At 37.9% G+C, this 72089-nt stretch overlaps 6 protein-coding genes across 10 annotated transcripts in view; 4 read left to right on the plus strand and 2 right to left on the minus strand.

Moving 5' to 3' along the window:
• Window positions 1-3948: 3948 nt before the first annotated feature.
• On the plus strand, window positions 3949-15925 carry LOC144295159 (olfactory receptor 52Z1P-like). Its single transcript, XM_077867614.1, has 3 exons — window positions 3949-3961; window positions 6255-7196; window positions 15885-15925. Exons 1-3 carry the CDS (start codon window positions 3949-3951, stop codon window positions 15923-15925), a joined length of 996 nt encoding a protein of 331 aa, XP_077723740.1.
• LOC144294802 (olfactory receptor 51L1-like) lies at window positions 10163-16341 on the minus strand. 3 transcript variants are annotated; one of them, XM_077866758.1, is made up of 4 exons: window positions 16184-16341; window positions 15623-15837; window positions 15093-15222; window positions 10163-12595 (listed from the first exon to the last, which is right to left on the minus strand). In XM_077866758.1, the coding sequence occupies exon 4, from the start codon at window positions 12519-12521 to the stop codon at window positions 11562-11564; it is 960 nt and encodes a 319-aa protein (XP_077722884.1). In that variant the 5' UTR covers window positions 12522-12595; window positions 15093-15222; window positions 15623-15837; window positions 16184-16341; the 3' UTR covers window positions 10163-11561. The 3 variants fall into 3 exon arrangements, with proteins under 3 accessions (XP_077722884.1, XP_077722883.1, XP_077722885.1); XM_077866757.1 differs by having other exon boundaries at window positions 15000-15222; XM_077866759.1 differs by having other exon boundaries at window positions 15000-15222; window positions 16245-16314.
• Window positions 16342-26672: 10331 nt separating this feature from the next.
• Window positions 26673-27641, plus strand: LOC144295161 (olfactory receptor 51G2-like). The gene has a single exon (XM_077867615.1). It carries the CDS (start codon window positions 26673-26675, stop codon window positions 27639-27641), a length of 969 nt encoding a protein of 322 aa, XP_077723741.1.
• Window positions 27642-33381: 5740 nt separating this feature from the next.
• On the plus strand, window positions 33382-41204 carry LOC144295415 (olfactory receptor 51L1-like). 3 transcript variants are annotated; one of them, XM_077867808.1, is made up of 4 exons: window positions 33382-33791; window positions 34199-34413; window positions 34805-35027; window positions 37443-38855. In XM_077867808.1, the coding sequence occupies exon 4, from the start codon at window positions 37517-37519 to the stop codon at window positions 38474-38476; it is 960 nt and encodes a 319-aa protein (XP_077723934.1). In that variant the 5' UTR covers window positions 33382-33791; window positions 34199-34413; window positions 34805-35027; window positions 37443-37516; the 3' UTR covers window positions 38477-38855. The 3 variants fall into 3 exon arrangements, 2 of the variants coding, with proteins under 2 accessions (XP_077723934.1, XP_077723933.1); XM_077867807.1 differs by having other exon boundaries at window positions 33388-33852; XR_013362613.1 differs by lacking the exon at window positions 37443-38855 and adding an exon at window positions 41035-41204 and having other exon boundaries at window positions 33670-33852.
• A 16296-nt stretch (window positions 41205-57500) lies between these two features.
• LOC144295416 (olfactory receptor 52A1-like) lies at window positions 57501-58451 on the minus strand. The gene has a single exon (XM_077867809.1). It carries the CDS (start codon window positions 58449-58451, stop codon window positions 57501-57503), a length of 951 nt encoding a protein of 316 aa, XP_077723935.1.
• A 12893-nt stretch (window positions 58452-71344) lies between these two features.
• LOC144295417 (olfactory receptor 52D1-like) overlaps window positions 71345-72089 on the plus strand; it is a 945-nt gene continuing 200 nt past the window's right edge. The window contains exon 1 of the mRNA XM_077867811.1: window positions 71345-72089. This exon is cut by the window's right edge and continues 200 nt beyond it. Within this exon, the coding sequence (XP_077723937.1) occupies window positions 71345-72089 (745 nt within the window).

A 72089-nucleotide genomic window follows, 5' to 3' on the forward strand; every position in this document is an offset into this window, starting at 1 on the left:
TAAAGGTCTTGTGTGAAAAAACCACAGCCAACATCATACTCAATGGTGAAAAACTGAAAGCTTTTCCCCTAAGGTCAGAGCAAGACAAGGATTTCCACTCTTACCACTTTTATTCAACACAGTTCTGGAAGTCCTAACCACAAGAATTAGACAATGTAAAGAAATAAAAATCATCCAAATTGACAAGGAAGAAGTGAAACTCTCAGTATTTTCAGATGACATGATACTATATGTAGCAAACCCTACGGACTCCACCAAAACGCTAAAGACTACTCCACTCTTATAACTGGTAAATGAACTCAGTAAAGTCACAGAATACAAAATGTACAGAAATCTGTGGCATTTCTTTTTTTTCTTTTTTCATTTTTATAAATTTATTTTTTATTGGTGTTCAATTTGCCAACATATAGAATAACACCCCGTGCTCATCCTGTCAAGTGCCCACCTCAGTGCCGGTCACCCAGTCACCTCCACCCCCCGCCCACCTCCTCTTCCACCACCCCTAGTTTGTTTCCCAGAATTAGGAGTCTTTCATGTTCTGTCTCCCTTTCTGATATTTCCCATTCATTTTTTCTCCTTTCCCCTTTATTCCCTTTCACTACCTGCACCCCGACGTTTATAGCAGCAATGTCCACAATAGCCAAATTGTAGAAAAAGCCTCAGTGTCCATCAAAAGATGAATCTGTTGCATTTCTATACATCACTAATGAAGCAGTAGAAAGAGAAATTAAGGAATCAATCCTTTTTACAATTGTGCCAAAAAATAGGAATAAACTTAATGAAAATGGTGAAAGATCTGCCTTCTAAAAACTATGAAATACTGATGAAAGAAATTCCAAGATGCAAAGAAATGGAAAATCATTCCATGCTAAAGGGTTGGAAGAACAAATATTGTTAAAATGTCTATACTACCCAAAGCAATCTATAGTTTTAAAACAATCCTTATCAAAATACAGGAGCATTTTTACAGAACTAGGACAAACAATCCTAAAATTTGTATGGAACCACAAAAGACCTTGAATAGCCATAGCAATCTTAAAAAGGAAAACAAACTGGAGGTACCACAAATTCAGATTTCAAGTTATATTACAAAGCAATAGCAATTAAAACAGCATGGTACTGTTATAAAAATAGACACATAGATGAATATAACAGTTTAGAAAAGCTAGAAATAAACCCACAGTTATATGGTCAATTAATCTTTAACAAAAAAAATCTTTTTTTTTTATTTTTATTATTATTTTTTTTATGATAGTCACAGAAAGAGAGAGAGAGAGAGAGGCAGAGACACAGGCAGAGGGAGAAGCAGGCTCCATGCACCGGGAGCCTGATGTGGGATTCGATCCCGGGTCTCCAGGATCGCACCCTGGGCCAAAGGCAGGTGCTAAACCGCTGCGCCACCCAGGGATCCCCCCCCCCCCAAAAAAAAAATCTTTAACAAAGGAGGAAAGAATATCTAATGGAAAAAAGACAATCTCCTCCACAAATGGTGTTAGGAAAACTGGAGAGCTACATGCAAAAGAATGAAACCAGACCACTTTCCCTCACCATACACAAAAATAAATTCAATTAAAGACCAAAATGTGAGGTTGAAATCACAAAAATCCTTGAAGAAAGAAGAGGCAGTAATTTCTCTAACATTGGCCACCGCAGCATTTTTCCAGATATATGCCCTGATGCAAGGGAAATAAAAGTCAAAATAAACTACTGGAACTACATCGAAATTAAAGAGTTTCAGGCAGCCCCGGTGGCTCAGCGGTTTAGTGCTGCCTTCAGCCTAGGGTGTGATCCTGGAGTCCCAGGATCGAGTCCCATGTCAGGCTCCCTTCATGGAGCCTGCTTCTCCCTCTGCCTGTGTCTCTGCCCCTCTCTCTGTGTGTCTGTCATGAATAAATAAATAAAATCTTTTAAAAAATACACAAAAAAATTAAAAAGTTTTTGCACAGTGAAGGAAACAATAAAACTAAAAGGCAACTTATTGAATAAGAGGACATATTTTCAAATTATGTATCTGATGAAGGGTTAGTACCCACAATATATAAAGAACTGATACAACTTAAAATAATCCAATTTAAAATGGGCAGAAGACATGAACAGATATTTCTCCAAAAAAGACATACAGATGGCCAACAGACACATGAAAAGATGCTCAACATCACTCATCATCAGGGAAATGCAAATCACAACTACAATGAGATATCACCTCACACCTGTCAGAATGGCTAAAATTAAAAGCACATGAAACAAGTACTGGTGAGGGGATATGGAGAAAAAGGAAACATCTTGAACTTTGATAGGAATGCAAACTGGTGCAGTCACTGTGAAGCAGTGTGGAAATTCTTCAAAAAAGAGTAGAACTATCCTAGAATCCATGAATTGCACTAGTGGGTATTTATCCTCCAAATACCAAAAACAAAACAAAAACAAAAACAAAAAGAACCCCTAATTCAAAGGGATGTATGAGTGTTTATTGCAGCCTAATTTATAATGACCAAATTATGGAAGCAGCTCGAGTATCCATCAATAGATGAATGCATAAGGAAGATGTGAGATATATATGTATAACTCAGCAATAAAATTAATGAAATCTTACCATTCATTATGACGTAAATGGAGCTACAGAGTATAACCCGAAGCAAAATAAGTAAATTAAAGAAACACAAATACCCTATGATCTCACTCATACATGGAATTTAAGTAACAAAACAAATTTAAAAAGAGGGGAAAAAAAAGAAAGATAGAGACAAACCAAGAAACAGACTCTTAATTATGGAGAACCAATGGGGAGGTGGGTGGGAGGATGAATGAAATAGTTTATGGGAATTAAGGGTACACTAATGAGGAAACAGAAAGGAAGGGAAGAAAGGGAGTGAAGTGGATCCAATCCAGAAGGGCACCAATAGGGCATATTTTCAACTGTAGGACGTTGTGGAAAGAATAAAACTATGGAGATGGAACAAGATAAATGGTTGTCAGAAGGCATAGAAGAAAGGAGGGATAAATAGGTGGAACACAAGGGATTTGTAGGGCAGTAAAACTATGGTGTGTGCAATCTTCTTTGTGATTTTAGCCTTTTTCCAGAAAATTGGCTTTGTCTGCCTACCATAGGCACTTGGTTTCCCACCATAGCACCTCTTTCCCTGGGCATAAAGGGAATCTTTGCCCTGGCTTATCTATGGTGACAAATGTATCATAGCAATGTGAGGTGCTAATAATAGGGAGAATAGATTGGGTAAGAAGGATTATATGTGAAACTCTATACTTTCTGATAAACCTCAAATTGCTCCATAAAGCAGTATATGTTAATTTATAAAGCTTCATTTGAGAAATGGGAGTTATTTAAATATACAGTCATGCTTTTCCCTTAGAAAAACCTCAAAATATCTCACTGAGGTACACTTGATCACATATAGACATGTATTAAAATTGCCTCAATAGTTGGGCTTTGTCATAAAAGATGTCCATGTTCCAGAAGAGTCATTCAGGAAACTTTTTTTTTTTTTTTGGTACTCCTTAAAGGGCACTTACTGAACTGGCAAAGATGTACAGAGATGCTGCGCTGCTCAGAGACTTGGTTTGAGATGGAAAATTATCAAATGCAGTTCAAAATTGGAAAATATAATTTCACAAATATGAAAGATAGGTTTAGTCAGCTAATCCACATACCGATTGTAGGTCTCAGGTGCAAAATAAATCACTTGGCCCTGTAAAATTCCCAAAAGACTTCTTGGCCCAGAGGTTATTCCTGGAGTTCTTGTTGTAAATATCTGTGTACAATAAAGGTATATATATGTATGTATATTTATACACACACAAGTACACATACATTCTCTGAATCCCTATAAGATAGACCTGACATTTTTATCTAACATCTAAGAATATCCATGGGAAATGCTAAGAGGAAATTCAAGATCTGCCTTTGTATATTCCCAGTGGTTTAGAAAAACCATGCATGTAAAAGGTAAGTTAGAATAGTTTCCTGGTTAAAACTGTGGGTGCTGCAATTAGGATCCTTGATTTCAAAACAGGCTTCACATACTGCTTAGTAATGTAATCTTAGGAGAATCCTTGAGTATCTGAGTTGTCTTCTACGTAAAATTAGGATAGTAACATAGTTACTTCATATAGTAGTTGTTACCCTTAACACCCAAGTAAAGTTATTAGAATGGGTTTTAGGAAAATGCTTAGCACATTGCAACCATTAATATGTATTTCCAATGATTATTTTTACCATTACTGCTATGTTGCCCATCCCTGTGCTGATATGTGATATGTCTTCTATTCAAATATGCTGTTATTTTCTGTGTAGTTATTACACAGCAAAGCTGGGTACTGTAAGAGACAACCAGATAAAAGAAGCAAAGCCATAATCTTACCAGGCTAATAAAATTGTGGTTACACCTCCACATTTTTAATTTTTTTCACCTCCACATTTTTAACAAAGTAACCATTCAAAAAATCCCTCTAAGAGTTGCATTAAAAACCATTTCATCTTTCCCATATGTTTGCCTTTTGATGAGAAATTTTGTCTTTTCTTTCTTATCTCAATGTTATGAGAGAGAGAACAATGTAAGGGAGAATAGAATAAATATATATTAATTCACGTGATAATATGCTCTACTTATTGTGAAGGGCTGGAATAATCTCAAAAAGGTTCCAATTAATAATTAAAGGGTTAATAAATATTTTACAATGCAGTGTAGTTGTCCATCTAAGTGATGGTATGACAGCCCCACCTGAAAAGTGGACCCTTTGTGGATTCTAGATTTTGATAGCTCTTTTTAGTTGAAACAGCATTTATTGCCTATCACTTTGAAACTTCTCAAGATTTGCAGTCAAGAGCATTCATAAACATCCTTGGTGGCTTTGCCAAAAGTACTGCACTTAATTAAAAACTTGACTAGTTGAGTTAATGTTTTATTGACTTGGGAAAAGAATAATTTTATATTGGGGATGCTTTTTAAAGAAAGCTATTGTTATTTTACAATGTTTTGATATGTTATAAGTAAGAACTATTGGGGCACCTGGGTGGCTCAGTGGTTGAATGCCTGCTTCATCTCAGGTCGTGGTCCTGGGGTCCTGACTGAGTTCCACATTGGGTTCCCCACTGGGAGCCTGCTACTCCCTCCGCCTATATCTCTGCCTCTCTGTGTCTCTTATGAATAAATAAATAAAATCTTTTTTTTTTAAGTAAGAACTACTGAAACTTTAAAAAGTTTCTAAAATGTTATTCTTTTTTGGTGAATATGAAAATCGAAATTACTCTGTAAATGGGTCTTTCAATGATAGGTATTGAATAATCATGGTCCTTGACATCTTCAGTGACTGTCTTGTTCTGAAAGAGAACACTCTATACTCTGGATTTTTATTGTCTTCCTTGATTCCATTTCACGATCCTTAAGAGTTAACGCTTTTTAGTATCTGAATGATACTACAACTTTGGCATAGCAGTTTAAATTTCATGTTAACCATTGTCTTCAAGAATTCAAATGAGAAGCAGATGAGTAAAACTTTTTCTTTACTGTAGCAAAAGTAGGGCAAGAAAACATCTCTTATATCACCAAGATGGGAAACAACAATTGGAGTCTTCATGCTGGTCCATTATGTACAGTTTATTGTCCAACCCATGTCCTCCCCTTCAGTTTGTTTGTCAAAGAATGGAATATTAACCCTCTCCAGACTTCTATGCAGTGTTACAGAGAAAACAACTTTTACTGTATTTAATAAATTATTATGAAGTTAGGCAAAAACTACATACAATACATAGCACCAATCAAAGTTCAAATGACATATACATAAATTATGTGGTTATAACAATTAGTTTACAAAAGCAAGGATTTCAACCCTTATTTTTCTGATACACAATTTATTTTTCCAATTTTAGTATATACGCTGCTGAAGTGAGTACCACAATTTATTTTTCAGAGAGAATAGAACACTCCATAAAAGGGAAGTGGTTTGCCCATAATCATTCAGATTTTTTGGTTTTGTTTGTGTTTTTGTGGTTTTTGTGTGTGCACGGGGCTTGATCTCAAAACCTGAAGATCAAGAGACACATGCACTATCAACTGAGCCAGCCAGACACCTTCATACCTTCATTCAGATACTTAATAGCTTTTCTCAGACCATTTTATTCTCCTTCCATTTCACCATGCCAAAATTGATACTTAGGTTTTTAATAGGATGAAGGAATAAATATGTGTTTTCATTTAGTATGTACTTTACCCATTTTCTTTCTATGTTTCATATAACAGACTTGGCTCACCTGTCTGTAAGAATATCCAACTCTACATCTGCTCACTTCACTGCCTTTCTGCTGACTGGAGTCCCAGGATTAGAAGACTTCCAAATCTGGATCTCCATCCCCTTCAGCTTCATGTACCTTTTGGCTGTGATAGGCAATGGTCTGGTTATGGCAGTGGTGGCCTGGGACAGAAACCTCCATGAACCCATGTATCTCTTCCTGGCCATGTTGGCACTCAATGATGTTTTCCTTTGTACAGTCACAGTGCCCAAAATGCTTCTCATCTTCTGGCAGGGCCCTTCCCCATCAACGTTTCCTGCATGTCTCACACAGATGTTTTTTGTTCATGCTCTGTTCCTCTCTGAGTCTGCTGTTCTCTTGGCCATGGCTTTTGATCGCTATGTGGCTATCTGTGCACCACTCCATTATGCAACCCTACTTACCGGCTCTCTTATCAGCAAGGTAGGTCTGGCTCTGGTGGCTCGGAGTGTGGCTGTGGTCACCCCTGGTGTCCTCCTCATTCTCCGGTTGCATTTCTGCCGGAGCAATGTCATCCACCATACCTACTGTGAGAACATGGGCATTGCCAAGTTGGCCTGTAATAACATTTCCCTTAATAGCATTTATGGGCTCACTGCTGCACTCCTCACCACAGGGCTAGACTTTGTCCTCATCTCCCTGTCCTACTGTCTAATCCTGAGAACAGTCTTCCAACTACCTTCTAGAGAAGCCCGGACAAAGGCCTTTGGAACATGTGGAGCTCATATATGTGTCATTTTGATATTTTATACTCTAGCCTTCTTTTCCTTCTTTACCCATCGCTTTGGAAATCACATACCCAGGCATGTCCTTATCCTCCTGGCAAACCTCTACTTATTGGTGCCACCTACTATGAACCCTATTGTTTATGGAGTAAAGACAAAAGAGATAAGGATGCGTGTCTTGGGGCTCTGTAACCAACCAAAATGACCCAAGCGCTATGAAGCAACAAGGATTTGGTGAGTATGGGATGGAGGATCAGATTTAAATGTCAAGTGTGAATCAACCTGGGCAAATCTATTCTCTGAATACTTAATCTCGGGATAGAACTTAAGATATTCACATTTCCAAATGCTGTCTTCCCAACCAGGGTAAACAGGAAGCTAATAGGCAAATGCTCTAGTAACATCAAGGAGTAGCTCAACATATTAAGGTAATAAACAGTGGAATGTTACTGTAACAGTATAGGGGACTTAAATATCCCTTTTGTAATACATAATGCCTCTCTTATGTCAATTTGCTATGGACGATCTTAGCTCAGTTTCCAGCTTCATCATTGCATCCACAGAATCCAGAGTATACAAATAATTTAATAAATATTTGTTATAAATAAATAAATAAATAAATAAATAAATAATAAATATTTGTTAAGTAGATAAATGTATTAACTAATCACATGCTAACTGCTGATAATTTTATGTAAGAAATGACCTAATATGTCTTTATGTATTATATAGAATGTATACTTTAAACACTTCTTTCTTTTCCTCTGAAAAGTATTTCCCTTAGCTTGCGAAATGTCTGTTTCATAGCTCCTTTAATATCATACTGTAATAAAGATTCTTTTGGTTGCACACAATAGAAAGTTACTTTGGTTAGATTAAGTAAACAAACCAACAACAACAACAACAAAAAAAAGAATCTGAGGAATGGCATGACATCCAAGAAATTTTGAGTATCTATGACTTAGGAAGGACCCAAATCAGGCTAATTGCCCCATCTTGGGTCAGATTGCTAAAACTGCATCAATCTGTTACATGTCTTAACATTCTGATTAATGGGGATGAAATTGTGTCAGGAAAATTCTCAAAAGATAAATTATGGCAGACTGTCAAAATTATGTTCGCTGGATTCATTTAGCTCTTTACTTAAATAAGCATATGCAATTTAGCTAGTGTAGCTTTTCACACACCAGATATTCTTACTGAGTGCATTCTATAGTGCCTGGGACAAATTGTATCATCTCTAAATTTATCTGACATAGTTTCTGGAATGTAATCCCTTTTGTCCTCTAGAAAATATTCACTTGTTGATTAATAAAAGAGCTAAAGTTTTCCCTGGCATAAGACAACAAAAAATGCATCATGAAGATAATATAAACATATACATGGTCTAGTGGTTGAATTAATTGACTAGAGTACCTTTAAAATACTTATATTGCTATCATTCTCTTTATCAATGCATATGACTATTTCTAGACTCTAGAAATAGACACTATATATTTTTAAGGAATTATGTTTTTATTATTTAGAGATACCATATTGAATAACTGAATGACTAAGTGGGATAACGAAGTATTGCAATGCTTTGTATAAAAGAAAATGCCAGACACTATAATGACAAAGGGGATGTGATCTAATATTTTTTTTCTTGTCATTGTGTTTTGCCACAAGGAGACTTCTGTATCATCAAGAGAATCAAGGTATAACCTAAAATATAACATTTAACATTATGAATACAATTGCATTGCATTTTTGCCTAATGATTGGGGATTAAAATACAAAAATGAATTATGATTTGGGCTTCTATGGGTACTTACAGATTCTGCAAGAAAGCAGAGAATGTTTTCAAAAGGCAAATAAATACTTGTGACTTTGTCAAAAAAGGCAATATGAGTAAGAGTGCCTCTTGCTTTACAAATCCATATAGAAATGAAAAAGATGCTTCAGTCATATTATTGTAATTCTAGGCAGGAACTTCCTGTCTTTGGAGTACCAACTGCTTGCTGAAAGACTACACTTCTGCTTTTGTTAAGGTTCAAAACAAAATGTTTGTTCCCAACTCAATACCACCTTGTCATTAATGCATTCATTCATTCATTCATTCATATATGAAATCACTCATCTCCTCACCAACTGTATTTTATGTGAAGAATTATCTTAATTTTAAAAATATGTACCTTCCAAGTGTTTTTGGTTGAAATATATTTTATTATTATAATGTAATTATAGTAATACATTAAATAATACTTTGTGTGCTCAAATATTGGGTATTTATGTAGATATTCCTTTAAAATAGTTTTATTAATATGCAAAATGCAAAATCTGGTGTACAACAGTTTAAACATATTTCTATTAACAACAACAAAAAACTAATAAAACTGTGTTTTTTGGAGTACAAGTGCTAGGAAAGGTATGTTCAACATCCATAGGTTAAAGATATATTTTGTAGGGATGCCTACATCCCTACAAGGTGAGGTGGCTCAGTGATTCAGTGGCTGCTTTTGGCTCAGGGCGTGATCCCACAGTCCCAGGATCCAGTCCCAAATCAGGCTCCCTGCAGAGAGCCTGCTTTTCTCTCTGCCTATGTCTCTGCCTCTCTCTCTGAGTCTCTCATAAATAAATAAATAAATAAATAAATAAATAAATAAATAAATAAATATTTGGTATCTGCAGTTCTTATTTAAAGATGATTATAGTCAAATGCTATACAATGAATAGCTGATGGTAATGATCACTCTCAAAATTTTCACTTTTTCTATCATTTTTTTATTGCACCAAATATTATCTAATTTTGATATTTATGTACCTTTCTTATTCTTAGTTGATGTACTTACTCAAGGTGAATTTGTTAAAAGGAGAGGGGTAATTAGAATTAGAATCAAGAAATAGGTTAAAAGGGTGGAAACAATATAGTTGAATTAAAGCCAGATAGTAGAAGTTGCAGATGTATTCCATATGCCTGAAATTTGAAATCCTAATTTTAATTTAGTAAGCTCTTTTATTATATTACATGTGGGTTCATGACATGTCAAATCTTTTCCTTCAAGATTATTTTATTTTATTTTTAAAAGATTTTTATTTATTTAATCATGAAAGACACAGAGAGAGAGAGAGAGGCAGAGACATAGTCAGAGGGAGAAGCAGGCACCATGCAGGAAGCCCGATGTGGGACTCGATCCTGGGATTTCACAATCACGCCCTGAGCCGAAGGCAAATGCCCAACTGCTGAGCATTCAAGATTTTTAAAAGATTTTTAAAAATATCCAAGCCAGTCATTCTTTTTTTTTCAATAATTGATTCATTCCTTTTATCATTTATACACTTAATTATTTAGTGTCATTTTTATACCAATCATAATATTCATTCTTACAGGTACCAACTCTTTGATATATGATATAACAGGATATGTAAAATATATTAATTATTATTACATAAATACTGGGAACCATGACACATTTAAAGTCTTATTTGTCCCCTTTGTTTATTTTGCCTTTGCACAATTAAAGCCATACAAACTAAGAATATTCAATTACATTTGCAAGTATCTTTATACAACGCTATTCACAGACAGATACTAGATACATTCAGAATTATAAGGAAAGAGAGTTTTAATATTGAAAAGAGTTCCAGATAAAATTGTGAGACCTTAATCTTTAGCTATTTCTAGCTGCCACAAATTTTTACTAGCTACACCCCCAATGAGCTACATTGTTACATGAATGAAATTCTTCATAGCCAGGGATACCAAGGATAATATATTTTTTTAAATTCAAATAAGTAGTATACCCTAAATTATTATTAAGATGCATTTAACCCAATGGAATATGATCACAAGACTTCATATCACAATATGTTGACTATTTCAAAACTTATTAGAGTTTCAATTTAAAAAAATGAGTTTCAATTTTTATAAATTTAAAATTATTTCTAAAAATTTAGTAAGAGGAAAAAATAGGCATATTGCCTCTACTGTTCCTGAGAAAACTAAATATCCTTAGTAGGGCATAACATGTGTATAAACTTTTAATATATGATGCAATGCACAATGATGATTGCTAACCTCTGCATTGAGCCCTAAAATGCTCTTATGTTAAATTTGTCCTATCTTTCAGAAAGAAAGAAAAAATAGACATAAAAAGCAATTGATTAAAAAAATCAATTGATATAACAAGAAAAGAAATAAAAGTACCTAGCAAATACAGTGTGTATAGGGAAACAAAGATTCATGGGTTTAATATATTTAATGAAAAATTAACAGATAAATAACCTTGGAAGAGATTAGGATTAGATATGGAAGAAAATAGATAGAAATGATATCTACCACACTCCAATCAAAAGTGTTCATATTAAAAGTGAATGTATGAAAGACATGTTAAGTCAAGCCATATAATCCCAGTAGACACCATTCTCTCCTAGGACATTTTCAGATGCTTTGTTGCTCCATTTCTGTTCTTTACTCTTTGTTTGACAAATATGATGCCAGCAAACCTAGAGCAGACAAATCAGTATGTGTTTACATCATTTAGATTGCTGCTATTATTGTCTTGAGGGCATGCCTACATCATAGTAGAACTGATTTTTGTGGGGAAAAGAAGGTGGAGAACTCCTTGGCGAATCTGTTTGGTCTTCACACTATAGATGATTGGATTAAGCACGGGTGGAACCAATAAGTAGATGTGAGCCATGAAGATGTGGATGAGGGGAGAGGAGTGTTTGGCAAAACGATGGACAATAGAGAGCCCAATCATCGGCACATATAGGATGAGTACCACACAGATGTGGGATGCACATGTGTTGAGGGCCTTAAGCCTCCCCTCACGTGATGCAATTCTTAATATTGAGTGCAGAATGTACATATAAGACACAAAAATACCCAGAGAGTCCATGCCCCACAGCACAATAACCAGAATCAACCCATATATAATATTAAACATTGTGTCAGCACAGGCAAGACGAATCATGTCCTGGTGCAGACAATAGGAATGAGAAAGGATGTGGGAGTGGCAGAAAGGAAAGAAGGCCAACCTGGCCAAAAGTGGAATCATGGCAAAGGCACTCCTAAGCAGGGCTGCAAGTCCAATTTTAATGATAAGTCTTGGGGTGAGAATGGTAGCATATCGTAGAGGGTGGCAGATAGCCACATAGCGGTCAAAGGCCATGGCCAAGAGCACAGATGATTCAGTGAAGGAGAAAGTGTGAATGAAAAACATTTGGACCACACAGATATTGAACTGGATTTCCCGGGAAATGGACCACAACACCCTGAAGAGTGATATCATTGTGGGCATGGACATGCCCATGTCAGTGAGGGAAAGCATGGCCAGGAAGTAGTACATGGGCTCATGGAGCCTGGGGTCTGTCCGAACAATATGCAGGATGGTGCAGTTACCCATTATTCCAACAAGGTAGAGGAGACAGAATGGAATGGATATCCAGTGGTGAAATTCCTCATAGCCAGGGATACCTGTGAGATAGAATGTGGAGGACAGGCTATTACTGGAGTTTAAGGTTGCCATGGAGCTCGCTGTGCAGCTAACAATCCAAATTCAGGATCCCAAGCCAGTGGGGAGGGCAATCATGAGATCAGCATCTGAGTCAGGAAAACAAAACAAAACAAATGACATGTTCTTGTTTGCACTCTTCCATGCATCCTCACATTTTTGCTCTGTCTACGTTGCATTGCTGTGCATTGTCAGTTAAGTGAAATATCCACTTTATGACCACAAGGACATTTCTTCCTGCCTCCTGGATGCAGATCCATTGACATTCTGTCTAAATACAGACAATCTTCTTCGAAAGACACTACTCAGAACAGCACACACACAAACAGTTCTAGATTACATCTTTCACTTTATAATTTCCTTCCAGAATTTTCTTGGCAAAGGCTACTGAGCTTTGTTAACTTTAGCCTCTCTCTCTTTTTTGTTCTTTTTTAAGGCTCATGCAGTGATTTATACACTTGCCTTATTAGGCCTAAGCCACATAGCTTTTTCAATACTACTGAAACATTATGTGAGGTATCTTTAAAGAAAATAGAGAATCCAGAAGTGGACCCTCAACTTTATGGTCAAATAATATTCGACAAAACAGGAAAGACCATCCACTGGAAAAAAGACAGTCTCTTCAATAAATGGTGCTGGGAAAATTGGACATCTACATGCAGAAGAATGAAACTGGACCATTCTCTTACACCATACACAAAGATAAACTCAAAATGGATGAAAGATCTCAATGTGAGACAAGATTCCATCAAAATCCTAGAGAAGAACACAGGCAACACCTTTTTGGAACTTGGCCACAGTAACTTCTTGCAAGATACATCCATGAAGGCCAGAGAAGCAAAAGCAAAAATGAACAATTGGGACTTCATCAAGATAAGGAACTTTTGCACAGCAAAAGAAACAGTCAACAAAACTAAAAGACTATCTACAGAATGGGAGACGATATTTACAAATGACGTATCAGATAAGGTACTAGTATCCAAGATCTCTAAAGAACTTATTAAACTCAACAGCAAAGAAACAAACAATCCAATCCTGAAATGGGAAAAAGACATGAACAGAAATCTCACAGAGGAAGCCATAGACATGGCCAACAAGCACATGAGAAAATGCTCCCCATCACTGGCCATCAGGGAAATACAAATCAAAACCACAATGAAATACCACCTCACACCAGTGAGAATGGGGAAAATTAACAAGGCAGGAAACCACAAATGTTGGAGAAGATGTGGAGAAAGGGGAACCCTCTTGCACTGCTGGTAGGAATGTGAACTGGTGCAGCCACTCTGGAAAACTGTGTGGAGGTTCCTCAAAGAGTTAAAAATAGACCTGCGCTATGACCCAGCAATTGCACTGCTGGGGATTTACCCGAAAGATACAGATGCAGTGAAACGCCGGGACACCTGCACCCCGATGTTTCTAGCAACAATGTCCACAATAGCCAAACTGTGGAAGGAGCCTCGGTGTCCATCCAAAGATGAATGGATAAAGAAGATGTGGTCTATGTATACAATGGAATATTACTCAGCCATTAGAAATGACAAATAGCCACCATTTGCTTCGAAGTGGCTGGAACTGGAGGGTATTATGCTGAGTGAAATAAGTCAATCGGAGAAGGACAAACATTATATAGTCTCATTCATTTGGGGAATATAAAAAATAGTGAAAGGGAATAAAGGGGAAAGGAGAAAAAATGAGTGGGAAATATCAGAAAGGGAGACAGAACATTCCCTAACTCTGGGAAAGGAACTACGGGTGGTGGAAAGGGAGGTGGGTGGGCAGGGCGTGGGGGTGACCACGTGACGGGCACTGAGGGGGGCACATGATCGGATGAGCAGTGGGTGTTATGCCATATGTTGGCAAATTGAATTCCAATAAAAAAAAGAATTCAGACAAGGATGGGTCAGCAGTACTTATTAACATAAGCAGCTCTTACCAACATATCCAAAATTATGTAAATGTAGTCACAGGCCTGGTCTTGGACCAGCATCACCATAAGCTAAATATGGGTTAAAAGACTTACTTGAAATAATTTAGAATTTTAAGAATTATAATAATGAACTGTGTCATTTGATATGTAATGTTCTTATTGTAATAAAATATATAATTTTAGCAAAGTATGGTTGCTTCTGACTTTAAAGATTCAGAACCTTCTTTCTTAAAGGTCAGATCTAATCCATCAATTTGAGAGTGGTACCTTCTATAAAAATGAGTAACTAAATAAATTAAGTGCTATAAGGAAAGATAGAGCAGAAATTCATGCTTCAAAGCAAAAACTAGAGAAAACAAGATAACTAGAAAGTATGGATGCCCAGAGAAAGCATCTGACCTGGATGCAAAGTCTTTCCTACTCAGAACAAATGAGAAAACATATTTCCCGCCAATAGAGTCTTGTACCCCTTTTGTGGTCAAGAACAACATCTCTGAAGTACAACAGATGAGCCACCTCTCGAAATCCCACTTGCCCATCACTTGCCAAGAATCCCTGCTCACCAAAATGCTGTTTTGAGAATTTGCAATCCAGGAGACAGCTTACTTCCCATTGCAAATAAATAAACTGGCATCTTCCTGTCTTGTAAAGTCTACCTTGGACTTTGTGAGATTCAGATCCCCTTCAGTCTTGTGTAGTTCCATGCACATAAACTCTGACTGAGGCAGATATGTGGCTGGAATGATTAATAATCATAGTTTTCTATGCAACAGAAGACATGTAGTCCTGAAATAAATAAATAAATAAATAAATAAATAAATAAATAAATAAATAAATGCCAGAGATAATAAATCCAGTCTTTCTGACTACTTATATTACAATTTAATCCTGCCCACATAGTGTGGGACCTTCTGCTATTTTCTTCTATCACCAAGTCTTGCTTCTCTTGCCCTGGACTTATCTCCCTCACCCTCCTGTCCACCCTTGCACTAATTACCTTCCAAGCTCAAATTTTCCAATATGATTCCTTCTCTTCCCTGATTATCTCCCAAGATGTCATCCCTAATCCAAAAGGAAATCTGCCTTTCACTTACCTCACTGCTACTCAGTTCACACTATTTCTCTCACTTTATGGTGTCTGCCAAGAAGGGGTGAACCTGAGGTTTAATGGAAAACTGGAATATACCTGATCTGGAGGCCAGGCTGAAGCAGCTTTATCATTTCCACGACTTTCTATTGAGGTTTGAGGGGGCAACTGCCCTCCATCCACCTTGTTCAGACTCTTTCTCTGCTTCCACAAGCACATCCACCTCGGTAATATGCTGGTCCCAATGCTTGCTCACGTTTGGGTTGGGCAAATGGCTTATTTCCCTCTGGAATCAAAGGAGCCTCATCTGTAAACTGTAGATAAAAACAACTTGATAAGATTGTACTTATAATTAAAGGAGATCATGTGGGTAAAATACTTAGCACGGCACCTTACATATAGTGACCATTAAAACAAAATACTGATAATGGTGATGTCAGCAACGACAATAACAATATTTCTTGGAAGTGTAATGGGAGGTAGGAAGATATGAGGAGACTGTGGAGTATCCTTCCAGAGAGGAAACACCCTGAGTGGGCATCTTACAAAAGTGATCTAGGTCGGCTGAGGGGTGGGAAGTGAAGGATATCAGATTCATCTGTGTTTCTTCAAGTGAAAATTCAGTATAGCTGTAGGTATAAATTGCTTCATGTCCTTTACCTCCAAATTCTTCTGGTAATTTCAATCACTATACTTCCATAGTTTTCATTCTGTTCCTTACCAGTTTGGGAAATAAAATAAAGGTAGAGCCCAGGATAAAATGGGAAGCCTGTCCAAATAAAGGAATGAGATCTTTGGAGACTATCATGAGCCTGGAATCTGAGCAGCCATGTCAGTGTTCTGAAGTTGCCACAACATATATTCACTATATTGGGAACCCTGGGTGGCGCAGCGGTTTGGCGCCTGCCTTTGGCCCAGGGCGCGATCCTGGAGACCCGGGATCGAATCCCACGTCGGGCTCCTGGTGCATGGAGCCTGCTTCTGTCTCTGCCTCTCTCTCTCTCTCTCTGTGACTATCATAAATAAATAAAAAATTAAAAAAAAAACATATATTCACTATATTCCACAGATTCACTAGGATCTGCTCTGCCTATTATTCCACAACTCCTCATAGTGTGGCATTGGTGCATTTTGACTGCTCAATTCTTATTGCTTCTGATTCTTTTCAAATTCATTCACATGGCCTCGTGAGGTCTTCTACCATTCCTCAGAATAGGAGATGTAGTCGATAAACTCAAAAATCAGAAGGAGTTATAATTTGAGGTGTAGACTCCTGAGTCACAACTATGTCATATTGGAAAGCACTGATACTTGGGCTTCTAAGGGACATTGAAGGTTATCTGATACAGTCCCAATCACATTCTGGAATCCTCATTCTGTCATGTCACAAAAATAATCCTTCAATGCTGGAAGCATCACACCCCGCCCATGGACACACAGACCACCCACCATAGAGATCTAGGGTATCCTTGGGAAGTCCAATCTGAAAAGTCTGACTGAATCTGGCTTGAAACCTATAGGAATGAGCATGAAGGCATTTTGGTGAAAACCATGTCCTATGATGACCTGAGAACCCTTCCCTTCTTGAACATTCTCCTGGTCCTTCTCACACTCTTGAGTGTCCACTCTCCTCCCTGTTGTGTCTCACGTCCCCCTCTGTGTTTTCCTCTTACGCCCACTTTTATTGCCTCCAGTCCTCACCTACCTGGTAGGCTAGTTCTTCTGGCCACTAGAGACCATTATAACTCTCTGAGCAGGAAGGATCAGTTCATAAGTCTTCCCTCAGTCCTTTGAGATATGAGGCCCCAGGATAAATGCAGGACAGTGTATGTAACCCTGTCAGTGCCACTGACACTGTTTGTCAGTTTGGGATCTTTCCACCATTTAGGCTACATCCGGGTGTAGCAGTTTGGGAATACAGGGCCGAGAAGGCTATTGAGATTTTCTAATGCTTATTGCCTCAATGTGTGGAACCAATGAGTTAGTGCAAAGTGATATGAAATATTACTTTGTATCCAGAATATGATAGGGCAGTAAAGATTTTGAACATGGTGTATCTAAAGAGGGTAACTTATAAAGGTTTAATTTGTGTTACTTTCACTGAATTTTGCTGTAAACCTAAAGCTTCTATAAATAATAAAATGTATTTTAAAAAACACATAATTAGCAGTAAAACCAATGTCCTCACTCAGATCTGATTGGCTGTGGTAGTACATTTTCTACTGTGCCATAGATTTCTTCCTAATGAAACAGAATTATATGTTTAATTTGAATAAAATTAAAAGCTTTTACTCAAGTATTCATATGTATGGGATTTGCTATATGATCAACGCAGGGATGGTGAATGAGGGAAAATATTGAAGTGCCAATATCCAGAGTGAAATGTATGAAAATCTAAATATCTTCCATTGGGAAGTCTTAGGTTTGGAGTACATAATAAGAAATAGTGCATTTGTAAGACAATAAATAGAGTGAGGCATGGTATGATAGACATTTTCACTACAGAATAATTCCCCTCACCTTTTTTTAAATTTTTAAGTATTTTAATTTTTTTTTAAAGATTTTAGCCTGAACAGTTTAGGGACTGCCAAATTACAGGGCGAGGGTTTGAGATTGAAATAGCAGAATTTGTGAGGCTATGCTGCTTGCTGGGGAATGAGGAGAAGGAGATCCATTTGTACCAACATGAATTTCATTCAGCATGATGACAAGGATGTGTCAGGTAAGGAATAGCTCCTTATGTCGCTCCTGACTCTCCACTTGTGACACAATTCGTATTTACTTCTGACCTCAGCAGGCAAGAATTGCAACACTGTGAGCAATCCACACCCTGAGAGCATCCTTCACTTCCTTACATGCATCCAATGAGTCAAACAACTTTACGACTTTTCTCTCCATTCCCTCTCTAGGAAAATTCATCCAAACTTCCCATCATCACCCTTCCTGTGCTCTGCACACTGCTGTATTGGCTGATCCCTCCCTCCCCATATTGTGATTTGCTTTCTATGCTTGTCCCATTTCTTAACACCATAGAACCTTTGAAAGTCATACTGGTACCATAACAAACAACCTGGCCCACACACACTGTCTTCTTTTTAGGAGCACACTTGACACTGTTTCTCAGACACTCTTTTTACTCTACCCATTAATGCCTGAGACGGGAGAATTCTCATCTCCTGAGACCTCAACCACCAGCCAATGCCAGGTTCTTGACTTCACTGGAGAAAGAATTTAAAGACAAGAATAAGTCAGAATAAAGTACAGCAGAAGAAGCTTTGCTGCAAAGCAAAAGTGGGTGCTCCAGATTAGGAGGTGTGGGTAAACTCAGAAAATCAAGGGGTGCTGGGTGTATGCTGGGCTCTTGATGCTTATGGGTGGTTATAATTTGGGTGCAAAATATTTCTGTGGGGTTCGGTGACTAGAAGTGGATTTCTAGGAACTCTGCATAATGTTATTCATGCTCTATGGTAGACACTATGTGCAGTCTAATTTTTTTCTTGCAGATACTGCATATTTAGAGAAGACAAACTAGGAGTCCTCAGGCATCCCCAGTAAAGGGGTCATTCTCAGTCATTTGAAAGGTAACTGGCTTCTTGTACACGTGCATGCTGCAGTTAAGCAACAGCAGCAGGATGCTTGTGGTCATGAGAAACCATGGAGCTATCACAGGTTTGCTTAATTGCCACAAACTGCCAGGTGTCAAACAGCTCCCCATTTTTTGTTACTCTTGCAAACATCCAAGTACTTCCCTATTCTGCCTACCTCATCCCTATTATAGACTCGAAAATTATAGAGTCTTGTGATCAGAAAAAATAACCCTTAAATCAGTGGCCACTGAAACATATCGGAATGTGTATAGAAGACTGGGCATTAATATTATGTTGCAGTGGTCCACTTACTCTGTCGTTGAAGTTTCATGACCAGAATTTCTGCTTACTGTGGTCATAGGCCTTCAAGTTCCCTGGGCATGAATATTCTCTTTCGAACATGAAAGCAGCTGGATGTGTGTGGGTCAAGGAGCTAGGGAGTGTCTAGAGAATAACATTTCTGAATCATGATAAATATTGGGACACTAGAATACAGGGAAACCATATTATTGGGAAATTATGTAATAAGGTGTCATTCCTAAATGTTTACTCTGAATAAGCTATTTTTCTGAGAACATTTCATGTATTAACCCACACAAATTTTAACTCCAATCAATGTAGATTTAAGTAACTTATGTAAGGATGGACAGCTGTCAAGTGATAGATCCACACACTGACTCCAGAGACTACATTCTTAAAGGTTTGATAAATTGTTCCAATGATACAATAGTTTATTTGCATTTGTGTATGAGAGAGGATGGATGGGGATTATTCGGTACATGCATCATTAATTTGATTATGGATGCTGGCTGAAAATTTTCTTTTAAAAAATGCCACAGGGCAGCCCCGGTGGTCCAGTGGTTTAGCGCTGCCTTCCACCCAGGGTGTGATCCTGGAGACCCAGGATCGAGTCCCACATGGGGCTCCCTGCATTGAGCCTGCTTCTCCCTCTGCCTATGTCTCTGCCTCTCTCTTTCTCTCTCTCTCTCTCTCTCTCTTCCTCCCTAATAAATAAATTAAAAATCTTAAAAAAAAATTCCACAAAGGAGCTGGTCCACATCTGAGACTTTTTCTTCCTAACTAACCCTTTCCTAGTGCATTTACTCACAATATATGAGCTTTTACCTCAGTTCATATTGTTCCTTAGAAGAGACCATGTCTTTTCATACATTTGCTGTCATTCCAGTGAATGAAGAAAAAGAAGCAAAAAGAAAGTAAGGGGGTGTTATTATTTTTCCAGTAAATAATTTCAACAGAAATTTGAGACAAGCAGTGAATTGTCATCAATTTATTAGAGCCCACAGTTATCTCCAAAATACTGTAGTGCAGTTTCCTGATTATAATATTAAATCTTTCAGACATAACCAGGGATCAGTCTCCAATAGAATTGAATTCTGTCAACATTTTGCTCCTTATTTAACTACAGAATGGAGAAAAGGGAACAGAGGAAACTCACATCTTCTTTCCAAGAATAATAAAATAAATGGCCCATAATATCTTCTGGTTAAATCTACATCTTCTATCTCTTTATAGTAAATACATAAATTAGTACAAACAAACATGTATTGAACATCCATGAAGGCTATGTGAGTTGCATCGCAGGCATTATCCCTTTTAATTCTTTTTTTATTTTTTATTTTATTTTTTAATTTAATTCCAGGAGAGTTAACATACAGTATTATATTAGTTTCAGGTGTGCAATATAGTGATTCAAGAACTCTATACATTATTAAGTACTTATCTTGATAAGTATACTCTTACTTAATCTCCTTCACCTATTTCTCCATCCCCCAACCCACTCCCCCTCTAGTAATAATCAATTTAATCTCTGTAGTTAAGAGCCTGTGTTTTGTTTTGCTCCTCTCCCCTTTTGTTTCTTAAATTCCACACAAGTGAAAACATATGGTAATTTTCTTTCTCCAAATGAGTCATTTTACTTAGCTTATGTTCTCTATATCCATTCAGGTTGTTGCAAATGCCAATATATCATTTTTTTGGCTGGTATTATTCATATATATATATATTCTTCATATCTTCTTTATTTATTAATCTATCAATGGACACTTGAGCTCCTTCCATAATTGGGCTATTGTACATAATGATTCAATAAACATAAAGGTGTATATATTTTTTTGAATTAGTGTTTTTGTATTCTTTGTGTAAATACCTAGTAGTGGAATTACTGGATCATATTGTAATTCTATTTTTATATTTTTTTAGGAACCTCCATACTGTTTGCCATTTCCCATTTAATACTTAAGGAATTTCATGGGTATGTAATCATACCATGACACAGTTAAGAAAGCAAGCTAAAAATGTTCATTTGCCTAAAACTATTTCAGTATGAATTAATTATACTGCAATTTGAACCCAAGAATAATTACAAATTTGTAATCTTTACATTAACATGTAAACTAAGAAGTCATATAATTACCTATTGTTAAGTCAGTAGTAACTAAGCTATTAGTAGTTAAGTTTCAGAAGAGTCAACTTAAAAGATGAGTACTCCACAGGGTTTTGTAAATGTAAAATGACATACTGCATTTAACACTGCTGTGAGCAGCATGAAACATTGTTCAAATATCATAGATTTCTAAAGTTTGTTCAGAATATGGGACTCCTACATCTACTCTCTCACCAATTCCTTCCCTGGCCTTCCTCTAATGGACTGAACTAAGCAGAGACACCCATTCATGAAGCTGCAGTCTAGTCCCAAGGTATAACAGGGTAGAGATGTGCTGTTTGCAAAACAGGGGCAATTGTGCAATCTTAGGATCCATAGACCCTTTATTGTACTAAAGGCTTTAACCAGTTGGAACCCATCCACTCCTGCCATGTATCTAAGCTCAGCCAGCCATCAGAGATACAAAGTTTCCTTGAATTTGTCCACCTGAGTCTCCCTTAGGCATCCTCTGTTCCTGCGGAAATCCCCACTGTCTCATCCTGAGAACATTCATCCCTCAGGCCCATATGTTCCTACTTAAGTAGCATTAGTGGCTATGGTTCCCACAAGCTTCCAGGAACCCTATATAACCAGGAAAACTTTAAAGCTTCTTTTGCCTCAGATAGATAAACTGGCAACTTCCTATGCCCTTTAGAAAACACTATCTCCAACTGAAGCACTCTATGAGCGAGAAAGCAAAGCAACAGAAGTTCATTATCATGGGGAAATAGAAGTGGCTATAGACTCAAGTAAGTCTGTTATGGGGGAGGAGGGCTAGGCTTGGAGGAAAAACAATTTTTCAATGGAAAAGAGGGAATAAAATGTAGGGTAAAGAAGAGATTGTAGGAAAGTGGAAATAAGAATTTAGAAAAAGTGAAAAGAGTGGATTTTGTTGGAAAAATGCATAACGTGGCACAGTAATGCAAGATATGTTTAAGTATTTTAGATAAGTGGACAGAATATTTGAACAGAATTATGAGAAGGAAACTTGGATTATTATACAAACAGAGGGAAACAATGTTTGTAGTTTGGTGAACAAGGGTAACAATAATATGTTTTGAGGTCAGAAATAGTAAAGCTTTCTGAGAGGCACTCTGGGGGATTTGAGCACAAAGGTAAAGAGGAAGAGGAGTAGGGGTAAAATCACATGTGTAAATCCACCTCCTTTTCCCCATATACTGGAAAGAAGGATCTTATTAGTAATGACAATAGCTTTCCTTTCATCCTGAGATCAGTAGGCAGTAGTTAACACATTTTAAACACAGGAATGATTTACCTTGCCTGTGTCTTTCAAAATTTTTTGCTATAAGAAAAATTGACTTAAAGGAATGACACACAAAAAAGTAAGAATCAGATGAGTTAAATGGCTTGTAAAACAGTTTAGAAGAGAAATCATGACAGAGATAAAGAGCAGAAGTGAATTAGTTAAATACTTTGGGTATAGAAGTAAGAGGACACATCATTGAGTGAATAGGAGTAAAAGGTTTGAATAATCAAGCATAATGCCTAGGTTTTGCATATTATTAACTACACAGCATGAGTTACATTTACTAAAATGGAACTATTAAGGCAATTATCAAGAATTCTTTCATGGCCATGTGATCTCTGCCTTTTAGACACACAAGCAGAGATATCTAGTATACTGTTTTCTATATCCCCACTCTTGGAGATTCTCATAGGTCTCCCCACTTAACTCTTTTCTCTGCCCAACAAAACCTTTCTTTCAAGACCTGCCTCCCTCAATTTTCTTCTAGACCTACCTTTTGGGTAAAATAGTAAAGAAAGGTAAGAAAACAACACATGCTCAGGTGTTGGAGGTGTTTGCAAGAAAGGACAAGGGTATTAGGGAAGCCTCGTAAACATGTTCTGCACTCTGAGTGGGAAGGGCTCTTTGTGAATTATATCCATCACTCTAATTCCTAGTGTGTGACTAAAGGTCATCATAGTACAGAATTGAGACAACTCTCTGAAATAGTTAAAATGCTTCAGTAGCAGTTACAGAACCTTTAGAAGCAGGGGCTTAGATTCTAATTCTAATGATTATTTATATCTATCTATCATCTATCTATCTATCATCTATCTATTTATCATCTATTTTTAAGAGGAAGAAAATCTGAGCAGGAGGTCAGGGCAAAGGGAGACAGAGAGAAAATCTTTTTTTTAAGATGTCTTTATATATATATATATAAATTTAATTTTTGTTGGTGTTCAATTTGCTAACACATAGAATAACACCCAGTGCTCATCCCATCATGCGCCCCCCTCAGTGCCTGCCACCCAGCCACCCCCATCCCCTGCCCACCTCCCCCTCCACCACCCCCAGTCCATCTCCCAGAGTTAGGAGTCCCTACCATGTTCTGTCTCCCTCCTTGATATTTCCCCACTCATTTTTTCTTCTTTCCCCTTTATTCCCTTTCACTATTTTTTTATATTCCCCAAATGAATGAGACCATATAATGTTTGTCCTTCTCCAACTGACTTATTTCACTCAGCATAATACCCTCCAGCTCCATCCACGTCAAGGCAAATGGTGGGTATTTGTCATTTCTAATGGCTGAGTAATATTCCATTGTATACATAAACCAAAATCGTAAGCAGGCTTCATGCTAGGCATGGAGTGGGGCTCCATATCACAGCCCTGATATCATGACATGAGCCAAAATTAAGAGTCAGGAACTTAACTGACTGAGCCATTGAGGTGGCCCTAATTCTAATGATTCTTGTGTTTGCTTTGTAACATTTCTGAACCTCAGGCTACTTATGTGTATCACAGTCTCTGTTGATATCATATAAATATTTAGTGGTTCAAACATAATACATATATAAATAATTTAAGGAGTCTAAAAGTATTCTTGAATATTGGGATATGATTATAATTCATGAATCAATTTAAGGAATTATATAATGATATGTCTTTCCTTTACGTAGAGATCTCCATTCATAGCCAAATTACTCAGGTGAAAGAATCATTGCATTATGAAGAATAGGTATAGGTGGTTAAGCCACCAGGGCTTTAGTAACACACATATCCTGTGTTGTGACAGAAAGTATAGATGGGTAAGATATTGAACCAGTGAAGTATCTGAAGGAACTGAATTTATTGTTTGTTTTAACTTTGCTTTGGCACTAGGAACTGCATGTGGTGATAGACCAGAGCTCAAATGTTGACCAAGCTAGTCACATGGCCATAGTAAGCAGACTGGGGAAGCAGCCACTATTCTGGGAAATCACCATCTACGTGAGCAGAGCCCTGAAACTGATATTTATGAAAGCTATTCTTGTGCCTGTGTGACTTCAGAAAAACCACTTCAGTCTCTAAGCCTCAGTCTCCTTATCTATAACATGCCTCTCTTTTGATGTCATTGGAGATATTTTACAAATATCTAATATTTTACAAATATTATCATTAAAATGTAAAAATTCAAACTGAAAGAGGACTGGGATTGGCACTTTCATACATTATTTAGTGTAATTATCTGTACCATACTATGAGATAGGGTTTTTTCACTTTGTAACTGAAATACATTAAAACTGAACGAGCAGGGATCCCTGGGTGGCGCAGCAGTTTGGCGCCTGCCTTTGGCCCCACGGCGCGATCCTGGAGTCCCGGGATCGAATCCCACGTCGGGCTCCCGGTGCATGGAGCCTGCTTCTCCCTCTGCCTATGACTCTGCCTCTCTCTCTCTCTGTGACTATCATTAAAAAAAAAAAAAAGAAAGAAAGAAGGAAAATTTAAAAAAAAAAAAACTGAACGAGCAAAGAAGCAAAAACAAGAAAATTAGGAGAATGGCACCAGATTGCTGCAATTATAATGGACCACTGAATCACAGTGTGGGGATGTGGGGGATACTAACTTCATTCTAAGACCATAAAGACAGTGAGACTGTGATTGCTGGTATTTTTCTTGATTCTGTCAGAAATGGCCTAAGGCCATGTCCACATACAGGAGCATTGGAAAAACAGTTGCGGGGATCCCTGGGTGGCGCAGCGGTTTAGCGCCTGCCTTTGGCCCAGGGCACGATCCTGGAGACCCGGGATCGAATCCCACGTCGGGCTCCCGGTGCATGGAGCCTGCTTCTCCCTCTGCCTGTGTCTCTGCCTCTCTCTCTCTCTGTGACTATCATAAATAAAAAAAAATTAAAAAAGAAAAACAGTTGCGATTTCCAATCACACCAAAAGAGAGTGTCCAGGATCAGCAAGGCTGATTGGCTCACAAATCCACTGCATCAGAGGAAAAAATGTTAACAATTCCCTTAAGTAAAACTCTGGCCTGACTGCAGTACAAGTACACAAGAACTTGGTGGAGAATATGAAATGGAAAGCAAACCCCAAATACCCATGACTGACTAAATGAGGTAAATGTTATTTACCTTCAGATCCTTGTGGGATTCTGGTTCCCATTTAAACCAGTTTGAAGGCTTATTTATTTCCCTCTCTAATTGGTAACCACACTCACTACATATACAATGTTTTTGAAGTCATATCCATTCATATTTTATGAAATATCCATTCATATTTTATGAAAGGATTCAATTAGTCTTGTGGGTTTTTTTCCATTGGAGATAGCTAACTCTATGTATTTATTGTCTAAGCTTTTTCTGACATTCCTTCTAGAATGTTTCCATCAAGTGTCCATGTCAGAGGAAAATAAATGCTTAACATGGGTAGGTCAGGGGCTTGGGAAATACCCTTACTTAATGTCATACACAAAAATAAATGGCAAGTAAACAATGAATCTAAAAGTAAATAGAAACAAACCAACCTATCAAAATATTAGTAGAAAAGATAGGAGAATGTATTATAAATTTAGAGGAAGGAAGAGAATCCTGTGAATGACTCAAAATCCAGAATCAATAGAATAAATGATTGATTAAAAAAATACAAAATAACCATAATCCACTTAAAAGGTTAAAAAGTAATACATTAAAAGAAGGTGGTGTGTGTGGCTAATTTTTCAAAATCATTTTTCCAAACTGTATAATGTCTCTACAAAGCAATAAGAATTAAGAAAACACCTAACTTAGAAATGTAAGTTGCTGTTTTCTCAATATTGTGTATTTTTCTTCCTTCTAGGAGCCTACATTTTTACCGTAGGAAAATGGCTACATGGGACAGACTCATGACAGGCTCTAACTCCAGTACTGAACAGTCTGTTTTGTTTTACCTCACTGGGATTCCTGGCTATGAGAATATAAATCACCTTATTTCCATCCCTTTTTGCATGTGCTACCTGATTGGAGTAGTGGGCAACTGCACAATCCTTTACATCATCCGCACAGACAAGAGTCTCCACAAGCCCATGTACTACTTCCTGGCCATGCTGTCCCTTACGGACATGGGCATGTCCTTTTCTACCCTGCCCACGGTATTAAAAATCTTCTGGTTTGATGCCAGGGAGATTGAGGTGAATGCTTGTGTGGCCCAAATGTATTTTATTCATACTTTTTCTCTGATGGAGTCAGCTGTGCTTCTAGCCATGGCTTTTGACCGGTATGTTGCCATTTGCCATCCTTTGAGGTATTCCAGCAAACTCACCCCACAACGCATTATCTATATAGGGGTCTTCATTATATTCAGATGCTCCATTGTCCTCCCTGTTGTTCTTGTTCGTATTCCTACATTTTCCTTCTGTCATTCCCATATCCTCTACCACTCTTTCTGCTTGCATCAAGAAGTCATCCATTTGGCCTGTGCTGATATCTCATTCAACATTTTATATGGCTTGTTTGTCATTGCATTTTATTGGGGTGTAGATTCTCTAGGAATTTTGTTATCTTATGCTTTCATCTTCCATTCTGTCCTAGGCATTGCATCCCAGGGAGGGAAGCTCAAAGCTCTCAACACATGTGCTTCCCACATTTGTGCTGTGCTCATTCTATATGTGCCCATGATAGGGCTATCCTTGGTGCATCGTTTCGCAAAACACTCCTCTCCCATTGTCCATATAACCATGGCTAATATTTACCTGCTAATTCCACCAGTACTTAATCCAATTATTTATAGCATCAAGACAAAGCAGATTCGTCAAGGTTTTCTAAGGATATTAGCACCCAAAAAGGTTGGGTTTTCTCACACTTGGAAGGGATAAGATTCTCTCTAATTTTGACCTTTGCATCCATGACCTTCATTCTGAAGATAACCAGTTTAGAATTTCTTGGACACATTTGGTGCATATTGAGTATGTTATAGTTAATAAATTTTACATTTATCTATAAGAAAAATATTGTAATTTCTTCTATCATTACTTTCTAGCTTTAAAGTATCTCAAAATCCTGGTACAAAGAGCTTTAGAAAGAGGAAATTCATTTTACCCAAAACATCTATGGAGATTTTTTTTGCTCAGGTTTCAAAAGAAGCCAAATTTTCCATGTTAAAAATAAGACTTACAGAAGTTAGCTATACAAAGTTGACAGAGGTAATATATAGCAGACTGGGCACCAGCAACTAGGTACATTTTCTTTCCAATGAAGCAAAGTAGACCTTATTCTCACAGACTTTGAGCCAAATCATAATAAAATAGCTGTTTCAGTTTAGATATAGAATAAATAATAAGATTGCATTTCTTTGTTTCCTTTACTTCTGTTGGAATCAGTATCCGAAAAAGCTTGGGTGATGAATGCATTGGGTTAATTTTCACCAGACTAATCAACACTTCACACTCACAGGGCTGTATACTTACCCTGAAAGGCAGTAAAAAATATATAAATATACCCCTGGTCAGTGTACACTCCTATGAGGAAAAATGTCTTAAGAACTTTAAACAAAATAGGAAGGAAGAGAGATGCCAAAAACTGTGGTAGACTCTTGCTATCTCACCTAATTCTGTAAGAAATAAGAGGAAACAAATTTTCAATATTGAAACTTAAAGTGTACACTCCAATGGAAGAATAGAAATGTAGATGAGCAATAAGAAAGAGCATTCAAAGAGAATCTGTACTAATTCTTTTTCATTCTAGTACCACAGGGACAATGAGGCTCTGATTGCTGGTATTTTCTTCCATCTGTCATCTGCTTTTATCTTTTCTCAGTGCTAGCTTTCTCTAACTGATGTATATAAGAAAAATAAATATGCAATGATTTATCTGAAGTTTTCTCTCTTATACTTGAACAACTGGCTTCTCTAAGGTTTTGAAAAAAATATTTTGTACATGATTAACCAAAAAATGAATATTAAGTTTCTTGTAAAAAACAATGAAGAAAAGTATTATGCATATTAAAATTTCAACATGTAATACACTTCCAAATAGTGATAGTCATGGTGATAAACACAAGAGATGGAAAGTGACAGAGATGTATACATGTATATGAGGTAGACATTTCTTCTTTGGATTAATTAAGGAATTGTTAGTAAAGAGATGCCACACTCAAACTGGTTAATTTCAAGAATTCGATGAAGGGGTCAGGAGTCAATGAAATATGTAGGCAAGATTAAGGAAAATTAAGAAGGTTTATATTTATATTTTTAGCTGTATCTATGTATTTATAGTTTTCCAGATGAATAGTTTGCTACCATCACTAGTCCCAATTTGGCAAAGGAAAAAAGAATTTACCTGAACTCAGAAAAAGTATCTTGTGGAAAGGACATTTGACATGCACTTATCCTTTTTATAGAGAGATGCAGCCATTATGGGGAGTTGGTGGGAACCCAGGAGAGTAAACACCTCAACTGTATGTTCTTCTGTATTCCTGTTTCCAGCTCCCATCACTAACCAAGTCAAAACAGAAGCCAGAGAATGAAAGAAGTCATTCACGCAATCCATTATGGTCAGGACACAAAACAGGATAGATCTGGGAAATAGACTAAACATGCCTTTCTCACAGAAACTACTCTGGCTTTCATTTTTATATCCTCTCTAAGGCTGGTGATCTAGGTAGTGCTTTATCCATAGCTCTAAATGTGGATATCTGCCCATCACATTCTCCCCATCATAGTGAACTTATAACTTAAGGTTGTCAAAGATGTTGGAAGTGGAAAGTAAAATTGTTTTCTCATTTCTTTCTGTTGTATACCTGTGGAATATAGAGACCATATGGCAAGAATATGAATGCACTGACTAACGAAAACCCTTTAATTTGGATTCTTGATTATATCAAACTTATATGATAGCAAAGTGATTTAAGTTAATATTAAAGAAATGAAAATATAAGAGAATTAAGAGGTATCCAGTGCCAGGGAAGGCATTAAGTCCAGGTCAATTGTCTGGCAATTCCTTAAGACATTTGAAGATAGAAATGTGAGAAATAGAAATGTGATTTCCTATTGTTAAGGTATAAATAATCTCACATTTTTGTAGACTATCAGTGGATGGAAGATTTCTTGAGTAATTGAGTACATTTTCTATAGGAAGACTATTACTTACACTGAGGAGACCAACTTCTGAAAAAGCATGTTCTCAATTGAAAGTATTAAATATAGGCGTGCATGAAGATTAGTAAATTGTGATATTTTTGCAATAGACAACATTTGAGTTCAGTGAACACATGACAAAGTTGTTAGGTATTATCTTTCTTTCTTTCTATTTTTTATTGTTTTTTAAAGATTTTATTTACTTATTCATGAGAGACACACAGAGAGAGGCAGAGACACAGGCTCCTCACAGGGAGCCTGATGGGGGATTCAATCCCAGGACCCCAGGATCACAACCTGAACCAAAGGCAGATCCTCAACCACTGAGCCACCCAGGTGCCCCTCTTTTTTATTTTTTAATTTAAATTTCATTTGGTTAACATACAGTGCAATATTGGTTTCTGGAGTAGAATTCAGTGATTCATCACTTACATACAACACTCAGTGCTCCTAACAAGTGCCCTCCCCTCTTTAATACCCATCACCCACCTAGCCTATCCTCCACCCACCTCCCTCCATCAACCCTCAGTTTGTTTTCCATGGTTAAGAATTTCTTATGGCTTGTTTCCCTCTCCCTCTCTTTTTTTCTTTTCCCCCTTCCTATATGTTCATCTGTTTTCTTTTCTAAATACCACACGAGTGAAGATCATATGATATCTGTTTTTCCCTGACGTATTTCACTTAGCATAATATACTAGCTCCATCCATATTGTTTCAAATAGCTAGTTCATTCTTGTTGATGGATGAATAATACTACAGTGTGTGTGTGTGTGTGTGTGTGTGTGTGTGTGTGTGTAGCCCATCTTTATCCATTCACCAGTTGATGGACATTTGGGCTCTCTCCATTGTTTGGGTATTGTTGATAATGCTGCTGCAACCATCAGGGTGAATGTACCCCTTTGAATCTGTATTTTTGTATTCTTTGGGTAAATACCTACTAGGGCAATTGCTAGATCATATGGTTGTTCTATTTTTAACTTTTTGAGGAGCCTCCAAACTGTTCTCCAAGGTGGCTGCACCAGTTTGCATTCTCACTAATTCTCACCCTCTCAGTGCAAGAGGGTTCTCCTTTCTCTGCATCCTCGCCAATACCTGTCGTTCCTTGTGTTATTAATTTTAGCCATTCACATTCTAGGTGTGAGGTGGTATCTCATGGTGCTTTTGATTTGTATTTTCCTGATGATGAGTGAGGTTGAGCATCTTTTCATGTGTCTGGCCACATGATTAGTTGACTCTATAGTTGTGGGGTCATTTCTGGGTTCTCTATTCTGTTCCATTGATTTATGTGTCTGTCTTTGTGCCAGTACTATACTGTCTTGATCGCTACAGGTTTGTAATATAAATTGAAATCCAGAATCATGATGCCTTCAGTTTTGTTTTTCCTTTTTCAGAGATGCTTTGGCTATTTGGGGTCTTTTGTGATTCATACAAATTTAATGATTGTTTGTTCCAACTTTGTGAAAAATACTAGTGGTACTTTGATAGGGATTGTATTAAATGTGTAGATTACTTTTAGGTAGTATAGACAATGATGAGAGTAGACATCTTTGTCTTTCTTCTGAATGTAGGACAAAGGTTCTCAGTATTTGTCCACTGATGACGAGAATAGCTGTGGAATTTTCATATATGGTCTTTACGATGTTCAGGTATGTTCCATCTATCCCTACTTTGTCAAGGGTTGTTATCAAGAAAGGATGCAGTATTTTGTCACATGCTTCTTCTGCAATTTTGACAGGATCATATGGCTCTTAGGTTTTATTTTATTAACGTGGTATATCATGTTGATTGATTTGTGAATACTGAACCACCCTTGTAGGCAGGAATAAACCCCACTCGATAGTGGTTAATAATTCCTTTAATGCACACTTGAATTTTATTTGCAGTATTTTACTGATAATTTTTGCATTCATTCTCATCAGGGATATTGGCCGATAATTCTCCTTTTCAGTGGGGTCTTTGGTTTAGGAATCAAGGTAATGCTGGCTCCACAAATTGTGTTTGGAAGCTTTCTTTTCATTTCTACTTTTTGAAACACTTTGAGGAGAATAGCTAATAACTCTTCTTTAAATGTCTGATAGAATCCGTGGGAATCCATCCCATCCCAGACTTTTGTTTGTTTGGAGATGTAAGGCATTATAATTAGAACAATGTTGTCAAAATCAACACCAGGGTTGATATTCATAGGGAACCACATTTTAAAGTAGTTCCTGTACTAACCAGGAATTGCAATATATTTGAAATTCCCATTCCAATTAGAGATTTTGAGTACTCATTAGTGTACATGCAACCCTGCTGCATAGTTCAATCACCAATAGACATTGAAGAGTCAGTATTGTTGACAAAGTAAGAGTTTTAAAACTTGAGTAAAAAATTCTATTTTTAGTCATATTAAACATATTATCTGTTTCATCAGGGAGAAATCTATGGCATAGTGAAAATAGTACCACCATAGCCAATCCGATCTGAGTGATGATGTTGGTTTTATTGTTTGGTATGTGGTACTTGAAATGCATTTTATTTTTATAGCAGATTTAGGTTCACAGGAAAATTGAGTGACAGAAACATGAATTTTCAAAAACCCCTGTTGTATGATTTTAAGAGAGGCAGACACATAACTGAATCTTATTTTTATCAAGTGTCTAATAATAGAGCTTAACTGGAGTCATTTCCAGCTCTTAGGGCACAGATTTATGTCCCTCTCCAATGTAAGTCCTTATAAATCCCCTCCAAACTACAACATATCCAAAATTCTTTACTGCCCTATCATATTCTGGATACAAAGTAATATTTCATATTACTTTGCACTAACTCATTGGTTCCACACATAGAGGCAATAAGCATTAGAAAATCTCAATAGTCTTCTTGGCCCCGTATACCCAAACTGCTACACCCAGATGTAGCCTAAATGGTGGAGAGAGCCCAAACTGACAAACAGTGTCAGTGGCACTGACAGGGTTACACACACTGTCCTGCATTTATCCTGGAGCCTCATATCTCAAAGGACTGGGGGAAGACTTATGAACTGATCCTTCTTGCTCAGAGAATTAGAATGGTCTTCGGTGGCCAGAGGAACTAGCCTACCAGGTAGGTGAGGACTGGAGACAAGAAAAGTGGGCGTAAGAGGAAAACACAGATGGGGACGTGAGACACAACAGGGAGGAGAGTGGACACTCAAGAGTGTGAGAAGAACCAGGAGAATGTTCAAGAAGGGAAAAGTTCTCAGGTCATCATAGGACATGGTTTTCACCAAAATGCCTTCATGCTCATTCCTATAGCTTTCAAGCCAGATTCAGTCAGACTTTTCAGATTGGACTTCCCAAGGATACTCCAGATCTCTATGGTGGGTGGTCTGTGTGTCCATGGGTGGGATGTGATGCTTCCAGCGGTGAAGGATTATTTTTGTGACGTGACAGAATGAGGATTCCAGAATGTGATTGGGACTGTATCAGATAACCTTCAAAGTCCCTTAGAAGCCCAAGTATCAGTGCTTTCCAATATGACATAGTTGTGACTCAGGAGGCTAAACCTCAAATTATAACTCCTTCTGATTTTTGAGTTTACCGACTACATCTTCAAACTGCACCCTCTTATTCTGAGGAATGGTAGAAGGCCTCACGAGGCCATGTGAATGAATTTGAAAAGAATCAGAAGCAGTAAGAATTGAGCAGTCAAAATGCACCAATGCCACACTATGAGGAGTTGTGGAATAATAGGCAGAGCAGATCCTAGTGAATCTGTGGAATATAGTGAATATATGTTGTGGCAACTTCAGAACACTGACATGGCTGCTCAGATTCCAGGCTCGTGATAGTCCCCAAATATCTCATTCCTTTATTTGGACAGGCTTCCCATTTTATCCTGGGCTCTACCTTTATTTTATTTCCCAAACTGGTAAGGAACAGAATGAAAACTATGGAAGTATAGTGATTGAAATTACCAGAAGAATTTGGAGGTAAAGGACATGAAGCAATTTATACCTACAGCTATACTGAATTTTCACTGGAAGAAACAGAGATGAATCTGATATCCTTCACTTCCCACCCCTCAGCCGACCTAGATCACTTTTGTAAGATGCCCACTCAGGGTGTTTCCTCTCTGGAAGGATACTCCACAGTCTCCTCATATCTTCCTACCTCCCATTACACTTCCAAGAAATATTGTTATTGTCGTTGCTGACATCACCATTATCAGTATTTTGTTTTAATGGTCACTATATGTAAGGTGCCGTGCTAAGTATTTTACCCACATGATCTCCTTTAATTATAAGTACAATCTTATCAAGTTGTTTTTATCTACAGTTTACAGATGAGGCTCCTTTGATTCCAGAGGGAAATAAGCCATTTGCCCAACCCAAACGTGAGCAAGCATTGGGACCAGCATATTACCGAGGTGGATGTGCTTGTGGAAGCAGAGAAAGAGTCTGAACAAGGTGGATGGAGGGCAGTTGCCCCCTCAAACCTCAATAGAAAGTCGTGGAAATGATAAAGCTGCTTCAGCCTGGCCTCCAGATCAGGTATATTCCAGTTTTCCATTAAACCTCAGGTTCACCCCTTCTTGGCAGACACCATAAAGTGAGAGAAATAATGTGAACTGACTAGCAGTGAGATAAACGAAAGGCAGATTTCCTTTTGGATTAGGGATGACATCTTGGAAGATAATCAGGGAAGAGAAGGAATCATATTGGAAAATTTGAGCTTGGAAGGTAATTAGTGCAAAGTGGACAGGAGGGTGAGGGAGATAAGCCCAGGGCAAGAGAAGCAAGACTTGGTGATAGAAGAAAATAGCAGGAGGTGCCACACTATGTGGGCAGGATTAAATTGTAATATAAGTAGTCAGAAAGACTGGATTTATTATCTCTGGCATTTATTTATTTATTTATTTATTTATTTATTTATTTATTTCAGGACTACATGTCTTCTGTTGCATAGAAAACTATGATTATTAATCATTCCAGCCACATATCTGCCTCAGTCAGAGTTTATGTGCATGGAACTAGACAAGACTGAAGGGGATCTGAATCTCACAAAGTCCAAGGCAGACTTTACAAGACAGGAAGATGCCAGTTTATTTATTTGCAATGGGAAGTAAGCTGTCTCCTGGATTGCAAATTCTCAAAACAGCATTTTGGTGAGCAGGGATTCTTGGCAAGTGATGGGCAACTGGGATTTTGAGAGGTGGCTCATCTGTTGTACTTCAGAGATGTTGTTCTTGACCACAAAAGGGGTACAAGACTCTATTGGCATGAAATATGTTTTCTCATTTGTTCTGAGTAGGAAAGACTTTGCATCCAGGTCAGATGCTTTCTCTGGGCATCCATACTTTCTAGTTATCTTGTTTTCTCTAGTTTTTGCTTTGAAGCATGAATTTCTGCTCTATCTTTCCTTATAGCACTTAATTTATTTAGTTACTCATTTTTATAGAAGGTACCACTCTCAAATTGATGGATTAGATCTGAGCTTTAAGAAAGAAGGTTCTGAATCTTTAAAGTCAGAAGCAACCATACTTTGCTAAAATTATATATTTTATTACAATAAGAACATTACATATCAAATGACACAGTTCATTATTATAATTCCTAAAATTCTAAATTATTTCAAGTACATCTATTTTAACCCATATTTAGCTTGTGGTGATGCTGGTCCAAGACCAGGCCTCTGGCTACATTTACATAATTTTGAATATGTTGGTAAGAGCTGCTTATGTTAATAAGTACTGCTGACCCATCCTTGTCTGAATTCTTTTTTTTTTTTATTGGAATTCAATTTGCCAACATATGGCGTAACACCCAGTGCTCATCCTATCAAGTACACCCCTTAGTGCCTGTCACTTGGTCACCACCCCCACCCCCTGCCCACTTCCCTTTCCACCACCCCTAGTTCGTTTCCCAGAGTTAGGGAATGTTCTGTCTCCCTTTCTGATATTTCCCACTCATTTTTTCTCCTTTCCCCTTTATTCCCTTTCACTATTTTTTTATATTCCCCATCTGAATGAGACCATATAATGTTTGTCCTTCTCCGATTGACTTATTTCACCAGCATAATACCCTCCAGTTCATCCACGTCGAAGTAAATGGTGGGTATTTGTCATTTCTAATGCCTGAGGAATATTCCATTGTATACACAGACCACAGCTTCTTTATCCATTCATCTTTCGATGGACACCAAGGCTCCTTCCACAGTGTGGCTATTGTGGACATTGCTGCTAGAAACATCGGGGTGCAGGTGTCCCCACATTTCACTGCATCTGTATCTTTGGGGTAAATCCCCAACAGTGCAATTGCTGGGTCGTAGGGCAGGTCTATTTTTAACTCTGAGGAACCTCCATACCGTTTTCCAGAGTGGCTGCACTCTGGAAAGTTCACATTCCCACCAACAGTGTAAGAGGATTCCCTTTTCTCCACATCCTCTCCAACATTTGTTCTTTCCTGCCTTGTTAATTCTCCCCATTCCACTGGGGTGAGGTGGTATCTCACTGTGGTTTTGATTTGTATTTCCCTGATGGCCAGTGATGCGGAACATTTTCTCATGTGCTTGTTGACCATGTCTATTTTTTCTTTTGTGAGATTTCTGTTCATGTCTTTTGCCCATTGCAGGATTGGATTGTTTGTTTCTTTGCTGTTGAGTTTAATAAGTTCTTTAGAGATCTTGGATACTAGCCCTTTATCTGATAGGTCATTTGCAAATATCCTCTCCCATTCTGTAGGTTGTCTTTTAGTTTTGTTGACTGTTTCTTTTGTTATGCAAAAGCTTCTTATCTTGATGAAGTCCCAATAGTTCATTTTTGCTTTTGCTTCTCTGGCCTTCATGGATGTATCTTGCAAGAAGTAACTGTGGCCAAGTTCCAAAAGGGTGTTGCCTGTGTTCTCCTCTAGGATTTTGATGGAATCTTGTCTCACATTTAGATCTTTCATCCATTTTGAGTTTATCTTTGTGTATGGTGTAAGAGAATGGTCCAGTTTCATTTTTCTGCATGTAGATGTCCAATTTTCCCAGCACCATTTATTGAAGAGACTGTCTTTTTTCCAGTGGATGGTCTTTCCTGTTTTGTCAAATATTAGTTGACCATAAAGTTGAGGGTCCACTTCTGGATTCTCTATTTTCTTTAAAGATACCTCACATAATGTTTCAGTAGTATTGAAAAAGCTATGTGGCTGAGGCCTAATAAGGCAAGTGTATAAATCACTGCATGAGTCTTAAAAAAAAAAAAAAAAAAAAGAGAGAGAGGCTAAAGTTTACAAAGCTCAGTAGCCCTTGCCAAGAAAATTCTGGAAGGAAATTATAAAGTGAAAGATGTAATCTAGAACTGTTTGTGTGTGTGCTGTTCTGAGTAGTGTCTTTCGAAGAAGATTGTCTGTATTTAGACAGAATGTCAATGGATCTGCATCCAGGAGGCAGGAGGAAATGTCCTTGTGGTCATAAAGTGGATATTTCACTTAACTGACAATGCACAGCAATGCAACGTAGACAGAGCAAAAATGTGAGGATGCATGGAAGAGTGCAAACAAGAACATGTCATTTGTTTTGTTTTGTTTTCCTGACTCAGATGCTGATCTCATGATTGCCCTCCCCACTGGCTTGGGATCCTGAATTTGGATTGTTAGCTGCACAGCGAGCTCCATGGCAACCTTAAACTCCAGTAATAGCCTGTCCTCCACATTCTATCTCACAGGTATCCCTGGCTATGAGGAATTTCACCACTGGATATCCATTCCATTCTGTCTCCTCTACCTTGTTGGAATAATGGGTAACTGCACCATCCTGCATATTGTTCGGACAGACCCCAGGCTCCATGAGCCCATGTACTACTTCCTGGCCATGCTTTCCCTTACTGACATGGGCATGTCCATGCCCACAATGATATCATTCTTCAGGGTGTTGTGGTCCATTTCCCGGGAAATCCAGTTCAATATCTGCGTGGTGCAAATGTTTTTCATTCACACTTTCTCCTTCACTGAATCATCTGTGCTCTTGGCCATGGCCTTTGACCGCTATGTGGCTATCTGCCACCCTCTACGATATGCTATCATTCTCACCCCAAGACTTATCATTAAAATTGGACTTGCAGCTCTGCTTAGGAGTGCCTTTGCCATGATTCCACTTTTGGCCAGGTTGGCCTTCTTTCCTTTCTGCCACTCCCACATCCTTTCTCATTCCTATTGTCTGCACCAGGACATGATTCGTCTTGCCTGTGCTGACACAAAGTTTAATGTTATATACGGGTTGGTTCTTATTAGTGCGCTATGGGGCATGGACTCTCTGGGTATTTTTGTGTCTTATATGTACATTCTGCACTCAATATTAAGAATTGCATCATGTGAGGGGAGGCTTAAGGCCCTCAACACATGTGCATCCCACATCTGTGCTGTACTCATCCTATATGTGCCGATGATTGGGCTCTCTATTGTCCATCGTTTTGCCAAACACTCCTCTCCCCTCATCCACATCTTCATGGCTCACATCTACTTATTGGTTCCACCCGTGCTTAATCCAATCATCTATAGTGTGAAGACCAAACAGATTCGCCAAGGAGTTCTCCACCTACTTTTCCCCAGAAAAATCAGTTCTACTATGATGTAGGCATGCCCTCAAGACAAGAATAACAGCAATCTAAATGATGGAAACACATACTGATTTGTCTGCTCTAGGTTTGTAGGCATCATATTTGCCAACAAAAGAGTAAAGAACAGAATTGGAGGCAACAGAGCATCTCAAGAAGTTCCTAAGGAGACAGTGGTATCTACTGGCACTATACAGCTTGAATTAACATGTATTTTATACATTCCCTGTAAATATAAACACATTAGATTGGAGTGTGGTAGATATCATTTCCATCTTCTCCCTTCCATTTCTAACCCCAACCCTTTCCAGTCCTTTATCCATTAAGTTTTCCTTAAATATAATAATTCCACATTTCTTTGCTTCTGATACACTTATTTGTCTGGAATTTTTTTATTGCCTTCTTGCTATAGCAATGGGTTTGTATATTTGCTTAGTCTTTCTTAAAATGGAAAAAAATCTTATCTTGGCATAAGAACATTGTAGGGCTCAAAGCAATAGTTATCAATCCTTATGTTGCATCAGAAACATCTTTTAAATGTTTATACACATGTTCTGACCTTTCTGAGGGTATTTACTTTTTTTTCTGGAATAGAAAGTGCTATTGCTGGTGTATAGAGCAATAAGGCAAGTAATTATATTTTCACAGCATATTTTTGAAAGATACAAATTAGGCAGATGTATCTAGTTCTGGTTTTCCTAGTCTTACCTGGGGGAACAAATTCTTTGGTTTTATTTAGAATCATTGATACTTCCACTTCCATAGATCTATTTCCCTCATCAAGTGCCCCTCCTGAGCTGGTACTGCAATTAATGTTTTATTCCAAGATGATTTAGCACAGATTCCCAAGTTCTTTATACAATTTGTAGAGGAGAATAAGAGAAAGAGATGATGGAAACCACTATTGGATTACCCAAATTTTAATTGCAATTCATGTGGAATTCCAGTAATGTTCTTTCCTTTGATCTTTCCTATTACTATATAATCCCAATTCCAAGACAACAGCTTCCAGTGGTCAAGTAATAACATGTTATGTGTATGGATACAACACTTTAATTAAGAGAAAAGTTTATGTAACTGTGTCATTACTATCCATGATTTTTGGTGATGATTATACATAATAAGTTTAAAGAAATATACACATTATTAATTAAAGGAATCTATGTATATATGTTTAATAGAGGGGAAAACAAAAATTGATTCATTAAATGTTGATGACCCAGAGAAGTGAGACAAAATTGCAATGGTTAGAGAATAGCAGTAAGATAAGAATATTCCTTTAGGGAAGGTAATTCTGATGCTATTCAGTAGTTAGAGTTGTAAAGCAATGCAATTTGTGTTTGTTTGTATTTTTATTTTCTAGTTAATTATTGAACTTTCTGGTACTCCTTAACTCTGAAATCATACACTCTCTTATTTCAAAGTGATTTAGTAAGTCATCTATTTTATTTTATTGTATCTATTTTACTTTTTAAAGACTTGATTTATTATATATGTGTATTTGAGAGAGAGAAAATATGTGCATGAGCAGGGGGAGGGGCAGCAAGAGAGGAAAAGAATCTCAAACAGACTCCATGCTGAGCATGAGGAGATGCAAGGCTAACTCTCACAACCTGAGGTCAAGATTTGAGTGGAAACCAAGAGTTGGACATTTAACTGACTAAACTGAAAGGCACCCCAGAAAGTCACCTATTTTAATTCACTAATCTGAAATTATCATTAAGTTCTTCTATTGACATCCTTGAACTACCTCATCAGCCCGATTTGAGAAATTATTAAATATCAGTCAGAAAAAAATTGAAGCATGGTAAAACTATGAAGCATAGATGTTTCACTAAGAAACATCCAAAGCAGGGTTCAATGATATGATATTCTCTTAGAATGTTCATATATGCCATATATAGGTGTCAGCCTCACCTTTGCCATTGACTTCACAGAGTCATATCTATTCATAAATGTCCTGTTGTTCCAAAGGAAATATCATCTATGCAACTACTTTTCTCTATTGCACGTAAGATTTAGGTAATTTTCCTTGTTTATATTATGGCCTTGATTTTTTTTTGTCTACTTTGTGGTTTATGTCTCAAATATATGTGACCATCTGTTTATTTATTTATTCTTTCAATACATATTTATAGATTGCATGTAAGCTGGGATTCTCGTTAATGTGGCTACTCAGTGAAAGATACATGTTCTCCATTTTAATGAAATAGATATTCACATACTGCACAGTTTTAAAAAAGAAAATAAAAAGAAAAAAAAGAAAAGAAAAAGAAAATATGTCTTTCCTAGGTAAAAATTAAAAGCATTGAGTTCCAAAAATAAAGAGTTCTGGAATGATATGAAACATGAAAATGACAAATGAGAAAATAAATATAACAATGACAAAATGTCCATTGGCTTTGCAGAATGTCTAAGACTGTCATAGATTGTTTACAGGCACACATGAGGCACTGGGTCAAATTTAAAACTCCTTCTTTACCATACAACCATTTAGAAATACTGTGAATTTCCTGTTCATGTCCATAAATCTTTGCAACTATAATGTTATAGAATTTTATTTGTTTTCTTTCAATAGATACAAGAAAGCCATAGAAATCACAAAAACTTGAGATTATCCTCTGAGAAGTTGAAGTACTGGCTCATGAGATATCTCCTTATTCTTGGCAGGATAAGATGCAAATGCAAGAAGCTATTTCTGTTTCTTGTAATTATTTTAATGACTCCTTGGAGGCAAAAACTATTTAAAGTGAGTATTATTTAAATAAAAGTATATTTCCTCTATCAAATATTCTCAGCAGTACACTCCCCAACACATGTTAAGTGTCAAGAGCCTACTTTTATACAAGTTTAGTCATATAATTTCATACATCGGGAGAAAGTTAGCAAATAAAAATGTGAGACAAATAGTACCTAACATGCCATAACCTCAGTTAATGACAGATATTCAGTCTGTTCTTTAATTTCTGGCCTCATTTTCTAGGCTTTATATGTGTTTTTATGATTAGATGTCAAAGAAGTTGGGTCAGTGTATGGTAAAATAGGATAATACATTTGTAAAGTAATATCTAAATATAAAACTCTCAAAAGTGAAAGCAGGGAAAATTATGTAATTTCAAAGATAAGTAGTAAAAAATCATGGAAGAGACATTTAGGGAAGGTATTATCAGAAGTTACATCGCAGAATACATGGGGTCAGCTGATAGCATGGATTCTACTGGATACCTTATAATTTGCATTCTACATCTTCCAACTAATCCTCTAGTTTCCATGGATACTAGGGCTTTCTGAAGACATAGATGATTAAGAACTGACCCTTTATTTGTACAAATACTTCTCATCTATCATCCTTGAGTTGTGAGGGAAACAAAAAGTCATAAGATAATGTTACTGTTTTCAACAACTTCCGTACGAGAAAAATATGTACATGCAGATTGTGAATATATGACTATTTCTATTGATATATTTTCTTTGCTCAAGTTAGAAGTTGATTTCATAAGGATTATTCCAGAAATACATTTGATCCTAAAGTACTCTGTGCAATAATTTCAGTAGATTATCCAGAATACAGGTGCATATCCCTTGGGTTTCCACACAGTATACAACAGGGTCGAGAACAGGAGGAATTAATAGGTATACATAACCCATGATAGTGTGCACCATGGGTGGAACCTGTTTCCCAAAGCAATGGATAATGGATACCCCCAGCACAGGGACAGACACCAGCAGCACAGCACAAATGTGGGACACACAAGTGTTAAGGGCCTTGAATAGTTCTTCCCGGGAAGCAATGCCTTGCACAGTGATCAGAATCTTCAAATAATAGAGGAGAATGAGTACAGAGTCTGCTCCAAAGATGATGAGAATGATGATGAGGCCATAGATGCTATTTATTCGGTGGTCAGAACAGGAGAGCTTAATGATATCTGGATGTAGGCAGGATGAGTGGGAGAGCACATTAGCCTTACAAAAGCTGAGTTGTTTAATGAGAAAGGGTCCTGGGAGGATCACAGCCACAGCCCATAGCAGAAACCCCATCTAATCTTGGAGATGAAATATTTGAGGCCATATTTAAAATATCCTAAATAAGGGAACAAGTGCCACACAGTGGTATGTGTTGAAAAAGGAGAATTCCAGAAAGAGAGAAAAACCATGAGCAAAGGAGATGATGAAAACTCTTGGAATTTAAATAATTTGCAGAAAAATTTTGGGTACCAATAAACCCCTGATATGAGAAGCATTATGAAACAGGATTGGAGAAGCAAACTCATTTTAAGAAGTTCTGATATTATTCCTAAATAAATGTAAGGGCACACTAATTTTTAAATATTTTATTTAAATTCAATTTGCCAACATATAGTATAACAGTGCTCATCCCATCAAGAACCGTAAATTTTGAATGAGTGTATGGGTATGTGTTTTTGAGAGGGTCAATGGAGTAATCATGGTTCATATTTTTAAAGCTGATTCTAGTTGCATTGTGGTCAGTTAATGGCATGGCAACATTTTATTATTCTCAGCAAGGTTATTTACCTGTTTGGGAAACTGGGATGTACCATAGCTAATTTCTACTGAGAGGAGTAATACCTTACCTCTGGGATTATAACACTTTTAAAGATCATCTCCATGAAATGTATACCACCCTTGTGAAAAAAATTCACATCCACTCATATTTTCCTTATGACGTATCAAGATTTTAGAAAGAAAGTGACTTTCTTCAGAAAAAGCTATTAAGCAGCAAGACAGTTGGATTCAGTGGAGGAAAGTGCACAGTCCATGAATTTTGCCATACTGGTGCTGATTTCCTGAATGAACCTCATAAGTCCAAACAAAGAAAATCATGGCTTCTGCATGGCTCAGTGGCTGTATGGTCTGGGGCAAATAATTTAAGCTCTTTGAACTTAGATTTTTACCTCTGCATTATGGATAGTAACAGTAATGATATCTATAACATAGGAGTTGTTTGAGAAGTAGATGAGATGATTCATATTAAGAATTTATAACTCAGCCTGGTATATAGAATCTTCACAGAAATACTGATTACTAAAAATATTTCTCAGGGAAGTTTCACATGTTTCTCTGCTATATGAAAGGAAATACATAAGTTGCCTGAGAATGTGTTGCTGGCTACAGAAACAATTAGGAGTTGAGGGACATACATTTCATAAAGAAGACCCCATGAATTCTTCCCATAATGATGGCATGGCATTCCCTTCCTACTTACTGATGAGCCAAGTCCTCAAAAGAAAGCAGTGTTCTGCAGGCCTTGGTCTCATTATACAAACAGATCCAAAGAGGAAATAAAACCTGTGGATAAGAATAACCTTTAAAACCTCTTCTTTCCTGGAAGTTCAGTTAGAAGCAAGAGAGGCACCTGATTTTCCATCATAGGTAGGTAGTAAGTCAGTACTTTGGGATCAGAAGCGTAAAAAAAAAATTTCTAAAATTATGTCTAGGAGCAGGTGGTTAATTAACTCTGAGTTCTGTGTGTGTGTGTGTGTGTGTGTGTGTGTGTGTATGTGTGTTTACCAGCTGGAATCTTAATTCTTTTGATATTTCCCCGTGAGAATCATGTCTACCTCCCATCAGAGCCATGAGTCCCAGGGTTTCCAGTGCCAACCAAATTGTTGTGTCTATATTCTTCCACCACATCATAAGGCATAAATAAATCTTCCATTTATTCTATTATGTGGAGTATTTTTCTGTCCTAAGTAGGATTTTAGTTCACATCACTTATGAGAAATGATATACAATTAACATTTGATTCTGTGAATAGTATCAAATGAACTATGTGGGCTAGTTTTTATTATAATTTTCAACTAATTTTAGAATACATGAGCAAGATCTTTTTCTTATTTTTTTCACATGTTAACCTATTTTTTCCCGTGTATCTGTGTTTACCATAAAGGAGAGAGCTGTTTGAGTGCATAGGCACACAAGCATGAGAGAAATAGCTTCCCGCATGGAGCCTGCTTCTCCCTCTGTCTGTGTCTCCGCCTCTCTCTCTCTCTACCTCTCTCTCTCTCTTTCAACCTCTCTCTCTCTCTCAACCTCCCTTTCCCATGAGTAAATAAATAAAATCTTTAAAAAAAAAGAAAAAAGAAAAGAAAGAAGTGGAATAGAGTCATAAACAATATACAGCATTGCCAGGTAAGGTTGATGCTGACTTGACCCTACTATATTAATTGAGGTAGACTGCAATACTTGAAAATTTTAAATACTATAGAGATGGGTGAAGAAGCCTTTCATTTTAAATATGAATTGATACAGTTAATAATAATGGTTTAGTGTTGATTTTGATGATAATCATAGTGACAGTGTTTATTATATTCAATCAGAAAAAGAACCCTAGGCAAGAGCTTAATTTTAAGTTTCTTCTATCTCTGTCTATATGATAACACCAGGCAGGAATATGGGTGTTGCTGCCAATGAAGCCTGTTGAGCTTCCAGAAAGGAGAGAGGAAAACATAGGGAATGTATGGTAAATGTTGCAGTGGTTGATTGCATATGAAATTGTTTGAGCAGAAAAATTCTAAGAATTACCTAAAAGTGGTGCCCTCCAAAGTGATCCGTCCTTAAATGAATAGGTAATCAGAATGGACATCAGTACAGGCAGCGAATGAAAATCCAGCACAACCTCCAACTCTCCTTCTCCCTGAACTTTTATACATACAGCCCTCCCCAAAGTCCTCCTGAAACTGAATAAAAACTTACGTTGTCTTGGTTTCTTCAGACCTGCCTATGGTTTGCCAGTGTTTGCTTCTCCCAACTTGTAATTTCTCCACTATTCCTTTTGAAACTCATTTTGCTGCTAAAACAACTGGCCATTTTATTTTTAAGGTTGACATTACCCAGGTACAGTGAACACTGTCTCCCCTTAAGGCGGCCCATCCATGTGGCTTGTGTGTGTGTGCACCTCCCGTTAGTGTCCTGGGTAAAGTTGGAAAAAGGCAGGGAAGAGAGCCTTCAGGACACAGATCAGGATCGAATGAAAGCCTCCTCTGCCTAATGGAATAGGCATAAATTCAAGTAGCGAATATACAAAACAAAATGAGCCTTAAGGAGTAAAGACTAACATCTGAAGTAGTACACAAATGAGATCCACGTGCCTTGCCTTACCTCACCATGGGTTCTGTGGGGATGAGGATGAGCAGCCACCTCACCCCGGGAGGCCTTCAGTTCTTTCAGGGTCTTCTAGCTTTTCCAGATGAGCTCAGCTATGGACATGTTTTCTAATATTGACTCCCATAGGCATAGAAGACAATGGGCTCCCCACAGTGTCAGGGAAAGAAGCTATAATGAATTAGAGATTAGGTTCAGAACTCAGATTATAAATCTTTAGACATAACATCTTGGTAACAGGAGAATCCAGGATGGGGGGCAAATGGAGGTGAATCTTCCTCAACTGTTTCCGGGTCTACCCCTCACCAGGATTGCTGGAGCCTCAGAAATTTTTATTTTTTCAAAATCCTATGCATGTATTAGAAAAGGTCTTTTTCTTTTTCTAAAAGAAAAGGTCTCTAGTCCGTTTATTTTTATTTTTATTTCTGTGAGACTGAGAGAGAGAGAGAGAAAGAGAATACATGCACAGGGTGGAGGGGTAGTGGGCAGGTGTATAGGAAAAGAGAATATCCCAAGCAGATTCCTTGGTCAGCCCAGAGCCCAAGGTGGGGCTCAATCCCACAACCCTGAGATCTTGACCTGAGCTAAAATCAAGAATTGGAGCTTAACTGGCTAAGCCACCCAGGAGCCGCTAATCTCTTTATTTTAAATAAAGCCTTTTTAAGTTCTTAACACAGTTGATCTCTACATCTGCCCCTAGAATCTTAAAAGTTCATAAAGACACCTCCACTGGATTCAATCAGACAGACTATCCAGATGGTCTTAACATGTTACTCTCTCAAGGCTTTGTCTTTGGAATAGCTCTTAATGTGAGAATGTGAGTGGAAAATCCATCCCAAGAGTGGGGATGGGATGGGATGTAAAGCGGTAAAGAGCCCGAGATTGCCCAGGTCCAACGGTGGGGTCAGTCAGGTGTCACCTCCTCTTGACTTCCTTTAACACTCCATCCCTTGTAATGGGCTCTTACAATCTCACTTGCCCCCTCTTCTGCAGTGAGCAGGAGTTTCACTGGTATGGAGTTAGTGGTGTCCATCTGGTGACTGTCTGGCTGCATTAAAAGCAGATGTCACGGCATGGTATAGGCACATGGAAGATAAAACATAGATTAAGATGATTGCCAAAATAAGTAACCATTTTTTTCTCCAAAAACATCATGATCTAAACCACTGATGTATTAAGTTCCCTAGGCCAGGAGTCAGATCACTCAGGACATTCATTGTGTCCTCAAGTAATGTAATAAAGTTATGATACATTGGCAGACTCATGATATATAAACACACAGCATTCTGTTTGGATAATCGTACAAGTGAGGCAGTGATAATATCCAACTCCATGTTACCCTGAAGGACAGCTTTTATTATTAGAAAATCTTTAATTGCTTAGTAAAAACAGGCTTTGCCAGCTATCATTTAATTTTGGGCATGAATGTAGTAATGGCTTTTATATGTGCAATAGTATCCCTTAGGCCAGGAGAAGGAACAAAGACAGTGGCCAAATGATTGTACAGTATAAAACCCACTGTGCCTCCCTGGCCTTGAGAGGGGGAGGTTGGCAGCTTTAGGGGTCTAGCCAGGTTGTCCATAGCAGGCATGTGGACCAGGAGAGACAGTACTGTTAGCTAGGAGATGGACGCAGGGTATGACATACCAGACAAGGACTCCCATTACCTCACTTCCTTCAGAGGTGGGTATTCCATTCCTGGTAGAGAATGCTTCCATAGTTCTGGCTCACAGCAGGAAACAAGATCCCAGTAGAGATTGAGTAGTTCTCCTTCACCCAAGGCTGTGAAATAACTTACCTCTTCTGGTGGGTCAGCCCATTGCAAATTCCCAGGCACATGGGAACTTGGTGCTCTCGGCAACATAGAACATTGGTCCACATTGAGCAGTGAGTGGTTACTATCTCCTGCAGCATTTCCTCTGCAACCCTTAGCCTTTTTTTTTTCTTTTTTCTTTTTTTTAAGATTTGAAACCACCTTTACTGCGAGGGCTAAAATACTGTCCCAGATTTTCATACTTTTGAATAATCAAATAATGAGTAAGGCCTATTGCCCGGTATTTCCTGGGCACTTCTGACAGGAAACTCAACACCATAAAGCTATGAACACTGGGGACGCCTGGGTGGCTTGGGTGTTGAGCGTCTACCTTGGGCTCAGGGCATAATCTCAGAGTCTGGGATGGAGTCCCAGGTCAGGCTCCTTGTGGGGAGCCTGCTTCTCCCTGCCTGTGCCTCTGCCTGTCTCTCTGTGTCTTTCATGAATAAATAAACAAAATCTTTTTAGAAAAAAATCTAAGGATTGCAGAAGAAATTAACTGTTTCCTATCATTATTTAATTCACCAACCTGGCTCCTACACAAGTATAAAACAGTGAAATGTTTTGTCTCTGTTTAATGAAACATTGGAGATAGACAGTGGGTTAGTGAATGGTGCACGCAAGGTAGGAGCTTCTTTTCGGGTATCAGGTCTACACAGTTTACTGAAATGGGAGGGGCGAGAGCTCTTCCAGCCTGGCCAATCAATCACATATCCCTGGACTGGGATAGAGGGGTGGAGTCAGATGTTAGGGCAAGTTTGGCTGGGAAATGATCTTCTTCACTGATGCATAGGATGGTGGGTTAGACCTGGTGGCTTTAGGCTTCTAGGAAGTCTCTGACTAGAGAGACACAGGGTGGCAGTGGAGAGGCAGCCCAGAACCTTGGGGGTGCTGGCAGTGTGGCCCTTAGGCAACTGAGGATGGCTTGTGGAATCACGAAGCCAGGAATCTGGTCCTTTCTGTCCACTCTGAGTCAGGCCATTCCTGACCAACTCTGCAGTTCCCCCCTTAACTGTGTGTCCCTGCCCTACTCTGGGTCCCTTATTGGATGTAGCCCTGGGTCATCACCCCTGGCCCTTAGCATCTGACCCAATGAGAAGTCCCAGGGAGGCAGAAAGTTGGAAGCAATGCAGGGAGGGAGGAAATGAAATGGGACTGGCAATTTTAATAGCAAGTCAGATTCCGTCTGTCTTGAAAGTAGCACAGGGCTGTAGCACGGGTTTATAATTATTCCGTCATGAGTCACACTACATGCCCCATGATACTAGGCATTGGTGAAGTCCAAGTTGTCCTGGTGTTAGAAATGCTTACCTTTCTGTGTGAGGGGGAAGGGGAAGTCTCTTTATCTTTGAACCTCTCCTCTGCCTCAGGTCTAATTCCTGCTGTCATCCTTCTGCCCTCACCTGTCTCAGTCACTCCCCAATCCCATCTTTCCCTTTCCCTCTTTGCCAGCCACCTTTCCCTATGTGTAAACTCTACCTCTTGTACCTTTCTTACATCTCTTTCTCCTGCAAGCTACATCTAGGTTGTTTCCTTTCCCCACCCTACTTCATATTCTGTAATCCCCAGTAAAGGGAGGAGGAAGTGTGCGCTGGTCAATGGCATTTTGAATCTCCTTTTAGAAGTGTATGCAGGGTTTTTCTGAAAAGCAGCCATTGGTGAGCTGTTTACCCTGTATTTTCCGCAGGCCTTGGGCTGTCCCCTTGCTTTTCAAGAGCTTCAGTTAAACTCTGTCGGCAGAGTTACAGTGTTTATGTTGGAGGTAATTAAGGAAACTTAATGTGCTACCAGTAGGGTCTAAGCACATGCAAGGGCCTGAACATCTCTAAAATAAGTGATAGAAAACAGGAACCTGGGCATCCCAGGTGGCTCAGTGGTTTAGTGCTGCCTTCAGCCCAGGGTGTGGTCCTGGAGACCTGGAGACCCGGGATCGAGTCCCACATCAGGCTTCTTGCATGGAGCCTGTTTATCCCTCTGCTAATGTCTGTGCCTCTCTCTCTCTGTCTCTCATGAATAAATAAATAAAATCTTAAAAAAAGAAAAGAAAACAGGAACCAAGGAAGATAAGTAGTGTGAGTTCCAAGTTCCTGATCAAAGTGAGCTCTTATTGTGCCAGCATACTCTCAACCCAGCCTGTGATATGGATCCTGTCTGAAGCCAGCCTGAGGGGAGGGGATTGAGCTGCAAGAGTAACATGCCAGAGGCCTGTGAACTCCCAATTCTGTTCATAGCCTTTCCCTGGTTGTTCACAGCCTGGAGAGGCCCTAGCATATGAGGCAAGATTCACTGCAGGCAACATTCTTCAACCTTCAGGAGACAATCTGCCCAATTTACTCATGTCTAGCCTGGGATCTTCTTTCTCTAGCTTGCTGTCCTTTAGATAGATAGCAGAGGGATAAGTAGGCTCCATGCAAGGAGCCTGATGTGGGACTTGATCCCAGGTTTCAGCGAGTTCTACTGCAGAAGCTTATGCATTATAAAATTTCTGGGCCAAATCAGCAAGGGTTCATGCTTAAATACATTATTTAATGGGTGGTGTAAAAAAGAGTTGGGAGGGTTTGTCAGATGGTCTGATTTCACTTATCTTTATCTCCTGCTGTGATCCTAGTCCACTGTTTCTACTATCTTTTTTTAATAGCAGGGAAACAATGTTCCTACCCAGTGTTTTCCTTATAAACTTATTGAAAACTTTTACTGAATATTTCCCTCTGTCTTCCCCCATCACAAGGAGTCATTGCAAGACTTAAGAAGGAACTTTTCCCTTTATATCAAAGAGAAGAATCCTTCTTCCCATGTACTTTATTTTGGAAACAGACACTATTTTCCTATTCATCTGAAGAACTTCTAAGCTGACCTGGAAAAAAAACCCAAATAGTAATCTATCACCAAGTAAAAACAAACAAAAAATCAGCATTTTTTTTTTAACTGTTGTTATTTTACTTGGCTCTAGCAAGTACACAGATACAGAGCACCTGCCGAGGAAACAACAAAATTACATAGTCTATCACACTTCATTGTAAGATAGGAATCATTTACCTTGGATCAGGGATAAGCAGGGCCTGAAGGCACAAGTTATCTCATAAGCCAGTGTTTTAGATCTTCACATTGACTATCACTCTTCTGCCATCACTTCCCCCTCAAGTCATATCTATTTTTCTACAATAGTTGATTATGACCAGTTGAAGTAAAAAGAAATAAGAATGAATGAGTATATCAGAAAAACCTTAAGATAGACAGCCTCTGCACTACATTAATATTATGAAATGTCAATGCTACCCAGGGCAATTTACACATTTGATGCAATCCCTATCAAAATACCATGGACTTTCGTCAGAGAGTTGGAACAAATCATCTGAAGATTTGTGTGGAATCAGAAAAGACCCCGAATAGCCAGGGGAATTTTAAAAAAGAAAACCATATCTGGGGGCATCACAATGCCAGATTTCAGGTTGTACTACAAAGCTGTGGTCATCAAGACAGTGGGGTACTGGCACAAAAACAGACATATAGATCAATGGAACAGAATAGAAAATCCAGAAGTGGACCCTCAACTTTATGGTCAATAATATTTGACAAAGCAGGAAAAACTACTCATTGGAAAAAATACAGCCTCTTCAATAAATGGTGCTGGGAAAATTGGACATCCACATGCAGAAGAATGAAACTAGACCACTCTCTTTCACCATACACAAAGATAAACTCAAAATGGATGAAAGATCTAAATGTGAGACAAGATTCCATCAAAATCCTAGAGGAGAACACAGGCAACACCCTTTTGGAACTTGGCCACAGTTACTTCTTGCAAGATACATCCATGAAGGCAAGAGAAACAAAAGCAAAAATGAATTATTGGGACTTCATCAAGATAAGAAGTTTTTGCACAGCAAAAGAAACAGTCAACAAAAGTAAAAGACAACCTACAGAATGGGAGAGGATATTTGAAAATGACCTATCAGATAAAGGGCTAGTATCCAAGATCTATAAAGAACTTATTGAACTCAACACCAAAGAAACCAACAATCCAATCATGAAATGGACAAAACACATGAACAGAAATCTCACAGAGGAAGACATAGACATGGCCAACAAGCACATGAGAAAATGCTCTGCATTTTCTGGCCATCAGGGAAATACAAATCAAATCCACAATGAGATACCACCTCACACCAGTGAGAATGGGGAAAATTACCAAGGCAGGAAACAACAAATGTTGGAGAGGATGTGGAGAAAAGGGAATCCTCTTGCACTGTTGGTGGGAATGAGAACTGGGGCAGCCACTCTGGAAAACTGTGTGGAGGTTCCTCAAAGAGTTAAAAATAGACCTGCCTTACAACTCAGCAATTGCGCTGCTGGGGACTTACCCCAAAGATACAGATGCAGTGAAACACCGGGACACCTGCACCCCGATGTTTCTAGCAGCAATGTCCACAGCAGCCAAACTGTGGAAGGAGCCTCGGTGTCCATCGAAAGATGAATGGATAAATAAGATGTGGTCTATGTATACAATGGAATATTCCTCAGCCATTAGAAAGGACAAATACCCACCATTTGCCTCGACATGGATGGAACTGCAGGGTATTATGCTGAGTGAAATAAGTCAATCAGAGAAGGACAAACATTATATGGTCTCATTCATTTGGGAAATATAAAAAATAGTGAAAAGGAATAAAAGGGAAAGGAGAGAAAATGAGTGGAAAATATCAGAGAGGGAGACAGAACATAAAAGACTCCTAACTCTGGGAAATGAACAAGAGGTGGTGGAAAGGGAGGTGGATGGGGGGTGGGGGTGACTGGGTGATGGGCACTGAGGGGGGCACTTGATGGGATGAGCACTGAGTGTTATGCAATATGTTCACAAATTGAAGTCCAATAAAAAAATGTAAGCAATTTAAAAAAAAAGAGTGTCCCTGGCAGATAACAGTGAAGAGAACTGCACCTGATATTTGGAATCTTCAGGGAAGGCAAATGCACCTAATAGTTATAGGTTCAAGTGCTGTACTTAATCATCCATTTTAGGTTAATAAGAAAGTGACCTGAGATGGGTATATACACAGACCCCTAGAAAATTGTGAGGGAATAATTGGTTCAGGAGGCTGGGTGGAGAAGTAATGGAACACCAGAGAAAGGATATCTGGAGAAGAGACTAGTTCATCCAAAGCAAGGACACAAGTGTAAAGCTGTTTGTATTTATAGTTAATATCCACCAGAGATCATCAAGCATGGAAGGAGCATGAAACAACCAATCAGATGGAATGGTTTGGCCAGACATCATCCTCTGTCATTGGTCACCCTCAGAACTAGAATAAATGTCAAACATATGCAGTGGACATGGGGATAGACTTGGTTGTTTTGCATGAACCCAACTGCATGATCTCCCACACACCAAGATTACTCTACCCATTGATGCTGCTGAATGTGCAACATTCCAGAAACAGAGCTGATGTTCTATCTCTGGAGGACATCAACTGGCCACTTAGTGTGAAGTAAATTACATTGGACCTCTTTTGCCCTGAAAGAATTGCCAATTCATTATGATTGGAGTTGACTACGTTTAGACAATTTCTGAATGAGATTACCTTCTCTTTTTGCAGCACCTCAGCAATGGAAACCAACTGATGGTTTACAAAGTAATTGATGAGCCTAAAAGAGGTCTTACGAAATATCACATCAAAAAACTTTATAGTAGTGGAGGTGCAGCTGTGAGTACATGGTCATGGCACCCGTTGATCTTCTTACATATCACATGACCCAGAAGTTGTAGGCATAATCAAGTGATGGAACATCCTTAGAGGATGCTACTTAGGTGCCCAGTTTGGAGATGATACCAGCAAAGATTGGGTCTCTTCCTCCAGGACACAGCAAATGTCCTAAATCAGTGGATCGAGGTCTATAATGCCACCAGAGCAGGTAGGGTTTGTTTGTTTGTTTGTTTTCTTTAGAAGTAAACATTATTTCCTTGCTTCTCAAATCTCCCTTTCTTTATACTGAATATGCAGAAGTAAAAGAGCCAGAGGCCCTGCACTTGTGAAATTACATTTTATTAATTTCAAAAACGATTGCATTGTTAGCTATATTTTGAAATGCCCAGTGTATTAATGATCTCAAAAATCATGCTTTTAGATGTAATTTATTCAACATTATAAAACTTCTTAATTACTATTTTCTAAAATTGTTTTCATTATTTCATTTTTTTAGACTTTGTTCCTTCTTTAACATATAATGTCTTGAAAATTTGATTATTGTATTTTCATTTTCTCTTTTAAAAAAGTTTAAGTTTATTTTTAGTAGATATGTAGACAAAAGCATACCTGGTTTGGGCACTGACCTAAATTAATCCGGTATAATAAAAATTTACTTGTTTCAGTATGTTTCTGTGCAAAGTAATAAACTTTAATAATAGAAAAATAGAAAAACAGGTATGATAATCATAGCTCTATGCTTAATAACTAATAGTCCTCTGAGTTAATTTCTTTTCTCTAAATTGGGAATTATAAACCCATATTTATTTGAGGCCATATTTTTAAAAGATTTCTGTTTATTTATTCATGAGAGACACAGAGAGAGAGAGGCAGAAACATAGGCAGAGGGAGAAGCAGGCTCCGTCTGGGGAGTGTGGTGTAGGACTTGATCCCAGGACCTTGGAATCATGACCTGCGTCAAAAACAGACACTCAACCACTGAGCAACCTAGGTGTATTTGGGGGACCATATTTAAACAAGATCTATATGATGTCATATTTAAACAGTATAATGAATCCAAAGTGTTTTCCTAAGTGTGCTACTGCCTCTTAAGTACTATAAGCACAGGCCTTTAAGAAGTCAGGGCAGTAGTAGACCATAAAAGGAGAAATAATGGTCATATCAGGGAAAGAAATCTTTGCCAAGGTGTTTGGAAGAACCTCAGATATCGAAGCTTGCCTCTACAAACTATGGACAATTTGGCCTTGACCACAAACCAATTCAGTTATTTTTTTTGTGGAGGTGATCCAAGTTACCATGTTCATTCTGAGCAGGGCAAAAGGAAAAGGTTCCTTTAGTATTGACACTTAATTCCAAAGTACTTTCCTAAATCAATGTAATGTAAAATAAATAATGTAGTGATTTTGCCTATTTTATTCACATTTCTCCCTGGGCTTCTTTTTTTTTTTTTTTTTTTTGAAGATTTTATTTATTTATTCAAGAGAGACACAGAGAAGGAGGCAGAGGGAGAGGCAGGCTCCCTGTGGGGAGCCTGATGCGGGACTTGATCCCAGGATCACGGGGTCATGACCTGGCCAAAGGCAGATGCTCAACCACTGAGCCACCAGGTGCCCCTATCCCAGTGTTTTACTGTAAGTGTGAATAAGTATTTGTTGAATGAATGTTAGTGATTTGCATAATATAAAATGATATAGTTTCTCCTTTCTTTGGAAATCTAACAAGTTCATATCGAACATTTCACATCTGCAAAAAGACCTAGATAAGTTCAAATTTAATGAATTTAAGGATGAGTTCTAACCATAGCTAATGGAAAATTGGTAGAATTTGATTAGTTATAAGTGTCTTTGTTGAGAATCAAGTTGCTAGTTTGTTAGAATATTGACTTCTTGAATTATTGATTCTATAGCACAATGTATGTGATACATACCTCCACTCCCATATTATCTTCTTATAGTGTATTGTTTGGCCTTTCAACTAAAATCTAAAATCTGCGGTATACTTTTTTTATATGATGGGATGTTGGTATTAAGATTTATCTTAGAGTATTTTTTTCTCCATATAAATATCCAGTTTACTCATCAACACATGTTAAAAAGGAAGAACATTTTTCTCTATTGTACTGCGTGGAAACTTTGCCATACTCAGACAATTGTCCATTCTAGATCTCAGGATTATTACATTGGTCATTTTTAACATCTTTGCATCAATACCAATTTTCATACTTAATAGACTTTTTTTATGAAACCTAGTGAAGTCTAGTATAAGTAGAGATGTATGGCTTTAGACATTGGAGGACCTGGAAGCATATTACAGTATAGGTGAAAGACTACATAAAGACAAGTATCCTCTGCTGAAGACACAGAACACTTGGCGTAAATTAAAAGCCTCATGAGGATGTGACATGTATTAGTATGTTTGTTCTTAGTTGACACAATCCATCTGGGGCTTTTATTGGCATCTTCTGTACAACCTCTGTTTGAGAAGTTTAGGGAAGTTGTAATTTACACTTAGGACTATGAGAAAAAAATATTTATGGGAAGTCCAAGAATATTCTGGATAACATGATTCTCTTCAATTGGCTTATATCATTGTTATAAAGTCAGTTGCATTTCACAGGGATATTTTGAGATGTGATAATGTTCTACAACACTTTGAGCATTGACCAGCATTACACATTGGCCTTGCAATGTGGCTGGCTTAGAGAAAGAGGTCAGATGAATAAATTCAGGGTAGGAACATCCCAGGATGTCTAGACGGGTAAAGCATCCATCTTATGTTCCAGCTCTTCTTGTGACCATGCAAAGAAGAGAGATAATGTGATATGTGATGGGAGCAATTGGAAATCTGGTTGCAGCAGGAATGGCAGCTTTATTATTTGTGAGTCAGGAATAGTGCCTTACTGGCACAGAATAGTACTGTGCACTATGGTATAAAATAATGTTAGATATTCAAGTGAATGATAGACTCAGTTGATTAACTGGAAAAGATGGTTCAGGCACAGTTGCCCTCACCATGACTGAGTTTCTACTCACATCCAAGTACCCAAATCCAGAGAAAGGATTATGAAAGTTGGAACAAAAGTAAATTTGGCTTGGAGAGAGAATTACCTCCTCCATTTATGGACTATAAAATGGTACTAGACATATCTGAGATAATGTGAATGATGATGCCAGTGGTATGGATGATGGTGACTGGTTAAACCAAGCCAGTGCACTTGGCTGGAATTGGGAAGGTGTGCCTGTAACCCCATATACCAAAGGACTACAGGGCTTGGCATTTATAATACTGGATATGTGTGAGGGTTCCTGCCATGAGATAGGACGAATGCTAAGCTACATGCCAGACTGCAATGTTAGAGCCATAGGAAATAAAACTGAGCACTCAGTGCTGCAGTGACTCATAAATGCCTCAACAGTAGAGCTGTGGATTGGCTCTTACTCCACTACAGTTCTAACTCATGGAGAATCAAAAGGAACTTTGCATCATCTCTCCTTGAGGGATTGAGTTTTTGTAGAATAGCCAGACTTCGAAGGCAAATGCAAAAGTGCTGTTGCCAATGTGACCTGGTGATGTTCTAGGGGCAACAGTGGTGATATCAGTGTCACCACTATGCTCCTGAACAAAAGCTTTTTTAGTGACTGTTACACTGAGATATCTATTCTAGAGCCTAACCAATATTCTCTGCTATCACATAGTGATAAATATGGGGAATGCAGACATACAAAACTCCTCAAAGTGAGAGAACCTGACTAGGTGTGTTTAAAGTTCAAGCTAGGAAATTATGAATGACAGCTTATTTTATTGGTCTTGACTGTGTATTAAAACAAAATGTCAATAACTATTAGATGTGACAAAAGTAGCAGTTGAAGAGAAATCCCAGCTTAAAATGCAAATATTCCAAAAGATGAAAGTTTGAAAATCAGTATCAAAAAGTAAAAGAGGGCAGCCCTGGTGGCTCAGTGGTTTAGTGTTGCCTTTGGTCCGGGGAGTGATCCTGGAGAGCTGGGATTGAGTCCCATGTCGGGCTCCCTACATGGAGCCTGCTTCTCCCTCTGCCTCTCTCTCTGCCTCTGTGTGTGTGTGTGTGTGTGTGTGTGTTGGTGTGTGTGTCTCTCATGTTTAAATAAATAAAATCTTTTTTAAAAAAGTAAAAGAATTGCAAATTAAAAAGATAAAAAGGAAGTGCATTGATAAAGATGAAATTAGAATTAAAATGAATAGAAATAATAGCAGAATAGAATAGATTTTTCACAAACTATCTGTAGTTTGTGAAATAAAAGTCTTTTCATAAATGCCTTTATGTTTGGGCATATTGAAGTAAAGCCCCCAATAATGAACACCCAGAGTTCAACCTGTCTCCATCCCTGGAAAGTAAAAGTATTCTGCCCATGAGCATAACCACTTAATAGTTTACTGCCGGGATTGACAATTCAGAAAAAAAATCTGTGCCACACGTCTACGAATCACCTTGTTTTTTACACCATAGACGATAGGGTTGAGTGCAGGTGGCACAAGCAGGTAGATGGTAGACAGAAGAATATGGGTAGGGGGAGCAACATGTCCAAAACGGTGGCTGAAGAAGGAAAAGAAGGCAAGAATATAAAATTCAAGGAAAACAAAAATGTGAGCTGTACATGTATTAAATGCTTTGAGCCGAGCCTCTTTTTGATGTAGACGGAAAACAGCCTGGAAAATAAGAATGTAAGAAATAATAATAAAAATCATGTCAAACCCCAGTATTGTAAAACCTACAAGGAGACCACATGTTTTATTGACTCGGATGTCTTCTGCAGCTAGCTTGACCACAGCCATGTGCTCACAGTAAGAGTGAGCAATCACAATGGAATGGAAAAAGTGTAGTCTTTTGATTAAAACAGGTAGAATGCCAACGAGCACCATTGCCCGAATTGCCACAACCAGCACCAAAGTAACCAAGGTGAAAGGAGTGAGGATGGATGTGTGCCTCAGTGGATCACAGATGGCAACATAGCGGTCAAAGGCCATGGCCAACAGGATGCCAGATTCCATGCCCTGCAAGGAATGGATGAAGAAAAGCTGGGCTAAGCAAGCATCAAAAGCCATGGAGCGGGAACCAAACCAGAAGATGGCCAACATCTTGGGAGCAATAGCTACACAGAGTCCTATATCAGTGGCTGCCAGCACTGCCAGGAAGATGTACATGGGTTGATGCAAGCTGCGTTCTGCAGGAATGATGATCAGTAAAATGATGTTTCCCAGAAAAGCCACCACACATACTACAAAGAAGGAAAATCCAATCCAAAATTGCACATGCTCTAGTCCAGGGATCCCAATTAGCATCACTGTTGTGGGGTCCAGATATGACATGTTAATGGATGCCATGGAAGTTTGTGCTCTCTCTTTTCATCACTAATTCTCAATCCTGCAGAAAGAGAATGGGAGTGAGAAGTGAAGAGGACACAAACCCCACTATCATTCAGACATATCGATCCTTGAAGAAATAAGTTAAGGCTTTGGGTTACAGTTTGGCTGGATTATTCAGAGGTTCTGTGCTAACACAGCAGTAGCAAACAATCCTACAAAACTTCTGCTAGAGGGCAGCCCAGGTGGCTCAGTGGTTTAGCACCTCCTTCGGCCTAGGGCGTGATCCTGGAGACTGGGATTGAGTCCCACGTCGAGCTCCCTGCATGGAGCCTGCTTCTCCCTCTGCCTGTGTCTCTGCCTCTCTCTCTCTCAATCTCTCTGTCTCTCATGAAGAAATGAATAAATAAATTTTTTTAAAAAAACTGCTTTCTTTGTGGAAATGGAAACCATGAGTCTGAGAATACTGATCTTTTGCATTTTCTATGACCTCTAGGCTGGGCTGTTTGAGACACCTACAGTAGGCTTTCCTTCTTTATTTACTTGTGGATGTCAGCCCAGTTTTGCTGCAAATTAAGATTCCATCCGGGCATCTTGTGGACCTAGAAGAACCCCCCCCATTTCTGTTGCCCCATGTGGATGAGTACATAGTTTATGCAAGTCTTCATCCTCAATCAGTATTACTCCTGGTCCAAGGAAGCAGGTTATATATCCCTGAATCTGTGGCATTGGTTCTCATGTGGGGATTGGTAGGAGATAGTTTAGCCATCTTGCATTCACTCAGTGTTCATTATAAAGACATTGAATAAGTCACTGTTTGACAGGACATTAAGTGTGGCCCTTCAAGGAAATTTAAAGAAGGTGGTCTGTTTCAAAGGCAGCCAGGGATGGGCAGTTCTCTGAATAAATTAAGTTCACTTAAATTTAAAGTGGATTTGTTGAAAGGAATAGGGAGAGTGGAATATGGAGGATGTTTTTTACAGAGTCTTAGAAAATTAGTGAAAGAATACAGAGGGACATTTTAGGAAGAGTAACAACTAAAAATAAGATAGGATAGATATAGTCAGAAGCAGAACTTAGCCAATTTAGAGATGCCATACTGCTGGATGAGCATGATGTTCACTCTCCACAGGTTAAATATCCGTGGATTACTTGGTAAAGTTGAATATCTTCTGGTTTCCACAATAAGGATACTACTTTATTCTCAGTAATTTTACACTGTACTATGATAGTGTATTCTATACACTATACTATTGTTAATTAGCTGTGGTTTGAATCCTGAAGCGCCTTTGAGTATAATGAGCTAATCTTATGTCTCCCTAGGTTTATACTTTTTTATTAATTGACCTGATTTCTCTTTAATGGAATCCAAAATCACAACTAAGAAGTTCATTTTTTGTTTCCCAGTAGTATCTACTGCATTAATTATTCTCTAATATTTAAACCAGTTCTTGTTTTACTCCAGTCTTTCCATGTCAACACGCTTACTGAAATAACTCTCACAAAATATTTTCCTCTGATTTGGTAACATCCATTCACCCTAGAAATGGAGACTTTTATGTATAGCAATAGAACTCTTCTGTTTTTTATTGGGGCAGTCGCTTAAAAATAGTCATATAAATAGCTGCCTCATGGTCACTTAAAGTACATGTGTGGAAGCATCAAAGGAATTTTTGATACAATAATTATTACACTAATGAAAAATAATTAATGGATAGACACCGAGTTCTCTTTGTTTGTTTTCCAACAGTAAAACTAATGATCAGACTATAGTCAAAATAGTCATAAGACATTGACTAAAGCAATAAATATTGTGAAAAATAATTTCCTTTGATGTTTGTTATATTTAGATATATGTGGTGGAAGAACTAATGGAATATGTGGAAGATGTTGCCAATAGTTATGAATGTGAGTTGCCAGATGATAGAAGCTAAGAGAGAAAGAAATCTCAAAATCTAAATAAATCGGTATCTCCTAAATAATTATTCAATATCTGGCTGATATTGTAAATGAAAAAATAAATATTATACTTAGCTGTATTTAACTTGATGATAATGCCTTTATCAGAGTATTTATCTAGAAATCAGCAAGCGGTTAAATTTAAAGCTTTGAAACTCTGAAAGATGAGCCTCTCACCACACACATACATTTACCTTTTATGGAATCCTCCTAGTTACCTTACATATCACCCACAGTTTACCCATCTGTAAATTAACAACAATTACTTTACTTACCCCATTATTAAATGAGATCATATAGAGAGCACATCAGTGGTTGGCATAGTTCACATAATTTCCGTAGCAGTTTATGAAAATATGTTATTTTGTCAAGACAAAAATAGGCTGCATAATATTGAGGAGACAAGAAAAAAACACACAGAAGTGAAAACGTGTTGATGATAGAAATGAAAAAAATTACCACAAGATGAAAATTCCAGAGCTAAAGAGCTTCCTTCCATCTTCCGGTATATAACTTGACCACAGCCAAAATAAGATGATGTCTCAACTACTTTGCAGATTTCCATGCAGTTAAATAATGTCACATGATTTTTACAAAGTCTTTGTAACGATTACTCCTTTACAGACTTTGTGAGTTAGTAGGAATAAAATGAGATAAGCCCAGTGCATCTGAATTACGTTAAGTACAACTATTATGAGAAACAATAAGTGCATGGATTTGATGAGTCTTATCTTTCAAATAACATAAATGCTATCATAAAAGGGATTGACTCAATCTTAGTTACTGAGTAGAAAAGAAAGAAGATTTATTTATTTATGATAGACATAGAGAGAGAGAGAGAGAGAGAGAGAGAGAGAGAGGCAGAGACACAGGAGGAGGGAGAGGCAGGCTCCATGCTAGGAGCCCGACGTGGGACTTGATCCCAGGACTCCAGGATCCCACCCTGGGCCAAAGGCAGGCGCTAAACCACTGAGCCACCCAGGGATCCCCAAGAAAGAAAGGTTTTAATAAATGATCTCCAGCAGAGGCAAGAGGTCAGAAAGGAGGATTAAGTATCCTTTCCTCCATCATAAAAAGGACTAAGATGATGTATAAATGGATCAGACAGTAAAGCTTTTCATAGCCTACAATTTTCCTGTATTTCTTATCCTTTCTGTGTCATTCAAACACCCCACATCTCCACAGACATAGGTCGTTGGTTGTCTCATCATTTTTTTTTATTTTCAGTGAACTGAAAACGTTACAGTTAATAGGTATCCAGGTGACTGGATTTCAGAATCATGAAAACCACTTTGATGTATCATAAATTATTAGAGGGACAGAAATAGAAGATGGGACTGAATTATCTGCAAAATTCTTTCAATATAAATTCTATTAGATTTACAATAATCTAAGCTCCCTTCCCCATTCTCCTTTTGTTGATGAAAAATTCTAAATACAGAGAAAAATATAACATGGCAATGGATAGAAAAATTAATGACCAGGAGTGAGAAAAGTTAGTCTATTCATTCTCTCTTAAAATATAACCCATTATAGCCCTTTATTCACCCCCAGTTCCCAAACTGTAAAGGAAAACCTTACCTGGATAGAGCTGAGGGCTGATTTGCCATGTGAGTAAGTGAGTTGCATCTTTGTTCTCACCAACATTTCCACCAGAGGCAGATATTAAAGGAAAGGTTACTAGGCCTTCCTGGGTGCTTGGGCTGATCCCAGAGCATCATTACCTTCCCAATCCCCAGAGTGTCATTATCTTTCTGATCCCCCAGCTTCCTTCCAGGAGTGAGTTGGACTGGCCCTGCAACATAAGGCCAGAGAGTTTTCTGAATTCTAGAAGGAAGAAGTCTGCCTGGATGGAGAATTGGGAACTCTGATCTTGGGTTAGGTTTAGAGAAATTAGAGCATGAACTCATGAGTGAAATCACTAGAATGTGAGAAATGGAGATTTCTTAAGATGCAGAAATAAAGCAGAAGTATGTTTTCATCCTCTGTTACCTGACAGGACCTATAGATGAAGTAATATAGTAGTTACTATTGTGTTGATCAATATTATAGTAATCTTGCTCCACCAGCTCCCTCTTTTCCCACTACTACTACATATTATTCCTGTTTCCCCTTCATCTCCTCCTTTTCTTCTTTATCCTCCTATGAAGAATGTCATTCTTGTTGCCTAGTATTTCATAGTAATTTTCAGCTTCAAATGAACTTTAAGTATTTTTTTCCTTATGGACCACATTCTTCAAGCTCCCCATGGTCATTGAAATATTCAGTAATTCATCATCTCTCCTCTATTTTTTGAAAGGTGATGGAATCTTTCAGCAAAACCTCCCAGATGACAAGTTTTATAGCTTATTATCAGTAATGGGTTATCCTTCTCAGAATATGGAGGATATTTCATATGTCAGCTGCTTTCTGACCCAGCGTTTTAGTTCAGTCACCTGACGTAGAAAAATTATTAGGTAACTGATGGCAAAATGGGGGCAAATTGCCTTTCTCTAGCAAGCCTGTAGGTTACTGGCTTTTAGATTATGGTAACCAAGAGAGCTAGGGATTTCCACCTAGATATCTTTCTTCTGAGTGAGGCTCAACTGTTTGACACTCTGTATCTTCATGTGATATCATCACCAGCTTGTTTATTCACTTACATACTTTTTTAGCATTAAGTTGTTAGTATTTGTCCAATATCAGAATCATTAGTTCAACTTCAGTACACATACGGAGTCAGTTTGGTCTGTGAAGAGGAAAAGAAAATGTTTTCATGCACCATCATTATTATCTTTCATTGATTTTTCCCGTTTTTTCTTCTTCCCGGTTTCCTCAGGAATTTATTCTAAGGGCTGACATCTCTCCCTTTTGCTACCTCCTTATCTCACTTTCTTTTCTCTACACCACTCTGATTATTTCCCACTTCATTCTTTGACATAGGTCTTGTCTTTCAATTCTTTCTTTTTTTCCTTCTTTCTCTCTCTTTTTATGTCTGTCTAACTCAGTTTTCTCAAAGGTTCTCAATCAGTTGTCTGTTCTTTTAGGAGTACCCCCCCTTTCTTCAATATGCATATATAAATGTGAAATTCTCATCAAGAGAATGCAAACTTTAGCAGAGAAATACTTTAGACTTTCCTTATTATATTTTATAACTTGGTTCTTGAAATAACAGTTTATATCCATGTTTTTTCCTGTTCAGGTCCTATATTAATATGTCTTAATCTTCCTTCTTTCTACTTGATTTTTTTGTTGTTGTTGTTGCAAAGAAATACACATCTCCACAAAAATCAGTTTTACTACTTGGTATTTACTAAAAAGAAACAGATAAGTCCGCAATAAGACTTGTATAATAATTTACAGCCCTGACAACCCAAATGTACATCAAAGGATGAGTCTTAATTATTCTTTTCACTGAGATTTAACATGTGTATGCTACTGGGTAACCATTACCCAACATAAGATACAGAAAATTTTCAGTACCTCAGAGTTCCCTCATGCCAACTTCCAGTCATTTTCCTAAGTCTCTCTTCCCTCCAAGCAACTATTTCTTGTTTTTTTATTACCACAGATTACTTTTACCTGTTCTTACATTGCATTTGAGGGTTATTCCATAATTTGAAAATAATGGAGTTTCAAGCAGAGAGATGGATTTGGCAAAGGAAGAGTCTTGAGACAATGGTTGTGGGTATCTGTACACATTAAATATTATTATGGTTCAGAACATGATGTGGAATATTGTGGGAGATAAAGAAGCAAGTATGTGTGTATATGCACACCTATACATATGTAAAAATTTAAGTATAGATTACATTCAAATGTAAATATGTGCATACACATATGTATACACAAACCTGCTTGTCTAAATGTATCTCGCACAATAATCCACATCATATTTTAAACACTAAAATATTTAAATATGTGTATGGATTTGAGAGGAAATGTTTTAGGAAGGAATTGAGAGTTAAGAGTTAAAAGTGTTTGGTATCATTTAAGCAAGAAATAATGGAACATTTCCTTGAATCTACTGTATCAATAGGATGCAATAGAATCCTCCTTTTATTTCTTGATGTTTCTGTGGATATTTTGCCTTCTCACTGCTTACCTCCTCCATATTGTCTATGCAATGCTCTCTAGATTTCTGAGTCACCAGATGAATGTATACATTGTCCATAACTATTTTTTAAGATGTTTTATTTATTCATGAGACACACACACACACACACACACAGAGGCAGAGACACAGGCAGAGGGAGAAGCAGGCTCCATGCAGGGAGCCTGACGTGGGACTCGATCCTGGGTCTCCAGGATCAGTCCCTGGGCTGAAGACAGCGCTAAACCACTTAGCCACCTGGGCTGCCCTGTGCATAACTATTATCTATGCCTGTACTGGTGTCACTTTAAACAGAGATCTCTTTTACCGGATACAGAGAGCTGTCATGAGGAAGGAGCCACCATGTTCAACCATGCTCTGTGGACACAAATAGGTGTTTCATGCTGTTAAAAGACTTGATCTCTGTTGTCAAACCTATAATTCAGATAAGCTCTTTTAATGAAGTAGCGTACCTGGGGTAGTGAGCTTTTTGTTGTGGGCCAGACACTTAAGGCTCCTATGACTACATCTCTTTTCTCTACATAGTTGGAAAATTGCTTATTTCAAAATTGATTACAAAACCTTTGTTTTCAAGTTGGGAAGCATGTATATTAACTAAATACTGAGTGGATATATACAGATAGATTTGCACATACATAAACAAATGCATATATGTATATCTGAATACTTTGACTTCAGTATATAATGTAATATTAGCCATTTATCTCTGTTTTTAGAAGATGTGAAATGAGTTCTCACTAAAAAACTTAGGCATTGAGGGGAACAAACAACAATAATATGGGGCAATGTAGGTGGGTTGGAGCTTTCTACTACAATGCTTAGTACATCTGATGGAAAGTCAACTGAAGATGAACGTAACAAGAGTAAATCCCAGACTCCATCACTACTAGTTTTTACTAGTGATAGTTTTACTATTATTAGTAAAGAGTTTTAAGTTTTACCAGTGAATAGCTTTAAGTTTTTCAATTTATTAATGGTAATTGTTAGACCTAATAAATATAGTTGCACAGTACCAAATTAATACACATAAGCTAGTTGTGTTTTGATATACAGGTAATGAACTATCTGGAAAAGAAACTAAGAAAACAATCCCATTCAAAACAGCAGCAGAATAAAATACATTAGTAAACTTGACCAAAGACATAATAGACTGGTACACTGAAAATTATAAAATGCTGGTGAAGGAAATTAAAGATGATTGGAAATAAATCATATTTCTTGAGTGGAGGGATTTATATTGTTAAGATTTCTGTGCTATCCAAAGTGATCTATAGTTTCATTGTGATCCTTATCAAAATCTCAATGGCATTATTACAGAAATAGAAAAAAAAACCCACTAAACTTACACTGAACCACAAAGGACCTCTAATAGTGAAAACTATATTGATCAAGAACAAAGCTGACGGCATCACACGTTCTGGCTTCAAAATATATTACAAAGCTACAGTAATCAAAACAGTATGATACTGGAATAGAAGCAGAGAAATAGATCCATAAAACCTGAATACACAACCCTGAAGTAAATCTATCCATCTATAATCAGCTGGTCTTCTACAAGGATGCTAAAACAATGGAGAGACAGTAGCCTCTCCAATAAATAAATGGTGTTGGGAAAACTGGATATCCACATGCAGAAGAATGCAATTATATCCTCATCTCACATCACTCACAAAAAAGAACTCAAAAAAAGGCTCAAAAAAAGGCTCAAAAGAAACACCTGAAAACATAAAAGTCCTTGACGAAAACACTGGGAAAAATCTTCTTGCCATTGGTCTAAGTAATGATTTTTCAGATATATAACATCATAGCATAGGCAACAAAAACAAAAGTATATGAGTGGAATTGCATCAAATTAAAAAGCTTCTGCACAGCAAAAGAAACACTCGACAAAGCAAAAAGAGTAGGAGGATGGATTTGCAAGCCAGATAGTTCGTTAGGGGCCTATATCTAAAGTATTTGAGGAATTCATACTACTTAGTAGCCAAAAAAACTCCGAATAACCCCATCACAAAATGGGCAAAGGACTTGAAGAGACATTTCTCAAAAGAAGGCATGAAAATGTCCAACATGTATATGAAAAGGTGCTGAACTTCACTCCTCCTCGAGGAAATGCAAAGCAAAACCATAGAAAGATATCACCTCACACACCTAGGATGACTGGTATCAAAAATACAAGAGATATGTGTTGGAGATAATGTAGAGACTAGAGAACCCTTATATGCTGTTGGTGGGAGTGTTAGTACAGCCATGGTGGAACCCAGTATGGGGTCCTCAAAAATGAAAACACAAAGCAAAACTACAATGTGATCCAGCAATTCTACTTTTGGTTATACATCCAAAGGAAATGAAACCATTATTACTTGTTTTTGGTTGGAATTAAATTCAGTTAATCAGAGGAGTAAAGAATATATTATTTTTAGTCTTCTTCAGGATTTCAGGTCCCATTAAGTGGTTGACAGATTAAATAAAAGGTATTGTATTATTGAAGGATGGCTACATCTGGAATTAACACCTGAGGATATTCACAGGCAAAATACGAGGCCTGTTACCAAGTATACAAACCATTCTCCCATCTGGCAATGACTCTATAGGGACCAGTTTGTGTCAAATGCTATTTTTTTTAATGCTGTTCTTGCTTATCCTCTGAGAATATTACGTGGAAGCTGCTACATATAGAAGCTACATCTTTGGATTGCTTGTTAGTTCTGAATCAATTTCTTGTATGAGCTAATTAGTATAGTATCAGTGTAGAGAAGGGTAGAGAAAAGGCTAGCCTGAGTGATCTCAGTAAAATTTTTTAGGACATGAGGACTCCTCCAAATACCACCTTTTTATTTTCTGAATCATAGATTCAATGAAGGAGAAAAAAATCTTTAAGCTAAGGAAGTAAACATTTTGTATTCTCAATGGATGAAATAGTTAAAGAGCCAGATTTTAGGAGGCAGAGATCTTTTTTAAGGATATCATAGGAATGAAGATTATCTCTCTTGAAATTATTTTTATATTACATGACTTACCTGAAGGAATACAGTATAGGTAACAAAAATATGGATACATTGTGACATCTGGATTTACATACAGGTTGGTATTTTTTTTAATAAAATAATTTTTATTGGTGTTCAATTTACCAACATACAGAATAACACCCAGTGCTCATCCCGTCAAGTGTCCCCCTCAGTGCCCGTCACCCAGTCACCCCCACCTCCCCCGCCCTCCTCCCCTTCCACCACCCCTAGTTCGTTTCCCAGAGTTAGGAGTCTTTATGTTCTGTCTCCCTTTCTGATATTTCCTACCCATTTCTTCTCCCTTCCCTTCTATTCCCTTTCACTATTATTTATATTCCCCAAATGAATGAGAACATATAATGTTTGTCCTTCTCCGATTGACTTACGTCACTCAGCATAATACCCTCCAGTTCCATCCACGTTGAAGCAAATGGTGGGTATTTGTCGTTTCTAATGGCTGAGTAATATTCCATTGTATACATAGACCACATCTTCTTTATCCATTCATCTTTGGATGGACACCGAGGCTCCTTCCACCATTTGGCTATTGTGGACATTGCTGCTAGAAACATCGGGGAGCAGGTGTCCCAGCGTTTCATTGCATCTGAATCTTTGGGGTAAATCCCCCAGGTTGGTATTTTCAAAAGGATGTCATCATAGTGATCAAATCATGTATGCTTCTCGAGAAAAAGTATTTTTTGAAACCAATGTGTATATCCTTCTGTGCAGTTTTCTTTTCCAATGTTCTGTATTGTATTTATGCTTTCTACATGTATATTGAACACCTAATAAGTTAAAGCCAGTGATCTAAACACTGGATTATAAAATTCCCTGTAGGCTATACAATGTATGTATATATGTGTGTATTTTTCATCCACAGAATCTTACCTAATCTGAACTCTTTGAGCCCAGACTACAAAAGATTTAAATTCATTATGTCATGATTGCCCTTCCTAAAGGAACTTTGTGATTTTATATATATATATATATATATATATATATATATATATACCATTCTATCTCATCTATATCACTTATATAGATGAGATAGATTCCCAAGACCAGATGTCATATGTTGTTCAGATTCCACACTAAATGAAACTTATCCTGAGTCACAAAACAGTGCATTGCTATCATTTCTACTGAATTCATTTCCACTCATGATAATCCACTGCCTTACAAATTACTTCTTTACAATCTGCTCATCAGATAAATAATTCAAAAATCTATATCTGTACCGTTCAAGAGTTTTTCACAAGAGGAAAACACGGGGTTAGTAAGTGTTGAAGCCTAGGAAACAGTCCTTCAGTTAGGGATATTTGGAGAGTTTAAGTGTGTTTTCATGGTTCTGGTAAGCTTATGAAAGGATAACCATGTATGCTTTTTATGAGTACATACTGTATTTATGAGGATCTGTTTGAAACATAGGAAAACAGATTTCCTCTTTAAGAGTTGATGGCAGTACTACTCAGTGTCAGTGCCTCCATGGGAGATGGGGGAGAACAGAAGACGAGTAAAGGAGGGTTTCTCTACAAGCAAACAATTTGCAGCAATCTAATAGTCATTCTCTTCTTTAATCCTCCCAGCCCCTGTCTTCTCACTCATCCCTTTATCTGGGGATGTCCCCATGGCTTCTCTGTCATGGAGGCACATTTTTTCCCGTGGAACTGTGAAAAGTATAAAGGTCTATCCTTTATTCAGTACTTGATATTTTGGACATCTTTTGACCAATTTAACAAGCCAGTAAATGACTGCTCTGCATGTATCAGAATGTGGTTTTCTGGATGAATAAATGAGGGAGCACCAAAAGGGTCCATCTCTATAGTGTTAAGTCTGAAACACTGAGTATAGGAAGGTAATGAATGACTTTAAGGTTAAGAAATATGTTGTTTCTGTGTGCGTGTGTGTGTGTGTGTGTGTGTGATCCTTATCAATATATGTTTTGGAAGAACATATAATATTTCTATTTAAAGGGTACATGATAGAAAAAAAAACTACAGGAAAAAAGGTGACATATACTATGCTTCATGTTAGTCACATATGGAGTGTGACAAATGAGATCTGGAAGGTATGAAATACAGTATTCTTATTTAAGAAGCAATCCCAAAGATGTACATATCATGTTACCATTTAGAAATATTCCAAGTGATGTCACACTCTTACTACATGAAATCCTCCAAGTTTTTAGTTGTCCAAATTTAATAAGTAACTCTGAAAGCTTGAGTGGCTGGATTGTAACTTTCTTCCTCTTAAATCAGGAGAAGGGATCATTTATTTCTACCCCCTACATCACATAGTGTGTGGGTTGTACAATCTTCTGCCTAAAAGAATCCCTCCAATAACTCTATGAAAGTGTCACAAGGTTTCTGCTTTTATACTTACTGAAGGGAAATACTGACTGAGAAATTTATACTTACTGAAGGGAAATACTGACTGAGAAATTAAAGAGGAAAATTGCAAGTCTTGCAACCCAAAAACAGTCTCTGGTTACCACTGTTATGGAAGCAACCCAAAGAAGTTAAAACCCAAAATGGCTTTGGGAGGCACTTCTACATTTTGAGGAGTAATATTCTGCATTATTCACCTTGGGGAATCTGAAGTATACTTTTTTGTAGAGTCTAACTTATCATTAGTCATAAATATACAGTTTAAATATTAACTGCACTTATCATATTTGAAACTGAATTTGACACTTGTAAAAGAATAACTATATGAGAGATATAATTTTCAGACAGGAACTAATAGGAAGGAGGAGAAAGGAAAAATAAGCACAGTAATAAATGATAAGGAGAACTACAGTGAGCAGTAGATGAAAACATACCAAGTCAGGTTATGTACAACATACAATCGATGCAAAATTAGATCTTTTGCAGAAAGTTCTTAAGAAAACAAAGCAGAGGGGATCCCTGGGTGGCTCAGGGGTTTAGCATCCACCTTTGACGCAGGGCTTGATCCTGGAGTCCCGGTATTGAGTCCCATGTCGGGCTCCTTGTACGGACCCTGCTTCTCCCTCTGCCTATGTCTCTGCCTCTCTCTTTCTCTGTGTCTCTCATGAATAAAATAAATAAAATATTTTAAAAAAAGAAAACAAAGCAGAGAATTTTAGAATATTCTCAAGACTGTTGTTTATACATCTGATGTTTTTCTAAAACAGGCAGAAGAAAAGGGAAAATATGAAGAAGCTATTAATGTAGAGAAATTGTGCTTCAACTCCTACTACTTTCTCCTTTGTCATATAAGTTCCCCAAACATGTGCATTTTTGTCTGTTTCTTTGTGTTCCTGTTTCAGAACAGTTTTTCTTGCAATTTTCATTCCCAGAATGTGTAATATCTCAGGCTCTGTAGGCTTGAGCTCAGTCATTCAGATATCAACTTGAATATGGCATTCTCATCACCCACACATATCACTCATTGTCTATCATATTCTGATGTTTTCCTCATGGAGTGTAACCTCCAGGAGAGGATCTGATCTGTGCCTTACTTTACTCTCAGTGCCTGGACTGTGTTTTGTCATACCACAACAGCTTACTGAACAGTTGTTGAATTAAGTACGATTGAATAGACAAGGACTCTTTTATGGAAATGAACGGTTACAGAAACTTATATGCCCCTGTGAAAATACGAAATGATATATGAATTAGTCTTCTGTATTTTCAAGCACAGTATTTTATATGATGTTACAAATTTGATTATTCTGGTCCTAGTGAATTTAAATACACCTGATTATGAATTGGAATTGTTTTGAACATAAGGATCTTCTTGAATTGAATCTCCACATTTTGAGCACCTGGTTTGATAATCTGTCATAGCAGCTTCATCTTCGGAAGTAGTGACAAACAGCAAAGGGAAACAACATTATGCCTCCTCTCAACACCTCTCGTCCCTTTCCTGTCACCTTCTTGCTGATGGGCATCCCAGGACTAGAGCACCTGCATGTATGGATTGGGATCCCCTTCTGCTCCATGTACGTGGTGGCTGTGGTGGGGAATGTGACCATCCTGGCTGTGGTGAGGGCAGAGCGAAGTCTCCATGAGCCTATGTTCTTCTTTCTCTGCATGCTCTCCATCACCGACCTGGTCCTCTCCACATCCACGCTGCCCCGCATGCTCTGTCTCTTCTGGCTTGGAGCCCATGACATTGCCTTCGATGCCTGCCTGGCTCAAATGTTCTTCATTCATAGCTTTACTACCATGGAATCGGGCTTTTTCCTGGCCATGGCCTTTGACCGTTACGTGGCCATTTGTCATCCACTGCACCATACCACAATTCTCACCCATGCTCGCATCACCATAATGGGTATTATTGTGGTGATTCGGGGAGTGGCCTTCTTTTCCCCACATCCCATCCTGCTCAAACAGCTGCCCTACTGCAGAACACGAATCATTGCCCACACCTACTGTGAGTTCATGGCTGTAGTGAAGCTGGCATGTGTAGACACAGGAGCCACCACTCGTTATAGCCTCAGTGTGGCTTCTATCATTGGCTCGTGTGATGCCATTCTCACTGTTGTATCCTATGCCTTCATTCTCCACTCTGTGTTCAGCCTGCCATCCCGAGAAGCTGGCTTTAAGGCTTTGGGCACATGTGGATCACATGTCTGTG

Source organism: Canis aureus, chromosome 23 (genome assembly GCF_053574225.1).
Source record: "Canis aureus isolate CA01 chromosome 23, VMU_Caureus_v.1.0, whole genome shotgun sequence".
Classification (NCBI taxonomy): domain Eukaryota; kingdom Metazoa; phylum Chordata; class Mammalia; order Carnivora; family Canidae; genus Canis; species Canis aureus.

Excerpts from the sequence above, each read along its gene's own strand:
- LOC144295161 (XM_077867615.1), top strand. The coding sequence starts at position 26,673 with ATGACAGGCTCTAACTCCAGTACTGAACAGTCTGTTTTGTTTTACCTC.
- LOC144295159 (XM_077867614.1), top strand. Across the intron at positions 7,197-15,884 it reads GATGCGTGTCTTGGGGCTCT|ATCATGTGGGTAAAATACTT; the intron begins GTAACCAACCAA and ends TAATTAAAGGAG.
- LOC144294802 (XM_077866758.1), bottom strand. The coding sequence starts at position 12,521 with ATGGCAACCTTAAACTCCAGTAATAGCCTGTCCTCCACATTCTATCTC.
- LOC144295415 (XM_077867808.1), top strand. The coding sequence starts at position 37,517 with ATGGCAACCTTAAACTCCAGTAATAGCCTGTCCTCCACATTCTATCTC.
- LOC144295416 (XM_077867809.1), bottom strand. The coding sequence starts at position 58,451 with ATGGCATCCATTAACATGTCATATCTGGACCCCACAACAGTGATGCTA.